The following is a 60,948-nucleotide window of genomic DNA, read 5'->3' as shown; positions in this document are numbered from 1 at the left end:
ATTTGAGGACTTAAACTAAGAAAGCTTGTTTTTCCAGTTTACCTTTTTTATAAGAACTTCTTAATATTTTCAAGCCTAGAGCCTAGTCGAACTGAGATGGAATGTTCCTTTTTATTGGAGCCTTAAACGTTTTTTAACGTGTTTTTCCCAGAGGTTTTCAGTTCTACAATTCAGTTAAAAGTTTTTTTAATACAGTCATGTTTGCCTATTCTTAAAAAAAGAAATGTATTTAATCTGATAGTAGTTGATATTGTGGCTATGATAAATGTACATTCAAGCAGTTTGGGCTCGGCTGGGCACGGTTGTTAAAAGGGTTGATAACCCTACCCCCGGCCCCGGATAAATCACTTTCCAGTGGATAAGTGTTGTCCAAACAACATACGCCATCCACTGGATAGTGATTATCCCGGCGGTGGATAGTGTTGTCCATCCTTGGAACATTGGAACAACCGAGGCCTGATATATTGAGAATGTTACGTTTTTTTATTTTTTTTTTTTCATAAATTTTCTAGAGCTCAATGCCAACTCGAATGGAAAAATAAAACAAAGCAGAAATGCTCTTAGGTGCTACCTAAGAATTTTTTTGTGCTCAACTTAAATATCAGTCCACAGCATGTCAATATCAGCCTCAACGTTTTTATAAAAAAAAAAAAGGTTCTTGTACATAAAAAAGTGTGTTCTGAGTTATTGTTTTATAGTTGTCGTTTACAGTCCTGTTATGTTCCTTTTCTTGTTTCATCTTGCACGTTTTTTCTTTCTATTCTTAATGTAATGTAATGCAATTGTTTTTTTTGGAAGCTGCTATCTCGATGTTATCCATCCATGTATATGATCTCGTCCCACCTCCCAACCCGTTGATACATGTGAATAAGACAGACAACAACACCGGGAACTTTGTGCCCTACTTTTAACGATGAGTGTGTGGCTTCTCTAACTTCCGCTGCTGACCATAACACTGAAGACTGATGCAGGAGGCCTCGTCCTTATCCGAGAAGACTAGAACATCTAACCATTTGATACTAACGGTTAATTTAAAAAGGTAAAGTCTAAGTCCGATAGCTTTTCAGTTGCCTGTCGTAGAAAAGCCTATTTTTTTCAAGATCGTTTGAAATAATAATAAAAAAAAATCAAGGGATAAAATGGATACCTTGATATCTTTCACGATCTGTAATCATATCCATTTCCCATCCTCCCAGATTTTTCGTGTGTCGGAAGTTCAGTGTTTTCGAATTTCGTTCAAAATATGTCTATTTATACATTTTAATAGGATTACTCTTTCCAATTCGCTTGATAACGTACTTGTATCCATACATTAAACTTCCTGCGCCAGCTCAGGAAATAACTAACGTTGCTCCGGTTGTTTGCATCCGCTTGATAAATTGATTAACATGTCTTTGTGATACTGTTTCTTTGCTGATCGCTCAAAAGCTAATCAAACTTTAAAAATGCTTGTATACAATGGTTATGACAGGACCGTAACTAGGATTTTTTGTCTGTGGGGGCAAGTTTTCCTGGCAGGGGCAACTTTTTTTTTTTAGTTTTCTCAGTTTTTTAGTTTTCCTGGCTGGGGCAGCTCCCCGCCCCCCCCCCCCCCCCCCCTCACCTTCCCGGCTAGGTACGGCCCTGTATGATGCATCAAGGCTATTAACTGATGAGTTGAAACAGGGGTAGTGTTTAGCAAGTCGGAACTGAACTTTGAACTTTAAAAACGCTCACTATTTCAAAAAGTCAACAATAAACTAAGCTTGCACTGAGATAGAGCGACAATAATAACAGTTCAACGGAAGTAAACTTATTTGCAAAAATTTATTCAAATTAAGAAATTGTTTTTACTTTATATCAGGTGGACAAACAAGTCGTTTAACACTAAACTTAACATTACACTGAAACAAACTCGAACATAGTAAAACCGAAGCTCGAATTGTTATCCTTTGACTTAAAACATAACATTTAATTTATCCAAATTCACGCTTAAACTTTTGTAATACATATGATTTCGCCCATGTTTTTCGTGACTTATACATAAACAAACTGCTTAGTTTTCCTATAACCGCTGAACGCAGTTTACAGAAAATAACTGACCTAGCAACTCTTATTGTATTGTCCAGTTATTCCCGCTCTCAGCTGTGGGGTCACGTGGGTCCACCTCCAGCGCAAATCACAGAAGAACGATCCCAGCTTATTTTTGTGGATGAAAGCCGACAGAAGATACTCCTTGCCTTTTTGGAGCCAGAAACTGCAGGAATCAGTTTTGGACGGCGTGTGAAGGTCAACCAGGAGAACCGAGTTGCGAACACCGACAGACAAGACTCCTGGAAGCTGGTTCACCTTTTCTTTGCCCTTGAATATTTCGACGATCTTCAAACTGTAAATTTGATCAGGATCGATGAAAAGTGAGCTCGTTTTGTTGCCTTTTATAGGGACCGCGTCTCTTGGTTCCGACCAAACTCTGGCACGCAGTACTGTTGAAAAAAAGACACCATTAGTTTTCATTGACCTCCTATAAACAACATAAGTCAAGAATAATGTTTTGAGGTAAATTTTATTCTATCATGACTGATATGGAGGTCAAAACAAAATGTAATGGTGTCGATGGTAATTTCACTTACACGATTAACAGGCAAGTAACAGGCAAGAACTCAAGAGCACGTTATAAAGCGTACGGCAAAAAGATCGAATTTGAAGTGCTGGCTTTTGGGAGAGAGGAAATACCCTTAGGAGGAAAAGCCCTTAGGAGAAAAAAACCCTTAGGAGGAAAAACAACGAGGAAAAAACCCTTTGGAGAAATGATGAGAACCAACAAGAGATGCTTCATCCTCTCTTGCCAACAAAAAAACTCAACCTACATATGACGCCGGTTCCACCAATCGAACCAGGGGCACATTAATACATTAGAGGGTGGTGAACGCTCTTACCACTGCCCTCCTCTAATCGTAATCTCGGCCATTACGAAATGAATATTTCCTCTTTAAATTCAAAACATTTTGTTGCTTTGTAATTCAGAGCGCAGTTTATATCAACTTACCGATCTCTGCATTACAGAAATCGTCTTTAGGGTCAGTCCGCAGGCACAAACAGCCGTGACAGACCGTAACCGCACCGATGCAAAGCAAAACCACAATGGAAAAGACAGGAGACATGTTTCTCGTCCTTCTTCTTGTCTTGTGCTGACTGTTCTGCAATGCGTTTTTTTTTTCGTTTTTGCTGTTCGAGCAATCTTCTTCCTGTCTTGAGTAGACAGCTCTTCGATGAGCTCTTTCTTGTTTGACTCTTTCTGGTTAAAACTCGTCTCTTTTTATTCACATCTGGAGCCAAGCCCGGGAGCCAAGGGCGGATCATCCACCCTTGCTGGAGCGGAAGTACATGTCATTCCATAAATTCCACCAACCAACAAGTGGCATGTCATCACTGGGCACAATATATTTTTTTAAATGTTTACTTTTTATATTTTTTAAGTCTCGTGTTTTTTTAATTTTTGAACTAAGACTAGCGAGCAGCCAAATGGTGAAAATTTTTAGTTGTAAACTTTTCTTCATTTATTTTCGATGCGTTTTGTCTGCAATGAAACTTCTTCATGATCAGCTTTTAAATGTTTGCCATACGATTTGTACTTATCGTATGGCCCAAAACTTATAATAACTGTACAACACGCAAAAACATGTTAAGGCGTTTTTCGTAACGTCCGGTTCCAGCATGTGAAAGTTCTATACCAACTTCCACAAGAAGTTTTAATCACTCCCACAGGAAGTGCAACTTAGCACCTTTTCACTTAGCGTGCAGAGTGCATAAGTTGTTCAATATTCCCAGAAGAAGTCCCATTGGAGATGAAGCGCGTCAGAAATGAACGAAGTAAAGTTTACAACTACGAAGGTTCTCCTTTGTGCTGCTCGCTAGTCTTAGTTAAAAAAATTAAAAATATATCTATAAATTAAAAAATAGAACTTGTTATTTTTAGGGCAAGAACTGGGCATATATCGGAACGTACTTGGCGAAACCTCGCGGTCGGAAGTTTTTCTTTTTCTCTTTTAATTGATAAACGCTTCAGTTTGGAGATGCTATCGATAACTCGCTTTTTTATGAGACAGTTTGTTATAATTACGTGAAGCGTAAAGACTTCTGTCGTATCAGTCCAAGAATTTGCAACCGATTACAGGATGTCATTTTATTCTCACAGCTTATACTGAAAGAAACGTAAAGTTATCAGTAAAGTGAGTTGATAGTTTTCACTGAGCTTGTAAATAAAAGGTTTACAAATGAATGTTAAGATTACGTTTTCTTCACTAGCTCTTCGTAATTGAAAAGTAGTCGCAACTAGTAAAAGTGTTTTCAATGTGATTCATACTTCCTGGCAGAAAATGTAAACTGAAAGCCGTTTTTTCTTTCCTTCCTTTATTTGCACCAGGTTAAAAAGAAAGATGTGCATCAATTATATAGATTTCCGGTCGAATAATACTCAGGTAATATTTCAAGGTTTGTCTGATGTTTACTATTTCACCAAACTTCTTTAATACCAAGCTTCTTTAATAGCTCAGTTGCAATTGCTAGTGATCTTTCCAGGCTCTTGAAATTTGTTAAAAAAAATGAAGATCATAATAATGTGAGGGTCTGAATGGGGTTTAGTTTTTAATGTTATTTGCCCAAAATATTTAGTGTTTGCTGTTAAATTGGCAATTTTTTAATGTTTACTGCTCCGGAGAAAATACTGTTAAGTATTCTGAGGGTTTTTCGTGAAAGGATTTAGCATTGGATATTCTTTTCTCTCTTCAAAAATTGGATAAAGTCACTCACGAACTTAGAGATAATTTTCGGATTTCTCCTCGGAGATATTCGGTAGTCTTCGGAAATCTTCGTAGATTGGAAATCGTCGGAAAATGGCCGAAAACTTGTTCATATACTAAACAAAATAATATCTGGATAAAATTTACTGTTTCAGTGAATTTTTTACTGTAAGTGTTGAATTGCCTAAAATTTAACTGTTTCATGTTACGGACCCAAAAAATTAAGTGTTTAGTGTTATCGAGGTATCCCCATTCAGACCCACATATGTTGATCATATGCTGTTTTTTTTTGTTTACTTTGTACATCGGAGAAATATAGTGACATAGCTTTTTTAAGGGATGTACTAAACCAAAAGAGGCCTTCCTAGATCATGCTCTCAAGAATAAACCCACCAATCAGAGGGAACCCGCGTCAGTCTGAAGATAAAAATAACGAAAGAATCGAAGAGTAAAGTCAAGAATAGAAGAGATTTTCGTTTGATCATCATCATCAGTTCTTAAACGCGCCATGGGACGCATAAGGCCTCCGCAGTCCCTCTTCAGTGCGACCGATCTTGTGCCGCCTTCCGGATCTCATTCCAGGTCAGGTGCATTGATGTCAGTTCTTTCTCCGCAGATCTTCTCCAAGTTGTTCTAGGCCTTCCCCGTTCTCGCTTCTCCTCAGGTGTATAGAACAAAACATCTCTAACCACATCGCCGGAGTCCTTCCTTTAATAAATGCCCAATCTATGTCCATTTCTTTCGGGTTAAGCATTATGTTCATTAAAAAATAAAAAACACACTGTGGTGACAAACATGACAAAACAACGCATGTCGGAAAAACCTTTGATTTTAAGAACTTTTAAGTTCTTAAAATCCTGTGTTCACGAAAGTATTAAACTATCAAACGAATGGCCACACAAAGTATCCAACCTAATGGTTGTGTCCTTAATGATGAAGCATACGAAACGTTTTAACGTTTCGTATGCTTCATCATTAAGGACACAACCATTAGGTTGGATACTTTGTGTGGCCATTCGTTTGATAGTTTAATTGAATTCTATATTAAACACACACTTTTGAGTTTTGAAAGGGAGATGGCCGCAGCGCAGACATTGTTTGCAACTTTCCGTATATCTGTAAAAATTCTCGGATCGAGCTGGAATTCAGAAAGGAAAACTCAGGAAGGAAAACTCAGACTGAACCACAAGTGACCAAAGTCTACTATAAGAGTTTGTATAAAATTGAGCGTACTATGAGCGTTTGTATGGATTTGACAATAAGTTGATAATAATAATAATAATAAAAAATAATAAAATATTTATATAGCGCCAATATCCTAAAAGTTCAAAAGCGCTTTACAGAAGTAACGTTAAAAATATTAAAAACACTATTAATATATCTCCTTATCCCTTTGAAAAGCTGCAATAAAGCTTGAACCCTACATGGTGTCCTCATTACGCGCGATTTTCGTTTCAACGGTTTAGCACACCTCTCTCCTCCGCAGAGGCCTCTTATTTTTTCGTACGGGCAGGGAAATGGGGAGAGGTGAAAAGTAAGCGCGCGGAGCGGCCGGAGCCTGGGGAAATCGAAACGAAATCGCTCGTGGGACACTGCCCATTCGGCTTTCCCGTCGTCCCCTGCACTCCCCCTATTTTTCCATTTTTCGTGTTTTTCACTTTCCCCCACTGAAGGAGCCTTCGCGGAGGAGAGAGCTATCACACATTAAAAGATAGATCGACTAAGACTGAGCCCGAAGAAAAATCTTTGGAGCATAGATTATGCCATCCCTCATTGGTTCAAAAGCGTTCCATGTGTGAAATCGTTGTTGGTGACTAATGAAAATTCGTCTTGGCCTGAGAAATTAATGTGCACAATACCTTTTTACCAATAGCAAAAGTACAGAATGAGTTGTTGTTAGAAAATAAAACTATAATTTCAAAAGGCGTACATATCCAAAATTGGCATTTTATTAATTTGTTTTTTCATAGCTGATGATTATTTTTATTCTCGTTACTTGTCTGATTGCTATTGTATTGAAATTGTTGGGAGAAACATAATGCTGATCAGCCTTGGGTTTAATAGGCTCTAATATACGTGTAAAGCTATTGCACAGCGCCTGTTTTATTGTGGTATTAACGAGAATATAAGTCTATCAACAATTAACATATTTACACTTTTTCGCACACGTTTACACACGTTTTCGCTCGAGCATAAGAACGATCGTGAGCTTACGCTCCGCCGAACTAGTAAGTTACGTTATTTATACACTTAACTTAAAAATTATCTTTCCCTTTTTTATAAACAATTATTTTCTTAAGATAATAATGTTAGTCGCTCCTTGGTTTTCTTTTCATGTTTATTTATGCAACACACCTTTTAGTATTTGCTAGTTCAGTGGAGATTACAGTAGAACCCCTATTAAGCGGCCACACTCGGGGAAATGGCAACTGGCCGCTTAATAGAGGTTGGCCGCTTAAGTGAGCGTCCGTGTAAGAACCGACCACTCGATTTTCGGCCCAGAACAGAATTCCTTCAGATTTTCTGTGCAAGACAATTGATCCATATGATAAACAAAAATAGCAATATTTTGGCTTGTAGTGTTATTTGTCAATATTTTTGGCGATGATTGCTGAGAACGGTCAAAAACCGAAAAAATCATCCTGTTTCGAGTCAAATTTAGGCGTCGCGCTCAACGCGCTGAAAAGTTACTCTTTAACTCAAATAAAATGAAACTTGTATATCATTTTATTTTATGTCTTGTCTATTAGTTCATGTTAAAATATTTGAAATTGGACTTAACAAAAATTAATTATGATTTTTTTTAAACACCCCATAAAGAGCCATCGCAAAAATCACGCAAACATACTGTTGGTTAGAGAGGTTTTTCTCAAAAGTTTAACGCGATATAGAGCCCTGGACACTATCCACGATTAGTACTAGGGTTGGTGTATTAGAAACAAGAAAAAAAGTTTTGGGCACTAAGCTTTTTGAATTTTAGGAGTTTTATCAACAAGGCCTATTTTTAACGGTCGTAACGCGCGTCACGCAATTTCTTACTATTGTGTTTCCTATCTTTCCCACATAAAACAGTTGTCTGAGGGAGCAAATATTTTTGAAACTAGCTTTCTGCTCGGAAAAAGGCATGGACAATCCTAAATTTATCAAATATCGCCCCAAAAATAAGAATTAAGAAGGTTAAATCATGAGCGGCTCCGGTATGAGTTGTCTTTAGTTCCGTCTTTATCTGTGCAAAAAGCTTCGAAAAGCGGTTTCCGTGATTCGGTAATCATAAATAGGGAAAGAACTACGAAAGAAACCCTTAATAATTTAACATATTAAACACATTTAACAGCTAGAAATTATTATCATTGTATTATTAAAGTGTACGCCCAGAGAAAATGCAACACAAATGAAAATAGGCCAAAGCGAATTTCTCAGAAAATGTCTGTTTCAGTCGGCTTTGATGCACGCGGGAATGTCAATGAAAGTTATTTTTAGTAGGTTAATTTCAACCCGTGTGACAAATGCTTGCTGCTAAAACTATTTCTTGTTTTACTTTATATCATTTGTTTTTCAATTTTGTGAATAGGCTACAAACTTTTCCTTTAATATTTATTTTTTTCACATTTTTTTTGCACTGCCCTTGTGCTAAATTTAACTTATGCAAATTTGTGACAATTGATGTCGTGCGTGCTTACATTACGGCAGGAATAGTTTTGCTCTTTGCGTTTCGTGTTGTTTCGTTCTGTGAAATGGCAGGATTTTGTTCCTTCTCGGCAATTTTAGGTGGTAAGTGCGAAAGTAGTCGTGGACATACAGATTGTATAGCCCTAAATGATTGTGACGGCGATAACAGTTTGCATCTAGCAAATCACCACCTGTCAAGAGAAAATTCATCTGAAAGGGATCTAATGCTGGCAAGAGCAGGTCTTTTAGAACTCACTGAAGAACAGATTAAGAATATGATGGTTTGTCCAGCCCATCGTTTTACCTTAGGAAAGTACTGGCAAGCTCCGAAGACCTGCCAGTATCCAAGACATCATAAAAAGAAATCGGCGGTAACAGGAACTCATGTTATAAATTTCAAGCTGGCCAGGGAAATTAAAAACCTCTTTGGAGAAGCTGCACCCGTTGGTTCCCGTACGTTTTATCGTTAAAGATTGTTCTTAATCGCTAAAAATTGTTTACATTGTTAAGCCCTAGGCTGAAACAGATTTCACTTCCGTAAATATGAAATGCTAGGTCATTACTATTGTTGCATGGTGACAACTGTTCTCTGGACGCGTTCTGTTAGCTTACCTGAGACCGGCTCAAACATAGGATAAAATGTTATTATAAAGTAATTTGAACGCGACTTAAATAATTTATTCTTAGTGACATAGCTTGCAACACCTGATGTTTTTAACCGTGACTAAATAAATTACACTTTCAAGTTTGCTGCGAACACAGGGGTCAGGGTTGGTTGAAGGCGATTGTGGGGGAGGGGGGGATTACTATACGTGGAGGTTCTGCCCATTTGTATGGTTTAGGTATATTAATGAGCAGAATTTTGCAAGTTTAAGTATATAAAAAGGTAAAGCATGTATACGAGCCTAGGGGCCCATCACGTTTCCGTAGCATAAAGCGACTAGGAGTATTCCCATCGCAGGGTTACCCCCAGTCTTGCCCAAAGAACACGACATATTGAACCCGGCCAGGACTCGAACCCGACCACTGCAGGAATTTTGCACTTAGTGATCCGGTAGAACCCGAATTTCAAAAGTCCTGTTCACATCAGCACTTATTCACTTGCGATGACTGCCAAGGGCTAAAGAAAGTACTTCAGGAACTACCACTTGAGATCGAAGGTCCATCCTGGACGCCAGTTAATTCAGAACAACGAGAAGATTTACTGTACGACTTTGACCGCGCAAAGTCAGATATCTTTCTATGGAAAGCGCACATTGTCCGCTCAATAAACCAGGAAGAGGCGAAGCAAGATTTACTGAAAACAGCCGACGCGACGTCCGCCATTGTTATAATGGACTGGGCCATGAAATTTCTTCAACTGAAATATCGTGAGAAGCAGTCCGAATGGTTCGGAAAACGAGGGCTCAGCTGGCATATATCCACCGTCATAACCAAGAATGTCAGCACTGGTAATCATATGCTCACATCCTTGATTCCTGCCAGCAGAATTGGTATGCAGTCTGTTCGATCATCGAGAACACACTGGAGGCCTTAAAGAAGGAACATCCTCACATAACTCAGGTGAACTTTAGAAGTGACGAAGCAGGCTGTTACTACAACAACTTTCTCGTGGCGGCCGTAAGAGATGCTGGGAACCGAGTTGGTATCACCGTCACACGGTACGACTTTTACGAGCCACAATACGGGAAAGATGTCTGTGATAGGATCCTTTGCCCGATGAAGTCAGCTATCCGACGCTATTGCAACGAGGGACACGATGTTCTTTCTGCAAAGGACATGCGTACAGCGCTTTCCGAACGTCCTGTCCGAGGCACAACTGCCAGTGTTTGCTCTGTGAATGAGTCTCAAAAGACACTTGAAGTAAAAATGACAGATCATTTCAGCAGGTATCATAACTTTCAATGTGAATCAAATGGCATTAGGATCTGGAGAGCTTATAATGTAAGGCAAGGGAGGCTCATTCCCTACCAAGACATCATCGTCAAGCCTCAGGGTCCTACAGATCTTGTTATAGATGTCGACTTTTTTCCAGTCAAGGAAACACGAATCCATGACGCCACATCAACTGATGGCGAGGAAACCAGCGGTCTTTTCTCTTGCCCTGAGCCTGGGTGTCAAATGGTCTTCAAAAAAGTTAGTGAGCTTGAGAATCATCTTGATGTTGGCGAGCACCGCCAAATGCGCGGAGGGTCCGAAACGGTGTATGACAAACTCAGAAGAGACTGGGCCGAGAAATTCCTTAATGTTGACAACAACGAGGGAAGAAGCAGTGCACCGGTAGCACATTGCGATGAGCGAGGAGACGAATTTGAATATCAAGCTCCTAGTTTTTGCAGTGACTTACAGCTTGGCTGGGCTCTACACAAGGTGCGAAATCAAGGTGTGCGATTTCCTGATGATGTTAAACAATACCTAACGATGTAATTCGACCTTGGAGAGAGAACCGGCAACAAGGCAGATCCCGGAAAAGTGGCTGCAGACATGAGAACAGCAAGAAGACCAAATGGTTTGCGGATATTTGACAGGTAAGACTGGCTCACGAAAAGTCAAGTACAGGGTTTTTTTTTCGAGACTAGCGGCCACCCGAAGAAAGCAGGGGAACCAAGAGTTACAGATGGAGGATGTGTACGCAGAGGAGGAAGGGGAAGAAAGGCGTGAAGTGCTAGAGAGCGTCGCCGCTGAACTCAGTCCCAGGCATCCAATCTGCTATGATTCTTACTGCCTGTGTGACCTGGCACGAGACGAGAGTCTTGACAGTTTCAGTGTAGTTATGCTTAAGGAGATATTAAGATATTTTGAGATTGTCTTTGGTTCACGAGATCGGAAAAAAATCTAGTAGTGAACTTGTTCTCATTTTTTTAAGAATGTGACTGTCGCCAATAGGAAAAAACGTTCAAATGCTATCTATTCAATTCGCGGATGCGTTCGGCTGTTGTTCAAGCGTTTAATAATAGTTTTCTGTGAACCGAGAAAATAAAAATAGTTTAAAGCCCTGTATTACTGTTAATGTAGGAAAGGATTAAAGTCGTTCTTTTTTTGTTGCTGAGTTAAATTAGTCAGTTATACTATCCACTTTAGGGACCGGTCATTATTTATCAGGGGTGGAGGGCCCACGAAATTGTGGAAAAAGTGGGCTAACAAATTATGACCCTCCCCCACACTGGAACCAAAAATTGTGACCCTCCCCAAATTGGAGTCTATTAAGGGTGCCCGCGGGTACCCTTAGCGGAGGTGCTATTTTAAAAATCGAATTTTGGGCATGGAAAGTTAAACCGATTTTTCTTATTTTTCGGTAGTCGTAATGACAAACTAGAACTATAAAATAAACGAAATAAATGAACAGGAAATATCAGCATATTTAAATTACTCTATTTTTATTATTACGGCCACCTTGTTAGAAACCCCGTTTTTACTCCCATACAAACTCTGTATTTTTACATTCTCGTAAGCGGACATTCCCGTAAGCGGCCGCGGACACTTTCCGAGATTACGACTTAGACTTTTTCTTTGTTTTTAAGCTCCCGTAAGCGGACACCGCAAAGAGAATCATATAAAAAAACCTCTGTATCTTGTATTAATCAATCAACTTCACATCGCCGTTCGTCACAATGATTTTACTGTAATTACAGAACCATATTTCAGTGTTTGTTTTGTCGTCATTCACGTCCGGTTACAATTTGAAACACAAGCTCCCGTAAGCAACCATCTATCCCCTTACACCTCTAGTGGCCGCTTACAAGAACCATTCTCGTAAGCGGCCAGCTCCAGTTGCGGACACTTTTTTCGCGTCCCGAGGGTGTCCGCTTATGAGAGCTTCGACTGTAATACTATTTTTCTAAACGCAACGATAGCTTTTTTATTACTGTCAATAAGTCAAAATTATCCAAAAATTCATTTGAGCAAGTTTCAACGAAATCGGCTGGGTAGAAATCGCTGCACAGTTGACTGTTATAGATTTCAGCTTCGCCAGTTGTTACAACAACGCTTGCTTGAGTAATGTTTCGATTGCATTGACAGGTCCCTTACTTCTCTTCTTTTACGATTCGCCATCGATGTAAGCCTTACAGTATCTTTTAATTAAAGTGGAAGCAGAGAGAAAGAAACTAGACATCCAATTCTTTTTTTCTTTTTTGGGGGGTCAATTTTACCAGAATTGAAATCAACTTTGTTTTGATACGCCACGACGTGTAAACCTTCTACAAATTTGCATAAATTGAATTCAGCGAAGACTGAGAATTATTTGATGACGGCATATGGGCTATTTTCAAAAGTCGAAACCAATTATAGAAGTCGTTTTGCTTTGCCAACGTAACAGTTTAAGAAATGAAGTATAAAGGGAGGGCAAAATATTAATGTACGTGACATCCTAAAAATAACATTTACATTCCAGCGTGTTAGCCGATTGAAATCTACATTCCCTGCAGTAGTAAGTCGATGTAAGTCGATTCCCCGTAGTATAAGTCGATGTAAATTCGCCGTACATAATTTTTTAAGGCACTTTATACTATGAATAAAACTTCTCGTTGTTAAAAATCTCGTTGTCAAAATGCGCGAAGGGTTTTTTCATAGTTCATTCCTTATGATATCCAAATCACGGAAACGTCTTTTTCGAAGCTTTCCGGTGAAACTAAAGACTCACACCGGAGCCGCTATGATTTTTAAAACCTTCTTAATTCTTATTTTTGGGGCGATATTTGATAAATGTAGGATTGTCCATGCCTTATTCCGAGCAGAAAGCTAGTTTCGAAAATATTTGCTCCCTCGGACAACTGTTTTATGTGGGAAAGATAGGAAACACAATAGTAAGAAATTGCGTGACGCGCGTTACGACCGTTAAAAATAGGCTTTGTTGATAGAACTCCTAAAATTCGAAAAGCTTAGTGCCCAAAATTTTTTTTTCTTGTTTCTAGTACGCCAACCCTAGTACTAATCGTGGATAGTGTCCAGGGCTCTAGATCGCGTTAAACTTTTGAGAAAAACCTCTCTAACCAACAGTATGTTTGCGTGATTTTTGCGATGGCTCTTTATGGGGTGTTTAAAAAAAATCATAATTAATTTTTGTTAAGTCCGATTTCAAATATTTTAACATGAACTAATAGACAAGATATAAAATAAAATGATATACAAGTTTCATTTTATTTGAGTTAAAGAGTAATTTTTCAGCGCGTTGAGCGCGACGCCTAAATTTGACTCGAAACAGGATGATTTTTTCGGTTTTTGACCGTTCTCAGCAATCATCGCCAAAAATATTGACAAATAACACTACAAGCCAAAATATTGCTATTTTTGTTTATCATATGGATCAATTGTCTTGCACAGAAAATTTGAAGGAATTCTGTTCTGGGCCGAAAATCGAGTGGTCGGTTCTTACACGGACGCCCACTTAATAGGGGTTTGTCAGAAATTAGCATAAGGTCTTTTAAGAAGGTTACATTATTTCAATACAAAATAAGGTGAAAAGGAATAACGAAATCACATGAAGACGACAATAAACCTGTGTTTGAATGATTTTATCGGCCGTCACGATCTGAGCTTGTTGGAAATTTATTTAAATATCGTATATTACATTCTTATTGGCCGCTAAATAGAGGTAAAAACAAAAGAAGAACGCTCATCGGGACGGAAGAAAGGTGGCCGTGGCCGCTTAATAGGGGTGGCCGCTTAAAAGGGGTTTTATTTACAGTATTATACTGACAATATTTTCGGGACTTTAGTAACTGGCCGCTTAATAGGTGGTGGCCGCTTAATGGGTGGCCGCTTAATAGGGGTTCGACTGTATTAATAATAGTGAACCGATGCGAACATGCTTGTCTCATCCGATAGTGAAGCTGTTATGCGAGACCGCGACGATGTTTTGATTTTCTATTATTGCTTTACGAAGCACTGCCATGTCATATCGCACGATTTTACCGTGTTATATCGCACGCTTAGCGTGACATTGAACACACTAACTTAAACAAAAGCTTAGCGTGTTAAAGTCGTGCCAAACAAAAGCTACCGTGACACCCATTGTTTCGCTTATTAAATATGCGCATATCCGTGTCAAATGTCACGATTAGCGTGCCGTGTCATGGCATGCGTGCCCGTGTCATCACCTTTTTACCTGATTTCCCGTGGAGGGTCACATATTTTATCTTGTGTTACATACAGATAGACAAAAAAAACTCGTTGAAACTTGGAAACAAAACTTAAATTTACACTACACAAGTCAAACGCCTATTAATCCACGCCTGAATTATAATTCTCCTTTACTTGACGACGCCCCCCCCCCCACCCCCCACCCCACCCCCCCTTAACACTTCAAGCCCAATATCAACATACAACTTTTCATGACTGATATCTATACATTTTCTTGTAGTATTAGTTGGGAAAACTTGTTAAAAGATTAAAGCAATTTTCCTTTGGTAATCATTCTCAAAACCTTTTCTTTTGTTTAAGTATTGATATACATTGTGACGAAATTATAAAATTTAATTTTATTTACTCTTGATACTTAAAGGGTTAAAACATGTAAAAATGTCACGCTCAAATCGTTAATAATACATTTGATTCTGCGCATGGTTATTCTTGACTAATACACAAAAAAACTGCTTAGTATTCCGAACATGATGTAACTGAACTAGCAACTGTTACTGTACTGTCCATCAAGTCCCGCCCTCAACTGTGGGGTCACGTCTGACCACCTCCAATGCAAATCACAATAAAACGATCGCAAGTTGTTATTGTGGATGTAACCCGACAGAAGATACTCCTTGCCTTTTTGAAGCCAGAAACTGCAGGGATCAAATCTGGTCGGTGTGAAAAGCTCAATCAGGAGACTCGAGTTGCGAACGCCGACAGACAAGACGCCTGGAAGTTGGTTCACCTTTTCTTTTCCCTTGAATATTTCAACGATCTTCAGACTGTAAACTTGATCAGGACTGAACATAAAGCTAAATTCGTCGTACGCGTCTCTTGGTTCCGACAAGACTCTGGCACGCAGTACTGTTGAAAAATAAAACAGTTTCCATTGAACTATGATCTTAAAAACAACAGAAGACAAGGAAGAAGTTTTAATGTACATTACATTCTATCAAGATTGATTTGCATGTAACACGTCAGTAGTCGTGATCAAGAGCTCGTACTAAACGTTCATGGCGATCGAAATTTTGGAGTAATTATCGACCTTCAGATATGACTACGAGTACGAGATCGAGTACGAGTACGACTTTGGAATTTCGACACAATTGTATCACCCAAACTATAACTCTCTCCTGTTGTTAACTAACACATAAATAAACGTTAGGGATACGATTGGTGTGTTAAGTGATTATAAGAGGCACACGAATTTGGTTTGGAAACTCGTACTCGTACTCAATCTCGTATTTGTAGTCCAATCGGAAGGTCGCTAATATGACGCTATGTCCAGGGGCAGGTTGCAGACGTTACATGGAGGCCGGAACATTCTCACTACTGCCACATCCCTCCTCCCCTGCCAGAGTACAGATTAATCATGCGTACAAACACGGTCATCGTTAATACACAAAATAGGTAAAATTCCTTTTGTGTTCGCAGTCTAAAACTATGAATGCAGTTCTGTTCGTGTTGGTACATTTCCGGAGATAAAGGCAAACAAGTACTATATCTGATGACAAACGAATTCTCCGTCAGGAGCTGAATCTCTTGCAAGCCCGAAATATTGAATGACAAGTTAGAGTGCAATTTTATTCACTTACCGATCTCTGCATAACAGAAATCGTCTCGAGGGTTATTCCGTAGGCACGCTAAACAGACGGGACCTGCGTGACAGACCGTTCCCATACCAATGCAAAGTAAAATCACAACGGAGAAGACAGGGGACATGTTAGTTGTCTTTGCTGTTCGAGTTATCTTCTTGTCTTGTGCTGACTGTTCTGCGATGAGTTCTTCCTCGTCCTTGCTGTTTTGAGCAATCTTCTTCTTGTCTTGACCACTTTCTTGTTTGACTCTTTTCAGACGCAACTCGCCTCTTTTTATTCATAACTGGAGGTAAAGATGTTACGCCATGAACTCCACCAATGACGTCACAAGTGACATTTCAAGATAACCTGTTATAACCTCGGCTACCTCGGCACGCACTTGGCGAAATTTACGCCACCGGAAGATTTCTTTCTCTCTTTTAATTGATAAACACTTCAGTTTGGAGATGCTAGCTATCTACGGAACTCGCCTCTTTTTATTTATAACTAGAGGTAATCATCTTATTGTCATAAGCTCCACCAATGACGTCACAAGTGGCATTTTAAGAAAATATTTTATTATATATGGCGAAATTTTCGCGGCAGGAAGTTTTTCTTTCACTCTTTTAATTGATAAACACTTCCGTTAGTAGGATGCTGTTTAGGACTCGCTATTTTAAGAAGTGGGGACGGTTTGTGATTATTACGTGACGCGTAAAGACTTCCTGTCATGTCCTCCCAAAATGCGTGACCAATTTCTAATTTCTCCATACAACACCGGTAATGATGTGCCACTAAATTCTCACAGCCGATATTGAAAGAAACTATGGTAGTCAGTGGAGACAAATTATATTTTGAGCTTGGAATAAAGTCAAGAAGAGAAGAGATGTTCGTTTGATCTTCATCATCAGTCCTTAAGGTGGCTCCATAGGGTTTCTTGACCGCGCGAAGAATGGGTACGAAAGGGCGAGCTTGAAATGCCGGCAAATCAAAACAAACATGGCGGCTTCACGTGAGCGTGAAATTTTCGGCGAGAAAACGCGAGACTTGCTTCCTGCCAATGAAACAATACCCGTGCTTTCCTGTGTTGAGCAGATAAAAGAGTTTACAACACCCTAAAAAGGTGTTTCCAAAGTCCGCGGTGCTTCTGGCCGCTTTTGTAAAGTTCGTACGATCGAAAGCAAAAGAGAAAATAAAGAATAGTCTCCGCGATTGTGAGATACTTCGAGTAGAATTTCAGAGATTCTGCTACATAAAGGATTAAGGTATGTCTCTAACTAACCTTTGGGTTAACAGATATTCGCACAAAAACCGACAAAAACGGGGAACGCTCGTCTTTACACATCAACTCGTATGGTTCGAAAGTTCGCGCATGCTCAAATAGCGATCTTGGACAATTTCTATTCTGATGACGTAATTGTTATTCGGGCGAAAATAGAAAATTTCCCCTGGTATTTACTAGAGTTTCCTTCGGTGAAATTCCTTAAAATTTGGCATAGATGTTATACCTTTTTAACTGCCCTTTTTGCCATTTTTTTAAAAAAATTTGTAAGCCAGTTTTTTTGCTTAGTCAAAAAAAAAAATAACCAAAAACTCAAAAACGACCTGGACAACCCCTCATTTTTTTGTTTTTAAAAGTTACTTCTCATCAGATTCAATCCGTTGGGAGAATTTTAAAAATTTTCACCGAAGAAAATTAAAGAAATTTAAGATCAAAGCCATAAAAACACCAAAAAATAGGACTTTTTGAGTAGATGTAGCTCAAAAACAAAGGCCGTTATTTTAAAAAAGAATAATGCACAACATATTTTAGTCCTTGTTTTTAATATTTCGGCAGCTTTTATGTAACTAGTTTAAAAAATAACGCGAAAATGATCTCTTGATGGGTGCATCACTTGTGCGCGCGCCGTAATATCTCAAAACCCTATGGAGCCACCTTAAACGCGCTATGGGACGCATACGGCCTCCGCAGTCTCTCTCCAGCATGAGCGGTCTTTCGCCGCCTTCCGGATCCAATTCCAGGTCAGGTGCATATGGATGTCAGTTCTTTCTCCGCAGATCTTCTTCAAGTTGTTCTAGGCCTTCCCCGTTTTCGCTTTTCCTCAGGTGTTCAGAACAAACCTTCTTTAACCACATCGCCGGAGTAAATGCCCAATCTATGTCCATTTCCTTCGGGTTAAGCATTATGTTCAATAAAAATAAAAACACACTGCGGTGACAAACATGACAAAACAACGCATGTCGGAAACACCTTTGATTTTAAGAACTTAACGTTTCGTATGCTTCATCATTAAGGACATAACCATTATGTCTTCTTTATTACAAATGATTCGCACTTCCTGGTTGGAACACACACTTTTGAGTTTTGAAAGGAAGATGGCCGCAGCGCAGACATTATTTGCAACTTTCCGTATATCTATAAAAATCCTCAGATCGAACTGGAATTTAGAAAGGAAAACTCAGAAAGGAAAAATTAAGACTGAACCACAAGTGACCAAAGCCTACTATAAAAGATTGTATAAATTTAAAATTGAGCGTACTATCAGCGTTTGTATGGATTTGACAATTAGTTGATAATATCTCCTTTTCCCTTTGAAAAGCTGCAATAAAGCTTGAACCCTACGTGGTGTCCTAATTACGCGCGATTTTCGTTTCAACGGTCTATCACACCTCTCTCCTTCGTACGGCCAGGGAAATCGGGAGAGGTGAAAAGTAAGCGCGCGGAGCCTGAGGGTAATCGAAACGAAAGCGCGCGGGGAACACTGCCGCTTCGCCTTTCCCGTCGTCCCCCGCGCTCCCCCTATTTTACCATTTTTCGTGTTTTTCGCCTTCCTCCGGCTGAAGGAGCCTCTGCGGAGGAGAGAGCTATCACACACTAAAAGATAGACTGACTGGGACTGAGCCCGAAGAAAAATCTTCGGAGCAGGGGAAATCACTGTTGGTGACTAATTAATTCACACGTCACGTCTCGTCTCTTGGCCTGAGAAATTAATGTGCACAATACCTTTTTACTAATAGCAAAAGTACAAAATGAGTTGCTGTTAGAAAATAAAACTATATTATTCAAACGGCGTACATTTCCAAAATTGGCATTTATTATTTTGTTCTTTCCTAGCTGATGATTCTTTTTATTCTCGTTACTTGTCTGATTGCTATTGTATTGAAATTGTTGGGAGAAACATAATGCTGATCAGCCTTGGGGATGGAAAGGGCTTAACCAACGTATAAAGGTATTGCTTTAATAGCGCCACCGTAAGAACATTCCTGCAATGACTTTAAAGTCAACATTGCGCCAAATCTGTCCTGAAATAGGGCGGAAAATGCGTTTTATTGTGGAATTAACAGGAATACAAGTTCAAGAACAAAAAACATATTTACACTTATTTATTCAAGCATATTTTATATTTTACAGACAGACGAAAAACTCGTTGCAACTTGGATACAAAACTTAACTTTACACTACACAAGTACAACGCCAATAAATCCAAACCAGAATTATAATCTTTCACTTTACGCTTTTTAAAAGCCCTAATAAATATTCACATAAAAATTCTCGTGACTGATCTCTCTACATTTTCTTGTAGTATTAGTTGGGAGAACTTGTTTAAATATTAAAGCAATTTGCCTTTAGTGATCATTCTCATAACCTTATCTTAGCTTTTGTTAAAGCGCGTTTACACGACAGAGAAAATTGGGTAAGGACCCGTCAGAAATTCGGTCCGGCCTTACCACTTTTGTAAAGAAACAATCAACTTTACTCGGGGCCATAAGCGCCTATGGCCCCGAGTAAAGTTGATTGTTTCTTTACAAAAGTGGTATGGCCGGACCGAATTTCTGACGGGTCCTTACCCAATTTTCTCTGTCGTGTAAACGCGCCTTTAAGTATTTACAACATTATGACGAAATAATAAAATTTGATTTTGATCACTCTTGATAGTTAAAGTGTTAAAACATGTTAAAATCTCACGCTTGAATTTATATTGTTAATAATACATTTGATTCTTCACACGGTTATTAGCAGCTCTCACTGTACTGTCCATTAAGTACCGCCCTCAGCTGTGTGGGCACGTGTGTCCACCTCCAACGCAAACTACAGAAGGACGATCGCAGCTTGTTGTTGCGGATGTAACCCGACAGAAGATACTCCTTGCCCTTTTGGAGCCGGAAACTGCAGGATATAAATCTGGTCGGCGTGTGAAGGTCAATCAGGAGACCCAAGTTGCGGACACCGACAGACAAGGCCCCTGGAAGTTGGTTCACTTTTTCTTTTCCCTTGAATATTTCAATGATCTTTAGACTGTAAACTTGATCAGGAATAATAAAGCTAAATTCGTCACCTTTGACAGGGTCCGCGTCTCTTGGTTCCGACCAAACTCTGGCACGTAGTACTATTGAAAAAAAGAGAGTTTTTATTGAACTATGATCTTATAAATAACAGACGAGAAGGATGATGTTTTGATGTAAATGTCATTCTATCATGATTAATTTACACACCCCAAAAAAAGTAAAGGTAACATTTGGAGTGTTGGATTTTGTGGATGGGGGAAAACCCTTTACAGCAGTGACGAGAACCGACAACAAACTCAACCAACATTTGACTTCGGGTCCTGTATTCGAACCAGGAACACATTAGACAGAGAGAGCGGGAGGGATGCGAGCGCTCTCACTGATGCCCTATGTTTCCTTACCTACCCACGGCAGAGATTAATCATAAGTAAGTAACTTTATTTTCCATTATATTCATTCTATTTTACAAAAATGTCAAATATATCTGCTACATAAGATAATGTATATAATGGCTGGAGATCTCAGCAAGCTCTAATGAGCTTTTGTAAGAAGATCCCCATACATAAGTATACTAATTACAATTTAGCAGATGGATGTAATTATTAATTGAATATGTTTAAGTGGGATTTGCTAGTTTTTAATAAACTAATTACAATCTAGCTTATATAATTAAAGGAATACATATGATTTTGAATATAGTCTTTAGTTGATTTTTTAAAAAGTCGATATGATTTCTGTGTCTTCAGATCCTTAGGTAAATTGTTCCAAATTTGGGGCCCCCTAAATTTTAATGAAAATTTCCCATAGTTTGTTCTTTTATAATCGATATATATGTTTGAGGATGTTCGTGTATTGTGATTATGGATCTTTTCATTTAATCTATAGTAATTACAAAAATAACTTGGAAGTCTACCATTAAAGTAGGAATACATAAAAAGTGATATTTGGCTTATATTTAACTCGTATATATTAAGAATATTTAATGCTACAAATAGTGGCCTAGATTTTTCTCTGTAATTTTTAAAAGTCATAATTCTAACTATCTTTTTTTGTATCATAAATAGTGAGTTAAGTCTTGTTGGATAAGTACTTGTCCAAACAATATTACAATATGTCAAGTAAGGTTGTACCATAGTGTCATAAATTGTCTGTAAAGTTTTGAGAGATAAGTAGTGTCTTGCCTTTGCCAGTATACCTGTCATTTTTGATATTTTAGATGCCACTTGGTCAATGTGATATTTCCAGGATAGCTCATTATCTATGTTTAAACCCAGGAATTTTGTGTGCTTTACTTGTTCAATTTCTTGGTTATCTATTTTAATTGAGACATTTTGATTTATTTTCTTCCCTCTGGATTTAAAAATTATGAATTGTGTTTTTTTAATATTTAATGAAAGTTTATTTGCGGAAAGCCAAGATGCTATGTTACTTAGCTCATTGTTCATGGTCTTTTGTAACGTTTCTAGATTTTTATGATTGAAAAATAAATTTGTGTCATCTGCAAATAAAATAATAGATAATATCTCTGAACACCTAGAGATATCATTCATGTAGATAAGAAAAAGAAGAGGTCCCAATATGGACCCTTGAGGCACTCCACACTTGACTGTTAAGCTTACTGATTTTTCTAACTTATATTTAACTATCTGTTTCCTATTTGTTAAGTAATTTTCAAACCACTTAAGGGCAATTCCCCTTATACCATAATGTTCAAGCTTTTTAAGTAATATTTCATGGTTCACAGTATCAAATGCCTTTGCAAGATCTAAAAATACTCCTATTGTGTATTCATTGTTATCAATTGCTTGTAGTAACTTAGTCGTAAGCTCTATAGTCGCTAAGTTTGTTGAATGGTTTTTACGAAAACCATATTGACCTTGAAACAACATGTTATGTTTATCCAAATATTTAAGTACTCTTTTGTATATAATTTTTTCTAGTATTTTACTGAGACATGGAAGGACAGATATTGGTCTATAGTTTGAAAATTCCTCCTTACTATTTGCCTTATAAATTGGAGTTACTAGTGCTATTTTTTTTTTTTTTTTATCATACAATGTCTGTTGCTACGAAATTGATATTTTCTCTATTAATAATACACAATATTTTATTGCTTTAAAGTTGTCGAACCTGGCTCATGAAAGCACTACTATGAATGCAGCTCTGTTGGTAAATTTCTGGTGATGAAAGGCAAACAAGTACTCTATCTGATAGCTAACGAATCCTCCGCCAGGAGTTGAACGCCATGGAAGCCCAATACGGAGTGACAAGTCACAACAACGATCAAATTAGAGTGCAATTTATATTTACTTACCGATCTCTGCATTACAGAATTCATCTCGAGGGTCAGTTCGTCGGCACCGCATACAGGCGTGACAGACCATAACAGTACCAATGCAAAGTAAAATCACAACCGAGAAGACAGAAGACATGTTAGTTGTCTTTGCTGTTCGAGTTATCTTCTTGTCTTGTGCTGACTGTTCTGCGATGAGTTCTTCCTCGCTTTTGCTGTTCGAGCAATCTTCGTCTTGACTTGAGTTGACTGTTCTTCGATAACCTCTTTCTTGTTTGACTCTTTTTGGACGCAACTCAGTCTCCTGTTTTTATTTATAACTGGAGGTAATCATCTTATGCCATGAACTCCACCAATGACGTCACAATTTACGCGACCGGACGATTTCCTTTCTCTCTTTTAATTGATAAACACTTCAGTTTGGAGATGCTAGCTATCTACGGAACTCGCCTCTTTTTATTTATAACTGGAGGTTATCATCTTATGCCATGAACTCCACCAATGACGTCACAAGTGGCATTTCAAGAAAATTTGTTATTACCTCGGCACGTACTTGTCGAAATTTTCGTGGCCGGAAGTTTTTCTTTCTTTCTTTTAATTGATAAACACTTCAGTTAAGAGTTGCTCTCTGGGACTCGCTAATTTTAGAAGTGGGGGCGGTTTGTGATTATTACGTGACGCGTAAAGACTTCCTGTCATGTCCTCCCAAAATGCGTGACCAACTTCTAATTTCTCCATACAACACCGGTAATGATGTGCCACTAAATTCTCACAGCCGATATTGAAAGAAATGTATGGTAGGCAGTGGAGACAAATTATATTTTAAGCTTGGAAATAAAAGGTGTACAAATGAATGTTAAAATTCTATTTTTCACACTAGAAAAAAGTACGATATTTTTAGCATTTTTGTACAAAAATAACTATTTTAGGAACTTACTGACAGGAATTGTAGAAGCAGTGCTTTCTTGTGTTATTCTACCCTAGAAAAAAGCCGATATTTTTAGCATTTTTAGTATGGCAAAAATAACTTTTTTTAGGAACTCGCTGCCAGAAAATATAGAAGCAATGCTTTCTTGTCTTATTTAGACTAATTTGGTTAAGAGAAAGTACCTCACTTGAGCTTGATTTCTGGCCAAAAAAGATTTGTCTGTTATATACTGGGATCTATACTGTTTCACCAAGCGCAGAAGTTTCACAAACGAGTTTTCCGTTGTTGCCCGTGACCTGCGAGTCTTATAATTAGCCGGGTCGTATCTTCCAAGAGAGTGACAAAAAGTGTATACTTTTACAGCTCCAACCCAAATTGCTTACTGATCCTTACAAGTTATAATTAATTATACGTTTTTGGTAGGATGCAATACCCGCATTTTTAAGGTGGTATAATACAATATTGAGAGGGCAAATCAGTCCAACCTTTCACTCTCTTGTACAATCTTCAGAAAAGTTTTGTCTTTTTCTTATCACTTATTGTTACATCCTAAAACCATCTAATGCGATATTTGGAAAATAAAAATGCTAATAAACAGAATGAACGGCCGAGTGCTTATGAGGGGACTGCCACTAGTATTTTATACGGCGTTTTTCTCAAAATCTGCCGTACGACCCTACCTCAAAATTTCACAAATAAGAAATTGGCTTTGATTTATCATTCATGCAAAATAATATAAAAATCTGTAAGACAGATTTTTCGCAAAGTAGGAAAATGTGATATTTTGCCCATTTTTAAAATAGCTTAAAATCTGTCTAAGATTTTTTCAAAATTTTGGCCGTGGACGTGGTTTACACCTTAAATTTAATTATGAGAGTTTCATAATAGGTTGTACGGTACGTTTTCGAGAAAATCTGGATCAAAATCTGGGTTTTTCGACCTCCGAAGCGAATCAAATTGCGCGTGCGAGCGCGCGCTAATATGACGCCATGCGTCGCGAGCGATAATGAAAGACAGAATTAGAACTTCTCTGTCGGCTGTTTATCCATACTTTTTGTCGTATTGCTTACCGTCCCAGGTTTTGAGACCTATCTGAAAGTATTTTGAAGTTTTCATTTGTATACAAAGTTGGTAATGCGCGGTAAAACAGATGGAATTCTTTTTCGTTTCTGTTTAGAGTGAGAGTTGCTAGCGCCATTTTAGGCCGCGCGAGCAATAATGACGTCAAGCAGAAAATCGTAGCGCGCGCCTTTGAGGCACGTAAAAACTGTATTTTTTGCTGAGTCTCCGATGATCGTCCGGGCTCGCGAACGTATCAAGGAAATAGTTCCAGGAATAGCATTTGAGCGATAAGCACTCATTAATAGTTCCTGTCCGGTGTTGCGAAACAAATGGCAACTATTAAAAGCAAACTCACTTTATAGCGTCGTGACATCAAGATCGACGCAACTCAGTGATGACGTCAGCATGTCTCGTTTTCTTTGTTTACAAAGGCGAATGTTAACTGTTATGAACGGCGCATGTTGGAACTTGGCCAATTTTCTTTACCGTGCTCATATTGTAAATATACCTATTCTTCTTTATTTTAGGTTTATTAAGGATTTTACTTCAAAATGAAAGTATTTTGTACAGTAGAAAAATGGTTAAAAAAGTAGTGACATGATTCCTTTTAAAAGTTGAGAATAAAATGAATCAAGGTTAACCCACTAATAAGAATATAAAACGCGTCAATCACTCTGAAAATGAAAATATGAGAAGAGCCGAAAATGAAGTCAAGAAGTAAAGAAATGCTTGTTTTGTCCAGCCTAATTTTTATTGCAGTTTCGTATCCTTCTAATGACAGAAGGTTTCGGGAAAAAAAAAAGAATTAAAATTAGCGATACGGAATGACGTCTCGATGACTGCATGTCATCATTTTCAAGTTCGATGTCCTCCTCTGTCATACAACTTAATTATGTTTTTCTATGTAACGCTAGTTCCTCTAATGTCTCCTAGTAGTATAACAAACATATACAAACTAAACTGGATTTTTTAAGTCGCCAGTGCAACGTACCCTTTTAATGAAATAGCGGCTCACTTCTATCTAAACTTGTCTTCAGGAACTTTTCCGGTAATTTCATCGCGTTTTCTTGCGATGTTTAATTCATTACAGTAAATTACGCGCTGAAACACACTTCGGATATCTCCGGGGTGGGTGTGAAAATCTACACCTCCCAAAAATGTGTAGGCGAGGTAAATTTCTGCTGCTCTCAGTAACGTTAAATTTTCCCCGCCGGATAAAGACTTGAATCTTTAACCTGGGACTTACCTTAACTTGCCTTAAATGGACTTGGACAGGATAATGGAATAATTCCAGTATTTGACCTAAACGTTAAACTTAAGGACGGATGGGTAAAAAGACTTGGGAGAAAGAAGGCGTCAACAAAGATACTGTAATGACTCCTGACTTGGCAACTCAAGCTAACTCACGATTTTAATATTTTAAAGTTTATTTGTACATTACCGATGTCAAATCAAATCACTGCGGTTATGAAACTGAGCAGTCGTCATAGAAATACACAACTATCCTAGATGCGATAAAAGCTACCGTTACATTCCAAGCATACGCCCATATTTGACCTGACCGACAGTCCAGTTCCAACCGCAGACAGTTTTTAATACTTTCTAAGTTTCCGCAAATAACTAAATCCACCTAATCATCTTTTAAATGAAATGTGGCACGTTCGATAAAAGGACACTTCAGCAGCACATACTAGTGATAATAAGTGTTAATATGAGTTTCCATAGCACTGCTTTCGTTTAGATATTATATTACAAGATACTTGTACCAGACAAAAATTCCCTGTTTCCACAAATTAGACTTTTATACCATGCAAACCTCTATCTTCACTCTGTTAGGACACGTCTGTCACAGGCGTCAAAATTCACCCAAATTTCAGGCCAATAAACTTTCTTAATTTCTAGGGGTGGAACCTCTGAAAAAATACTCGTCTCCTTAGTACAGTTGTAATGCCGAAGTCTTCCGTTTTTAGATCGGATTCTGATGAATCAGACAGATTGGGGGGGGGGGGGTGATGCGTATTGCTCCATATGCCTTTTTGTCCGTCTGCTAACAATATTGTGATAAGCGTTGCAGTTTGTAGGTTTGTTTCACATATCAGACCGGCGTAACTTTACTTCTCCTTTGAAATTTCTTTTGCAAATCTACCTGGCAACGAGACACGTACTATATTTTTTTAATAGTGGCTCCACCTCATAACCAGTTAAATTTATGAACCACGTGCACGATGCAGTGCATGTTTCAGTAAATCAATCTTCTCCAGGCCTTATCCTTGTTCTGAATGTGAATTTTTTTCTCATTGCCATGTTTTTTTTAAATGTCACTCTAAATATCTAATATATACGGAAACGCTGGGAACGAGGTTGTATATACGGTACATCGAGGATATCCTCTATTTGAGTGTTATCTTTGTTATTTTTTTTTTTCATTTTCCCATGGATTAAAATAGATTTCAGTGACAGAAAAAACAAAAACATGTGTCAAAAATAACTTCTAGATCTTCCTCTTTCATTTACGTTTCACCACTCTCTAAAGGAATTTAAAAAAAAAATGCATATTTTTTTTATTTCCAGAAAGATTGCTTGTAAGAGATTTTCGTGACAATTCATCTGTTGTTGACTGTAACCCTCGGTGTACGTATTTCCATAATCCTTTGCCAAGGCAGGCCCCTCCCTGTGGAATGAGCTTCCTGTTGACATTCGCAAAGCGTCATCAGTGGAGACTTTTAAAAGTCAATTGAAGACTTTCCTTTTTAAGAAAGCATTTCGCGTTTAAGCGTTTTAACTTTTCAATCACACTGTTTCTAGTTTGATTTGTATGTAGGTTCATTCTAATTTTTATATTTTTATATTATTTTTACACAGTAGTAAACAGCGCTTTAGAATATTTATAGTTTTAGCGCTATATAAATGTATAAATTAATCCTCTATTTATGTGTTGTATTTTCCTCTATTTCAACCAAGTTCAAATCAGGACTGTGGTGGAAATATCTACTCAATAGCTTTCTTTCTTCTCACCATGCACATGTCTGATTGGCAGTGTATTATATTATTAATCTCTTATTTTATAAACGTGCTTACTCGAGTTGGGGAACGCGAGGCGTGTGTTTGTCTCCTTCGCCACGTTGCGTAAAAACGAGGAACTTGATCGAATGAGACGGGACTTTACGCGCAACGGTCACGTTATGCACGTACTTTCTTGGCTCTAGTTCTCGAGTGTAGAGGCTGGGCACGTATATACCGCTTCCCTTTCTTCATTCATTTCCCATTGGCCTAAAGAAAACTTTAGGACAGTAGCAGCAAACTTTCTCAAATTGTCTAGAATAAAGCTCAATAACCATTTTCGACTTGGGATTCGTTGGGATGTTTTTTGGACACGAGCTGAGGAAAAACCGATTCATTTCACCGAAGCCGGGGATGGTGCGGTGACGGAGAATGTTTGCAAAATTCTTGGTGCATGGAGTTGAAAATATTTAAGTTATTTCTTTTGTTGAAATGAGCCATTCTCTAAAGTAAACCTACAGTAGTTTTCTGTTCAATCGTGCCTCCTCAAATCTCGAGCTCTTGGGTGTTTTTTTGCGGTCGGTGCAGTTACGCAAAGCAATGGCGGGAAAACTTAAAGAGTAAACAGATCACAGTTAATCCGATCGTGACCAAATCTGAGTTAATCGACGTGACACTCCACAAGAAACAATTAATTAAAGCACGTTAGACGGTGCCAAACAAACGAATGATAAACTTCCTGTTTATCTAAGACTTCAGTTCTCTTTTTCACTTAAACGCAAAAGAAGGCTAAAGGCTGAAGGTGTGGTAAGGGCTACATCCGACAGAGCTAGCTAGAAAGCGCGCGCCTTTTGTTTAACTCGATTTAACATGTTCGCCGTCGCAAATGAAAAAAAAAAACATATAATATCTGTTGCGAGGTTTCTTGTCTGAAAAACACTGTAAATTAATCAATGTTGTTTTTATAGAAAAGTCAATATTTATGGGATAATTTGAAATAAACGCGAGAGTAAAGATTGACCTATGTTTAGTCAGGTTGTTTGCAATAATTAAGCCAGAACATGCGAAAAGAGCCATAAAAAACCACAAAAATACATGCAATCCGAAGGGAAATAGTCCAGAGCTTATTGGAAAACGTGCTAGCTTTCCTGTTTTAGAACGAAGTCTTGACCCTTCTTCGTGACTTTTTTATCTTTTGTAAATGTGTGCGTAATTAATCTTGTTTACATTGCAATTATCCATTAGCTGAGATGAGTGTAGACAGATAACAGTTTTTCTCACACAAGGTGAAAACGGGCCGTGTCAGGAGTCTATTCACCCATGACTATTCTTTCCCGTGATTACTATTTGCCTAATCCGTAAAGAAACGCTAGAAACGATAAATATGTCTGGACGAGCAGAAAACTACAATTATCTTCTGTCTCGTTGGGGTTAAGGAGTTGCAGGGCTGGAAAATTCGGCGGAAAAGACACAACTCAACACTTGAAAATCAGAAATTCGAGTTATGAAGATAATGTTTCGAATTCCTTTCGGATACGCCTACACTAACTCTCCCGTGCCCACGGCCACATGTAGGGTATAAATATGGATAGACAAAACCACGCTCCAGGCAGAAGAACTTCAAGAGAGCAAGAAAGTACTTCAACAAAAGACTAAAGTACAAGTCGTATGCCATGGCAACCCACTTTTATCTAGTGGCGATCTTATGTGTCCTATCTTCGTCTTATGCTATCGTTTACGCAGGAGTTATACAGTTGGAACACCCACAGCAAGCTTTTTGTGAAGCAGACTTCGGTAAGTTTACAAATTCACGATAAAGGAAATTTTGTCATTTTTGTGCCGAGAGAAGAGCGAAATTTTGAACGGCAAATTGCATAGCCACCGTATTGAAAAAACGCGAGACGGTCAGCTTCTTTATTAAAAAAAAAGGCCTAATTTTTCTTCTGTACTTTGAAAAACTCTTCCGAGTTAGGTACGTATCAAGAGGATTACGGTTTTTGTATTCAAGGTTTGATGGATTTGTATGCGTTTCAGCCAAGCGTTACAGCGCTTTTTTGCTCTATTTTGGGCCATTCACGTTGTCAAAATGAATATCAAACTATAACAAAACTCATTTGAGTTAGGTATAAAGAACATTTCGGGATTTTGTACTCAACTTTCGATTGATTTTTACACGTTTCTGCCAAGCATTACAGCGCTTTTTCTTTGCTCTAAATGATTCGTGTTCGTTAACATTCACGCTGTCAAAACTGGGCGGTTAAAAGAAACAAAGTTCTATTTCTCAAGTAACGTTATTAAATCTGGGGGGGGGGGCGGTTTTTTGACTGATACCTTAAATCTGCGGTTTTCCTGAAGATCAGTCACTTAAATTTCTCAGGATTTATACTTTAAGTTCTACAAATATCATTTTTATGGCAGGATTTACTTCATTAACAACAGTAAATATCTTTTCAAGAATTGGTCTGGGCCGCAAAAACAGTATCGTAACTGAAAGAAGTGAGCCGTTGTCTGTTTCCGGAGTTACGAGTTGCGAAATATGTCTTAAATTAATATCTTCCGGTATTTAAGACTTTTTGTTAAACTGCGAAATCATAGCTTGGATTACCTGCGCGTAACCCCTTTTTCGCGCTGGCTTCGCGCGCGCTCTAGCCTCTAGCCACGCGAGATCCCGCGAAAAAAACTAAGTTGCGAGAAAATCAAACCAGCAAACACGATTGCAAAGTATCATGCTTCGAGTTGTTGCCTAAAATTTTGCTTTCACTTGTTGAACCCATTCTCTCTTTTCTATTTAGCGTTTCTTGTCAATACTTTAAAAATATTTTCAATAGTATTTTTCGAAAACGTGGCCTGGAGGGCACTGTAACAAGCTTATCAAGCCTTTTTGGGTTTATCATTTCAGTTTTCATATTTTGTATTAGGTCCTGAAAGGGGGGGGGGGCATGAATCCCATTTCCAGCGCATTTTTTGCCCTGATCCAGTAAATCCCAGTACCAGTCCCATTTTTTGTTTGTGATTCCTACTCCCAGTGTCTCAAATCTCATTTTCCAGTGGAATATTGAGGATGAAAAAATAGGCAAATCCCAGTTCCCATTTTACCCCTTCAGGTCCCTCATATTAGGGTGCTCTTTTGGCCTTTGGGAAAACAAATTATAATAACACTTGTTTTTTATTCTAGTTATACGAGCCGTTGTTGTATCAGGGCCTAAAAAAGTGGGCCATCATGACGTGTTCGTCATCACCGTAAAAGAAGTGTTCAAAGGAATCTCACGCGGCCAACAAGAACGAGCTTTTGGCGTGCTGGACACAGAACTTACGACGAAACTCTATACACCCTACAGTTACATTGATAACACAGTTTCAGGAACATTCGGGATCAAAATGGGGACAGAGTACTTCATATACGGCGATATTATCGCAGGTGGAAAGCTGTTCACGAAATTCTCTGACCTGCGGGAGCCCTGGGACAAAGTGACCTCCCGTCAAAAAGCAAACCTTCGGGGGTACTATGAGGCGGGGTGTCGACAATGCCGCTTCAAGCCTCACAAGTGTTCTGGATCAGACTCTGAATGCCATCAGAGGTTACCCGGATGTGAACAGAAGGCACGTGAGCTGTCTCGCACGTGGAAATCGATTCAGTGCTGGAGGCGGTTCGAACACTGCGAGGTTGACGAAAGTGGTCAGCGGTGTCATTGGAAAGAGACAAGTGAATCGAAAGAATGCAAAAACAGCGACTCGCCTTCAAAATGGTTTGTTTATTGAAAGTGGCTTTAAACAGCTTACAGGCAGACTAACTATTGTTTCGAAATGAAACTGTGTAAATTTAAATACATGACAGCAGTTTTCGTGATCAAGCATATTCTTGCGTTGCGTCAGCATTTACATTTAACCTGAATTGATAGGTTGTATGAGTTTTGCAAAGCCATTCATAATTATTATATGTAAAATTTAATAATAAGAAAGTTGACGAAAGGAAACTAGTTACACTTCCTTAATTATCATCGTGTAAGAGATAAAAGTATCGTTTGTCGTTTAGATTTGTGTGGTTGTAACTATTTGATAACTAATAGACTAACTAATATGAAACTGTGTAAATACTTGACAGCAGTTTTCGTGATCAAGCATATTCTTGCGTTGCTTCAGCAAATACATTTAACCTGGATTGATAGATTGTATTAGGTTTGCATAGCCATTCATTATTATGTGAAATTTAATAATTATAAAATAGTTAGAGATACAAATGTCGTTTGTCGTTTAGATTTGTGCGGTTCTTACTATTTGATATGGATCAATTTAACTGTCTTTTTCGCAGGAAAACGTTAACAAAGCGTAACATCTTAAATTTCCCACATTTGTTATCAGAACATTACAGCACATTGTATAGATCACTAGCACCAGGCTTGTTTTTATAAGTGCAACCATTGCGTGGTATCCAGCATTTCTGGTTCTTAATAAAAAGAAACATCATTATGTTTTCTGGCGTACGGTAGTTTATATAGTAAGTTTCCAGAATGGAAATTTAAGGAAAGGACTACTCTGGGTAAAACTGCGCCACTCCAACCTTGGGAAAATCAAACTTGCTCACAGCATTCTAGGTACACCATCCCTTCCCCCCACCCTCCCCACCCTCCTCCGAGCACTCGTCTCTCTCCCCCACCCTGTCATTTAAATCAACCAAGGGTCTACACAATAGGGGGATGCCACCGATACGTACAAAAGGAAGACGTTTACGTCTTCCATTGTCACAACATGTTCGATATATATATATATGCCATGAACTCCACCAATGACGTCACAATTTACGCGACCGGACGATTTCCTTTCTCTCTTTTAATTGATAAACTATCATCTTATGCCATGAACTCCACCAATGACGTCACAAGTGGCATTTCAAGAAAATTTGTTATTACCTCGGCACGTACTTGTCGAAATTTTCGTGGCCGGAAGTTTTTCTTTCTTTCTTTTTATTGAGAAACACTTCAGTTAAGAGTTGCTCTCTAGGACACGTAAAGACTTCCTGTCCCAAGAATGCATGACCAATTTCTAATTTCTCCATACAACATCGGTAATGATGTGCCACTAAATTCTCACAGCCGATATTGAAAGAAACTATGGTAGTCAGTGAGAAAAAGTTATATTTTGAGTTATATTTTGAGCTAAGCTTGTAGATAAATGGTTTACAAATGACGGTTAAAATCTCATTTTCTACACTAGAAAAAAGTACGATATTTGTTAGCATTTTTGTACACAAAGAACTTTTTTAGGGACTAACTGGCAGAAAATATAGAAGCAAAGCTTTCTTGTCTTATTCTACCCTTAACAAAAGTGCGATATTTTTAGCATTTTTTGTACAAAAATAACTTTTTAGAAAATAACTGTCAGAAAATATAGAAGCAATGTTTTCTTGTCTTATTTAGACTAATTTGGTTAAGAGAAAGTACCTTACTTGAGCTTGATTTCTGGCCAAAAAAAATTTGTCTGTTATATACTGGGATTTATACTGTTTCGCAGAAGCGCAGAAGTTTCACAAACGAGTTTTCCGTTGTGACAAAAAGCGCATAATTTTACAGCTCAAACCCAAATTTCTTACTGATCCTTACAAATTCTACTTTAGTATTTGGTAGGATGCAATACCCGCTTTTTTAGTACAGCTTTGCTGAGTATCCGATGATCGTCCGGGCTCGCGAACGCGTCAAGGAAATAGTTCCAGGAACAGCATTTGAGCGATAAGCTCTCAAAATATTTTTCCTGGAGTCACGTAATCAATAGTTCATGTCCGGTGTTGCGAAACAAATGGCAACTATAATCAAAGTCTCTTCGAGATATCGACGTTTTTGCATGAAGTACGAGTCGAAGGTTTATCCTGTGCATTGTTCTTCGAACTTATCATTACAGTTTCTTTGTAGTTTAGTTTAACAATTTCCTATCTTCGCGGAGGAAATGCAGCCATATAATTTTGTCAAAAATGGCTCGTCCGCGCCGGGTATTTATACACATATTCCTTAACATTACACAAATAAACAGTGCAAATTTCACCAAGATCTGACATTTCTATACTTTAAAATTGCAAGGACCTTTCGAGGCAGTCGATTACGGCAGCGAAATTAGCAAATGAAACAGCAAAATATAATTGCAGCGTAAACAAATCGTTACACTCGAGCTGCGTTTTGTCTAGGCTCTGCGAGGGTCGGATATCAAGACCCAGGATTAAACAAAAGCCATATATACAGTGAATGCTTTCGAATTATATTTGAAGATGAAATAAGAAAAAATTTTGCTGTCTTTGACTGAAATTCCACTCGAACTGCGTAGATACGATCGCATGTTGTAAAGCCGATTCATGCAACATTGCTGTCATTCCCTGTCAACGCGAGGTCACGTCCCTAACGACCTAGGCTGATGACGAAATAGAGTTGCGCTTGCATGTAGCGACCAAATTTGGCCTAATTTTTAACCGCTCCTAAGCTAAAAGAAGCCCCCATCTCGCATTTGTTTTAACTTCAATAATATCTTTGAAAAGAGCGAGTTTTTTGGTATGGTTTATATTTGACGTTTGTAATTTTTAAACGATGTAAGTGCTAGTGATTATTTATTCGTGTTTTAGTTACGCAATCCATTGTTTGTGCGACGCTTTTTATAGATCGCCTTTCAGACACACGTGCGTTGAGATAAGAAAGCTGACATGTCACTTTTAAAATTGTTATATAACGTTTGTAAATGTGACAAGTCACGTTTTTTTCACGAGATCGCAAGTGATCACCCACAGCGGAAAGTAATCCCTTGAGAAATTAAAACAGTCCCTTGAGAAATTAAAAAAAGTCCCTTGAGAGTTTACAAATATGTGGTTCCAAATTTTGTCCACTAATCCCTATTCTACGTTTTTAGCTTGTAAACAAGCAAAACCGTCGAAAAAAGCAAACTCACTTTAGAGGGTCGTGACATCAGGATCGACGCAACTCAGTGATGACGTCAGCATATCTTGTTTTCTTTGTTTACAAAGGCGAATGTTAACTGAACGGCGCATGTTGGAACTTGGCCAATTTTCTTTACCGTTCTCATATTGTAAATATACCTATTCTTCTTTATTTTAGGTTTATGAAGGATTTTACTTCAAAATAAATGTATTTTGTACAGCAGAAAAATGGTTAAAAAAGTAGTGACATGATTCCTATTAAAAGTTGAGAATAAAATGAATCAAGGTTAAGCCACTAATATGAATATAAAACGCGTCAATCACTCTAAAAATGAAAATATGAGAAGAGCCGAAAATGAAGTCAAGAAGTAAAGAAATGCTTGTTTTGTTCAGCTTAATTTTTATTGCAATTTCGTATCCTTCTAAAGGCATAAGGTGTCGGAAAAAATGGAATAAAAATTGACGATACGAATGACGTCTCGATGACTGCATGCATCATTTTCAAGTTCGGTGTGCAAGATGAATTTTTTTTCTTCCTCTTTCATTCAACTTAGTTATGTTTTTAATATGTAATGCTTAGCGTTAGCCCCTCTGATGTTCCCTAATAGTACAAACATATACAAACTGAACATATACAAGCTGAACCTGATTTTTAAAGCCGTCAGTGCAACGTAGGAAAAAAGAATAATTAGTGCCTTTTTCGACAGTCGGTTGCTCATAGCACAAGTACCTAATGAAAAAGCGGCTCACGTCTATCTTAACTTGTCTACAGAAACGTTTCCGGTAATTTTATCGCGTTTCTTAATTTATTACAGTAAATTGCGCGCTGAAACACGCTTAGGATATCTCCGGGGTGGGTGTTAAAATCTGCTACCCCAAAAAATGTGTAGGCGAGGTAAATTTCTGCTGCTCTCAGTAACGTTAACAAAACTGACTTACCGCCACCGGATAAAGCCTTAAATCTTAAACCTGAAACTTAACTTGCCTTAAATGGACTTGGACAGGACAACAGAAATATTCCAATAATATATTTTACATTAAACTTAAGGGCAGCTGGGTAAAAATACGAAATATGTTTGTCATAGGGCCTGGAAAAGGGCTTGGGAGAAAGAAGGCGACAAAAAAGATACTGTCGAAAAATGTCTGGGGTTTTTTCCCGACTCTGACTTGGCAACTCAAGCTAACTCACGATTTTAATATTTTAAAGCTAATTTGTTCATTACCGATATATTGATGTCAAATCAAGTATACACTGCGGTTATGAAACTGAGCAGTCGTTTTAGAAATATACAATTATCACAGATATCACAGTTGCGATATACGTTACCGTTACATTTTCAAACATTCGTATTTGCGAAATAACACCCTGAAACTGAATAACACCCCATATTTGACCTGACCGACAGTCCAGCTCCAACCGCAGGCAGTTTATACTTTTAAAGTTTCCGCAAAAAAAACTAAATCCACTTAATTACCATTTAATGAAATGTGGCACTATGGATAAAAGGATACCTCAGCATCTCAAAGAGATAATGCGTGGTAATGTGAGTTTCTAGAGCATTGGTTTCGTTTAGAGATTATTACAAGACTTGTACCATTATACGAAAATTCTCTGTTCCCACGAACGGGACTTAACCATACAAACATCTACCTACACTCTGTTAGGACACCTCTGTCACAGGCCTCAAAGTTCACCCAAATTTCAGGCCAATAAAGTTTATTTTCTAGGGGTGGTACCTCAGAAAAAAATAATCCTCTGCCTTTGTACAGTTGTGATGCCAAACCTCTTGCGTTTTTTCGACTTTTTTTGCTTGTTTACAAGTAAAAAAGTAGGAGAATAGCGTGATCATGACTAATACACCACACGAGTACTACGAGTAACATACGGGTAACATACGAGTAACACACGGAACATACGGGTACATACGGGTACATACAGATAACATACGAGTAACATACGGATACATACGAGTAACATACGGATACATACGGGTGCATACCAGTTCCTATTTCATTTAACGTTATTTTATCTTATTTTTCATTTTTATTTTATGCTCACCCACCTCCCTTCCGCTTAAACAAGGACACTGCCTATAAAAGGGATAGCTCCTCCCCCTCTTTGTCACGAAATCCTTGTTTCAACGGCATAATCAAATATGGCGGACTATGCGAGCAAGAAGGGGAAAATTCCTTGACCGAAAATAAAGTCAAATCCTACCTTCTGATCTTTAATTTTACTTTAAAATACTCACTTTCATAAAATGAAACCAAAAAACACCAGTAATACCTCTTTTGTAGCTAAAATCTAAAATTTTGCCTTACAAAATTTGAATTTCGCGCCCGTAACGGTTCCCCCAATGGCAAGATGCTCAAAATGGCACACAGACTCCTCTCAGCTGAGATGGGCCTTTTTGAGCCCTCAAAATGAATGGCTTGTGGTCTTTCTTATTAAAGCATGCTCAAGTCGTGGTTTAATGGTTAACAAACAAATAAAATCCTTTGAGAAGATGACTGTTTGCTTCATGGCGGGCGTTGCGCCATTTTAGAAAAGCAACTTCTGTCTTGGATCGAACCACCCTGCCTTCTTCGCTAATTCGTTGATTTTAATATTTAAGTTTATTGTCAATTCGGCTTTACTTCTTGATATTTTTTTGGCCGATTCATCAGAGAAAAAGCCAAAAGATGCCTTCTTCTGAAAGCACTCGGATCGATACTTGAACGCCATGCGAAGCTTATGTAGGATATCATTTGACTTTGGACCGGTTGCGTTTTGGCCGATGGAGAGATTCACCGTAATATTGGTCTCAGGTCTTTAAGGAAAACCTTTCGTGCATTATTTGTTTGGTCTAAGGACGCTGTACGCTGTACAGCACCTAATAAAAGCAATGAATGCATTTGTAGTGGAACGTTTATGCGTTGAATGTGCGCTCTGCGACTGACGTTTGCTGTATCGACCCAAGCTGTATCGGCGGATATGCTGTATCGACCCAGGGGGAAAATCTTTGTATCGACTGCCTATAGCCTGAATTACACCAGGGTGTTTCACTGAGGTGGATTTTTAGATACATGATCGAGGTACAGTAATACAAACCATTTCGATTTCATACTGAAAGTGTTCAATGAAATTATCTGCATTGTGTCTGGTGAAGATTTTTGTCGCATATCGCATCACAGTTTACAACTAAGGTCTTTCTAAATATTATTGATTTATCCCAGTATAGTTTTGCTTGCTCCTGAGTATATATAGGAGTATTATATAGTAAAAAGATTCGCTACAACTTTGAAGTTCGGATTTATTTGCTACCTCAAAATATTTGAGGTTCAAAGGTGTTTATAGATTCCTGCAGAAACAGAATGAATCAAGGGGAATCAAATTGCTTTCTTGACCTTTCTGGGTTCTGGGCTTACTTCGTGCCGTTTATTTGAATTCAAACGATTATAGACCTCAAACGAGTGTTGGAATTTTCAAAGGGAAATGAGTTTGTTTTCGCTTACTCAATCGACAAGGGAAAAGCAGCCCACATATACAATTATATTGAAGCAACCGTTTCTAATTTTCAAAGCGCCCAGACATAATTTCACGTTGTTGTGCCGCGCAAACCGAGGTGAACATTTGAACTGAGAACTAAAAGGATAGAACTAAGTATATAAAAAAAAAATTGAAAGAAATATATATCTCTCCCAAGATTCAGGCGTTCTACGCTCGGTAACTTGCGACACTACCACCTAAAACAGCACATTGCTTTTGGGTTGATGTTGACGGGTCGGTGTCTAGAGTGAAATGACTGACGGCTCGCCCAGTCCAAGGTTCCTTATATAGGCAGTGTCCGTGTCCAAAGGACAAAACGTGTTGCTGGATTTCACTGTCACGCAACGAAAAATTATGACACATACTAGTAAAAAAGTCAAGAATTTGAAATGTTATAAGATCAATAGTTCATCTTGTTTGAATTCACTTACATACGAGTGCCAGACGTCAAAGCAATACGTATCTACCAGCCAAGCCGACTTAAGTGAAAATATAAAAAGTGACAGGCCAAACACGGCTCCCTGAAATATTGATCTTTTTTACTTTATCATGGCGTGACAGTGAAAACCAGCAATGCTCTTTGTCCTTTGGGCTCGTCACGCAATCTTTTTTTTGGAGGGGAGAGCGATGGAGAAACGGGTAACATCATGACCAATATTTGATTTTTCGATTATTGTTTTTTCACTTGTATGCTACCTGTATGTAACCGTAAGTAACCGTATGTTTTGTTTGGTTTACTTGTGTTGCATAAAATAAAATTAAAAAATAAAATAAAATAAAATAAAGTGAAATGAAGTAGGAACTGGTATGCACCCGTTTGTGTCCTTATGTTACTGGTATGTTACGGGTAAGATCGTATGTAAGTGAATTTAAGAAGACGAGCTATTGATCTTATAACATTTCAAATTCTTGACTTTTTTACTAGTATGTGTCACACTTTTTCGTTGCGTGACAGTGAAATCCAGCAACACGTTTTGTCCTTTGGGCTCGTCGCGCAACCTTGTTAAGCGGAAGGGGGGTGGGGGAGCATAAAATAAAAATGAAAAATAAGATAAAATAACGTTAAATGAAATAGGAACTGGTATGCACCCGTATTTATCCGTATGTTACTCGTATGTATCCGTATGTTACTCGTATGTATCCGTATGTTACTCGTATGTTACCTGTATGTACCCGTATGTTCCGTGTGTTACTCGTATGTTACCCGTATGTTACTCGTAGTACTCGTGTGGTGTATTAGTCATGATCGAATAGCGTTTAGTGGACTCAAATCTGAACCGGAAGGGATCGCATTCTTGTTAACTCTCGAGGGAATACTTTCCGCTGTGGGTGATCAAAGCGCGTGACTTGTAAGTGTCACTCTATAGTTGTGCTTCAGCACTTCCGTTCTTGTAGAAAAAAACGTGACTTGTCAAATTTACAAACATTATATAAGAATCAAAAACGTGAGTAGCCCAAATCTTAGGTCACATAACCAATTAAGAATGTAAGCGGTTCAGCGCTCGAAGGCAGTGAAGTTTAAAACGATTAAGAACGCAATTTTTACTAGTACAAGTCTTTAGGCGCTAATAGGCAGTTTAAGATACGCTACGGCGAGGTGCTACTACGGCTACCGTAACCGAAAAGGTCTGGGGAGAGTACGTCTCGGCAGTCCGCCAAATTTAGTGTAAAAGCAAGGCGAAATACAAAGAAACATAGGCAAAGGAGTTGAAAATCTCTTTTATTTAGTTTTCCACAGCCGAATGGCTTCGCTCAAAAAATATATAGTTGTTGTTTGCTTTGCTAGGACTAACAGAATTGTTCTGAGCGAGAGATTCTTTCTACAGCAGCAATACACAACAACACAACAACAATTAAAATCGATGAAATGTAAAATTTTAAAAATACGAATATCGCAAAGAACACCGAGTTATGAACTGAAATATACCAGTACTCACCGAAGCAAAATGGTAGCGGATACTTATACAGCTATAGTACATCTCCACTAAACTGTGAAGGCAAAAAAATCGCACGCTCAACACGAGTACTTTTCTTGTCCATACCGACACTTGCACCGAACGAATTCGTCAAATTCAAAATAAGACATTTTAAGCTTATGAGCGACAAACGCGACAATTGTTCGACTACAATTAAATTCAAAGGATACAGTATTCGTTGGAACTCTTAAAATGCTGAGAAACTCGTCGAAAAAGGACAGAGAAGCGAATAAAATCCGACGTACTACCACTACGGCAAAACCTCCCGACTCGCGTAGTCAGATTTCACTCTACGGCTGGACGTGACTGACTGACATGCGCAGTATCTTATATTTGGAGAAAATTACTTCCGGCAGCCGTAGTAGCGCCTCGCCGTAGCGTATCTTAAACTGCCTAATATTAGTTTTAAAACCTAAAACGATTAACAACGCAAATTTGTACTCGTACAAGTCTTTCACGCACTAAAACGTTGCTAATAGTTAACCAAAGGGAACTCATTTCGTGACAATTGATTATTTCTGCTGAGTTGCACAATTTAGAATTGCAACATCATCTAGCGAAGCGCACTATTACTAAAAATAGATTTCGCCACATGATACCCCCCCCCCCCCCCCCCGCGTGAGTCGGACAACAATTTTAGTTTGGGCAAAGGCTTTGTATGGAGGGGACGCATTCTTGACAAGAAAAAAGGGGCGAGAAAGGCACAATGTGACGCCGAGATTCTCGAAAGGCTCGAAAAATGATAGATTCCAAACATTTTTGCTTTAGTAAGTGAAAACAGATTGAAGGTATCCAAAAAATGGCCCAAAATTGAATTTATTAGTCGAAGATCCGGCAATAACACCTTGATTCCCACTGCAAAATTATTCAGGCTGCCGAGAAATTTAAGCGGCGGATAGCGAATTACTATCGAATTATATAATTGCGAAGGATTGCTTCATTTAGGCACCGGAAAGATCGTCGGTTGCAAGAAATTCAGAATTCTTCCCGAATTTGACGGCACTGATCGCCGGTCATCCGATCTGTTTCGACACATGATAGATAGAGGGCGAAAATATTATGCTATTCAAACGCCTTTTTAATGGAATTGACGGCGGGTTTGATTTTAATAAAGCTGTTATTTATCCCCATTACTATTACAGACTGCAGCTACAGCTGCCGAGCTCGATCAGTGTATATTAAATAGTATTTGCCGCGACAATTGTGTAACGAAATTGACCTCTTAAAATATTCGGGTCAGGCAAGGGGACCGATCGGACGAGCGTTTCTTTGTGTAATTTTGTGGTGGCATAAATCTGAGGTTAGCTCTGTTGTGTTGGAAAATGTGCCACTAAGAACAGTGTAAACGTTTTGCATTTCTCATAAAAATAAATGTTTTCCTTCAGCAAATCCCGGCAGCAAATCGGGCCTTTATAATCCATTCAATAACTGAGAGTAAAACATTTTACACATTTATTGAATAATCGCTCTGTTTGACAAACCTTTTGTTTCAAACCACGGTTTGAGCTTTCTACGTTGCACAGGTAAGGCTTTCTCTCGAAATCCGAGCCAATCTGGCCATGGTTTTGTGAAACAATCGCTAAATATGCCTCCAAAGTGCCCGCCAACCATACATTGCTCTTACAGAGAGCGGTTTGTTTGTTTGAATTTTGACTCACACCGGGGGTCAAATTCTGTAACGTCATTAGTGCGCTTCGCTAATTGCAACATCATTAAATGTGTTAAGTGATATTTATAAGTGTTTTTGTAGCCTGTTGTGAAATTACTTCCGGTGGAAGCAGTAAACGTTAAAAGATCGCCATTAGAAAAATAACAGCAACTGTTTTGCTGGAAATGTAGTCGTTAGAAATGGCATGTGTAGCTGTAAGGTAAAGAATAACGCGAGGAGAAGAGGCTTTTGGTAATACAGTCGAAGCTCTCGTAAGCGGACACCCTCGGGACGCGAAAAACGTGTCCGCAACTGGAGCTGGCCGCTTACGAGAATGGTTCTTGTAAGCGGCCACTAGAGGTGTAGGGGATAGATGGCCGCTTACGGGAGCTTGCCCAGCTAACATAATGGTAATATGCATGTTAGTGGTGTTTCGAAATGTAACCGGACATGGATGACGACAAAACAAACACTAAAATATGGTACTGTAATTACAGTAAAATCATTGTGACGAACGGCGATGTGAAGTTGATTGATTAATACAAGATACAGAGGTTTTTTATATGATTTTCTTTGCGGTGTCCGCTTACGGGAGCTTAAAAACAAAGAAAAAGTCTAAGTCGTAATCTCGGAGAATGTAAAGATACAGAGTTTGTATGGGAGTAAAAAGGGGTTTCAAACAAGGCGGCCGTAAGTAGAGCTGTCCGCTTACGAGAGTGTCCGTTAAGAGAGCTTCGACTGTATCCAAACGAAAATTTACTTCTCAATGTGGGGTTAAGATTGCGTGACGAGACAAAAGGTAACTCTGTCGTGCGTAACCTAAACTGCGATCAGGCGTTATTTTTCTGCATTAGGCCGAGTAGAAATCTTTCTAACTCGAAAGGAAACAACTATTTCGATTAAACATGTTAAAGGCAAACGTCAAAGTTTACCTTTTTTAACCAAGCCAAAGTATATGAGTCGCAAAGCACCCAGTCGTCGCGACTTACAAATACAGCATTTACTCCGCGAAAATAAAAAATGCTTGAACTGAAAGACGTTTGAATTCTTCCATGATATGTTCGAACAACAATGCCCAGGATAAACCTTCTACTCATACTAACCTCATGCAAAAAAAGTCGATATCTCGAAGAGATCTTTGATTAGATCGGATTCTGATGAATCAGACGGTTTACCTAGTTGTCTGTAATATAAAAACAGTTCCTTCTTTGTTTTACCGTCCAAATTCTAGACTATCATAACAGTTGGTTTTTGACAGAAACATTTGGCGTGATCGGCTGATGAAATTGAAACCTCATCACGCCTGCTAAGCCGGCTATTAAAATTCGAAAAGAAAATAAAATAATAACTATTCAAAATCTTATATTAGATCGATTCTTTGCTTAAGCTGATTTCGTCGTCTGATTATGTGTATTGCTCCATATGACTTTCTGTCCGCCTAGCGCCTTCTAACAATATTCTGACATGCGTAGTCAGTTTGTTAGTTTGTTTCGCATACAAGACGTCTGGCGTAACTTTACCACTCAGCCACGTGACCAGTTAAATTTAAGAACCACGACGCAGTGCATGTTTCAACCTCGTCCCCAGGGCCTTCTCGGTGACACGTCACCGAGAAGGCCCTGGGGACGAGGTTGTGCATGTTTCAGTAAATCAGTCTATTCCAGGCCTTAACTCGTTTTGCATGTGAATTTCTTTTCCTCATTGCCATGGTTTTTTTTAATGTCGCTTCTGAGGATTTGATATATAGTACATCGAGATTATATATAATTATCCTCTACTTGATTATTTTCTTTATTAATTTCTTTTTTTATTTTAATACCCACTTGATGAAAACAGATTTCAGTGACAGTAAAAAAAGCACGTGTCAAAAATAACTTCTAGATCTTCCTCTTTCATTTACGTTTCACCACTCAGGAATTTTTAAAAAAAATTGCATATTTTTTTTTATTTCCAGAAAGATTGCTTGTAAGAGGTTTTCGTGACAATTCATCTGTTGTTGACTGTAACCCTCGGTGCACGTATTTCCAGAATCCTCTATTTATGTGTTGTATTTTCCTCTATTTCAGCCAAGTTCAAATCTAGAGTGTGGTGGTAATATCTACTCAATAGTTTTCTTTCTTCTCACCATGCACATGTATTATTGGCAGTGTATTATATTATAAATCTCTTATTTTAAAAACGTGCTTGCTCGAGTTGGGGAACGAGAGGCGTGTGTTTGTCTCCTTCGCCACGTTGCGTAAAAACGAGGAACTTGATCGAGTGAGGGACTTCACGCGCAACGGTCACGTTATACACGTACTTTCTTGGCTCTAGTTCTCGAGTGTAGAAGCTGGGCACGTATATACCGCTTCCCATTCTTCATTCATTTTCCATTGGCCTAAAGAAAACTTTAGGTCAGTAGCAGCAAACTTTCTCAAATTGTTTAGAATAAAGCTTAATAACCCTTTTCGACTTGGGATTCGTTGGGATGTTTTTTGGACACGAGCTGAGGAAAAACCGATTCATTTCACCGCAGCCGGTCATGGTGCGGTGACGGAGAATGTTTGCAAAATTCTTGGTGCATGGAGTTGAAAATATTTAAGTTATTTCTTTTGTTGAAATGAGCCATTCTCTAAAGTAAACCTACAGTAGCTATGTATGATTATATAACACAAGGTGCTATGATTCGATCTCGCGCTAGATGGTATGAAAAAGGGGAGAAAAGTAACAGCTATTTTCTGCGACTTGAAAACTTTAATCATAACAAATCCTGCATAAGGAAAATAAAACAAGACGACGGGAATGTCATTACGGAACCTGCTGTTATTTTAAACCAGCTAAAGTCCTTCTATTCCACCTTATACCAAAACAACGGGGCGGATATTGATCAGGGCTGTGCTAAAATCTTCTTAGGAAACCCTGACATACCAAAACTAGACAAGGAAATGCAGATGAAGTGTGAGGGGAAATTAACTTTCAATGAATGTTATCGTTCGCTACTGAGTTTTCAAAATGGTAAAGCACCCGGAAACGATGGCTTGACAGTCGAATTCTACAAAGCTTTTTGGCCAGTTATAGGGAATCTGGTAGTGGGCTGCTTGAATGCAGCGCATGAGCATGGAGAATTATCAACGTCACAAAAAATGGCTATTATTAAATTAATTGAAAAGAAAGATAAGGACAAGATGTATATAGCAAATTGGAGGCCTATCTCCTTAATAAATGTCGATGTCAAGATTGCGTCTAAGGCTTTAGCGAAGAGATTGGAATGCATTTTGCCTTTCATAATACACAGGAATCAAAATGCCTATGTCAAGGGCCGACTGATCTCCGATAGCACGAGAATTATTGATGACATCATGTCTTATACCAAAGTTAATGACTTAGGTGGACTGCTTGTCGCGATCGATTTCGAGAAGGCGTTTGACTCTCTTGACTGGGCTTTTTTAAATAAGGCCCTACTGGCTTTCAATTTCGGTGAATCTTTTATCAAGTGGGTAAGCACATTTTATTGTAACATTAAAAGCTGTGTTACAAACAACGGCTTCTCCTCCGTTCATTTTGACGTCAAGCGAGGAGTTAGGCAAGGTGACCCTTTGTCTCCGTACCTCTTCATTATTGCTCTCGAGATACTTGCTATAAATATTAGAAGCAGTAAAAATATTAAAGGCTTTAAACTTTCAGATAACGAAGAAATTAAGTTAACCATTTTCGCTGATGATCTGACGACTTTCTTGAAAGATAAACAATCTTTCGAAAATCTTTTAAAAATGTTGCGAGATTTTGGATGCTGCTCAGGCCTTAAAGTAAATAACGGTAAATTAGAGGCTCTCCATCTTGGCGACTCGTCCATAAAGCTTGATATCGGTATTAAAAATATGGATAAACCTTTAAAGATACTTGGCATCTTTTTCTCATATGATAAGAAGCAAGCCGTTAAATTAAATTTTGATTCAATCCTGGATTCGCTGAAAAAGACTCTTAATCTGTGGAAGTGGAGACATTTAACCATTCTTGGAAGAATTCAAATTATAAAATCGTTTGCTATCCCTAAATTCCTGTATAGAGCGTCGCAGTTACCTTTTCCAGATGACGTTATCAAGAGAGCGAATACGATCATCTACGAATTTATTTGGAAGGGTAAAGACAAAGTGAAAAGACGTGCTTTGATTAATAATATTGAGAACGGTGGATTAAGAATGATACATTTAGAATCCCTTATTCAAGCACAGAAGATATCCTTTTTGAAACGGTACTCTGATCCGGAAGATGGTGCCGAATGGAAACATGTTCTCAACTTTTTTCTACAGCCTGTGGGAGGCCCATACCTCTTAACATGCAATTTTGATCCAAGTTCTTTGAAAATTGCTATCCCCCCATTTTATAACGAATGTTTGACCTTATGGTCAAAATTAAATGGTTCAATGCCTGAAACAAGTGATGAAATTTTAAACGAAATAATTTGGAATAATAAACACATCTGTATAAATAATAAATCATGTTTTATTAGCGAACTGATGGATATAGGTATAAACAAAATTGGTGACATGATTAAACTGGATGGGACATGTAAATTTTTGACATGGAATGATTTGCATAACAAAGGTCTTAAAATGAAAAACTTTCTTTCGTGGCAAGGTCTAATCGATGCAATACCAGTTAAATGGAAACAAGCTATTAAGTCCATGACAGGTCCTTATATCTTGAACTCGGATTCAAATGAATCCACTTTAACTATTAATTCAGTTAAAGTACCCACATCAAAAGTAAATTCCAAAAAACTGTATGGGAGTCTGGTCTCAAGGGTTTGTGAAAAACCAACAGCACAAAGGAAATTCGATGAAATGTTCCCTGACCCTAAGCGTGATTGGAGTAAAATATACAGCTTGCCTTTCCAGGTTGCGTTAGATGCGCACACAAGAGAATTTCAATACAAAGTGGTTAATAGAATCTTATTTACAAATTCTAAATTGTGTAAGTTTGGCTTGGTGGAGTCGCCTTTGTGCACCTTTTGTGGAGAGGAGGAAGAAACCCCTGAACATTTTTTTGCATTATGTTCTTATTCTAGTGCCTTTTGGAATGAAATTTTCAACTGGCTGCAACAGTGTGTCACTGGAATTAGTGTTGATTTGTCAGAAGTAGTCAATGTTATACTTGGTTTGCCTGATCTCGAGGAACATTTTATGGCTGTAAACCACATAGTTCTTGTGGCAAAACAAACAATTGTACTTTGTAGGAAGAGATCTACTAATCCCAGTTTGAATGTCTTCCATGCTCTACTAAGGAAAACTATTAAAATAGAAGAATTTATTGCTAAGCAGAAAAATAAATTGCACCTCCATTTAGTTAAATGGGAAAATTTTTTAGATAAACTTATTTAAAGTAAATGTATGCAACGTCTGCCATTTTTCGTTCTTTTTTTGAATTTATTTTTTTTTTTTTGTTTGTTTTGTTTGTTTTGTTATTGTTATTTTTGTTATTTTTTGTTATTTATTTATTTATTTATTTATTTTTTTTTTTTTTTTTTAGCATAACTGTTTCCAGAGTAATTGTAATAGTATTTCAAAATTAAAAATTGTAACTGTAGTGCACCCGTAACTATGTATTTTTTCAAAGTGTAATTGTACTTCAAACTTCTGTATCTGTATCTATATCTGTGCTTGTAACTGTATATTTAATTTAATAAAGTATTAAATTAAAAAAAAAATACAGTAGTTTTCTGTTCAATCGTGCCTCCTCAAATCTCGAGCTCTTGGGTGTTTTTTTGCGGTCGGTGCAGTTACGCAAAGCAATTAATCCGATCGTGACCAAATCTGAGTTAATCGACGTGACACTCCACAAGAAACAATTAATTAAAGCACGTTAGACGGTGCCAAACAAACGAATGATAAACTTCCTGTTTATCTAAGACTTCAGTTCTCTTTTTCACTTAAACGCAAAAGAAGGCTAAAGGCTGAAGGTGTGGTAAGGGCTACATCCGACAGAGCTAGCTAGAAAGCGCGCGCCTTTTGTTTAACTCGATTTAACATGTTCGCCGTCGCAAATGAAAAAAAAAACATATGATATCTGTTGCGAGGTTTCTTGTCTGAAAAACACTGTAAATTAATCAATGTTGTTTTTATAGAAAAGTCATTATTTATGGGATATTTTGAAATAAACGCAAGAGTAAAGATTGACCTATGTTGATTAGTCAGGTTGTTTGCAATAATTTAGCAAGGACAGGCGAAAATGAAGGGCCACAAAAACACATATAATCCGAAGAGAAATAGTCCAGAGCTTATTGGAAAACGTGCTAGCTTTCCTGTTTTAGAACGAAGTCTTGACCCTTCTTCGTGACTTTTTTATCTTTTGTAAATGTGTGCGTAATTAATCTCGTTTACATTGCAATTATCCATTAGCTGAGATGAGTGTAGACAGATAACAGTTTTTCTCACACAAGGTGAAAATGGGCCGTGTCAGGAGTCTATTCACCCATGACTATTCTTTCCCGTGATTACTATTTGCCTAATCCGTAAAGAAACGCTAGAAACGATAAATATGTCTGGACGAGCAGAAAACTACAATTATCTTCTGTCTCGTCGGGTTAAGGAGTTGCAGGGCTGGAAAATTCGGCGGAAAAGACACAACTCAACACTCGAAAATCAGAAATTCGAGTTATGAAGATAATGTTTCGAATTCCTTTCGGATACGCCTACACTAACTCTCCCGTGCCCACATGTAGGGTCTGTAGGGTATAAATATGGATAGACAAAACCACGCTCCAGGCAGAAGAAATTCAAGAGAGCGAGAAAGTACTTCAACAAAAGACTAAAGTACAAGTCGTATGCCATGGCAGCCCACTTTTATCTAGTGGTGATCTTATGTGTCCTATCGTCTTATGCTATCGTTAACGCAGGAGTTTTTCAGTTGGAACACCCACACTGAAGCTTTTTGTGAAGCAGACTTCGGTAAGTTTACAAATTCACGATAAAGGAAATTTTGTCATTTTTGTGCCGAGAGAAGAGCGAAATTTTGAACGGCAAATTGCATAGCCACCGTATTGAAAAAACGCGAGACGGCCAGCTTCTTTATAAAAAAGGCCTAATTTTCCTTCTGTACTTTGAAAAACTCTTCCGAGTTAGGTACGCATCAAGAGGATTACGGTTTTTGTATTCAAGGTTTGATGGATTTGTACGCGTTTCAGCCAAGCGTTACAGCGCTTTTTTGCTCTATTTTGGGCCGTGTTCTTGGACATTCACGTTGTCAAAATGAATATCAAACTATAACAAACCTCATTTGAGTTAGGTATAAAGAACATATCGGGATTTTGTACTCAACTTTCGATTGATTTTTACACGTTTCAGCCAAGCATTACAGCGCTTTTTTCTTTGCTCTAAATGAGTCGTGTTCGTTAACATTCACGCTGTCAAAACTGAGCGGTTAAAAGAAACAAAAAAATATTGAGGATCCGATACCAGAATTCATTGTAAGAAGATAAAAAAGCGTTCTCTGGTAAAATATTTTAAAAAAATTATGAGCTTTCGACAGCCAGACTGCTGTCTTCGACGGATAAAAATGAAGAGCGAAATTTTGAACGGCAAATTGCATAGCCACCGTATTCATTTTTATCCGTCGAAGACAGCAGTCTGGCTGTCGAAAGCTCATAATTTTTTTAAAATATTTTACCAGAGAACGCTTTTTTATCTTCTTAAAAGAAACAAAGTTCTATTTCTCAAGTATCCACTAACATTATTAAATCTGCGGTTTTCCTGAAGATCAGTCACTTAAATTTCTCAGGATTTATACTTTAAGTTCTACAAATATCATTTTTATGGCAGAATTTACTTCATTTACAACAGTAAATATCTTTTAAAGAATTGGTCTGGGCCGCAAAAACAGTATCGTAACTGAAAGAAGTGAGCCGTTGTCTGTTTCCGGAGTTACGAGTTGGGAAATATGTCTTAAATTAATATCTTCCGGTATTTAAGTCTTTTTGTAAAACTGCGAAATCATAGCTTGGATTACTTTAGTCATTACCTGCGCGTAACCCCTTTTTCACGCCGGCTTCGCGCTCTAGTCACGCGAGATCCCGCGAAAAAACTAAGTTGCGAGAAAACCAAACCAGCAAACACGATTGCAAAGTATCATGCTTCGAGTTGTTGCCTAAAATTTTGCTTTCACTTTTTGCACCCATTCTCTCTTTTCTATTTAGCGTTTCTTGTCAATACCTTAAAAATATTTTCAATAGTATTTTTCGAAAAGGTGGCCTGGAGGGCACTGTAACAAGCTTATCAAGCCTTTTTGGGTTTATCATTTCAGTTTTCATATTTTGTATTAGGCCCTGAAAGGGGGGAGGGGGGCATGAATCCCATTTCCAGCGCATTTTTTGCCCTGATCCAGTAAATCCCAGTACCAGTCCCATTTTTTGTTTGTGATTCCTACTCTCAGTGTCTCAAATCTCATTTTCCAGTGGAATATTGAGGATGAAAAAATAGGCAAATCCCAGTTCCCATTTTACCCCTTCAGGTCCCTCATCTTAGGGTGCTCTTTTGGCCTTTGGGAAAACAAATTATAATAACACTTGTTTTTTTATTCTAGTTATACGAGCCGTTGTTGTATCAGGGCCTAAAAAAGTGGGCCATTATGACGTTTTCGTCATCACCGTAAAAGAAGTGTTCAAAGGAATCTCACGCGGCCAACAAAACCGAGCTTTTGGCGTGCTGGACACAGAACTTACGACGAAACTCTATACACCCTACAGTTACATTGATAACACAGTTTCAGGAACATTCGGGATCAAAATGGGGACAGAGTACTTCATATACGGCGATATTATCGCAGGTGGAAAGCTGTTCACGAAATTCTCTGACCTGCGGGAGCCCTGGGACAAAGTGACCTCCCGTCAAAAAGCAAACCTTCGGGGGTACTATGAGGCGGGGTGTCGACAATGCCGCTTCAAGCCTCACAAGTGTTCTGGATCAGACTCTGAATGCCATCAGAGGTTACCCGGATGTGAACAGAAGGCACGTGAGCTGTCTCGCACGTGGAAATCGATTCAGTGCTGGAGGCGGTTCGAACACTGCGAGGTTGACGAAAGTGGTCAGCGGTGTCATTGGAAAGAGACAAGTGAATCGAAAGAATGCAAAAACAGCGACTCGCCGTCAAAATGGTTTGTTTATTGAAAGTGGCTTTAAACAGCTTACAGGCAGACTAACTATTGTTTCGAAATGAAACTGTGTAAATTTAAATACATGACAGCAGTTTTCGTGATCAAGCATATTCTTGCGTTGCGTCAGCATTTACATTTAACCTGAATTGATAGATTGTATGAGTTTTGCAAAGCCATTCATAATTATTATATGTAAAATTTAATAATAAGAAAGTTGACGAAAGGAAACTAGTTACACTTCCTTAATTATCATCGTGTAAGAGATAAAAGTATCGTTTGTCGTTTAGATTTGTGTGGTTGTAACTATTTGATAACTAATAGACTAACTAATATGAAACTGTGTAAATACGTGACAGCAGTTTTCGTGATCAAGCATATTCTCGCGTTGCTTCAGCAAATACATTTAACCTGGATTGATAGATTGTATTAGGTTTGCATAGCCATTCATTATTATGTGAAATTTAATAATTATAAAATAGTTAGAGATACAAATGTCGTTTGTCGCTTAGATTTGTGCGGTTCTAACTATTTGATATGGATCAATTTAACTGTCTTTTTCGCAGGAAAACGTTAACAAAGCGTCACATCTTAAATTTCCCACATTTGTTATCAGAACATTACAGCACATTGTATAGATCACTAGCACCAGGCGTGTTTTTATAAGTGCAACCATTGCGTGGTATCCAGCATTTCTGGTTCTTAATAAAAAGAAACATCATTATGTTTTCTGGCGTACGGTAGTTTATATAGTAAGTTTCCAGAATGGAAATTTAAGGAAAGGACTACTCTGGGTAAAACTGCCCCACTCCAGCCTTGGTAAAATCAAACTTGCTCACAGCATTCTAGGTACACCATCCCTTCCCCCCACCCTCCCCACCCTCCTCCGAGCAGTCTCTCTCCCCCACCCTGTCATTTAAATCAACCAAGGGTCTACACAACAGGGGGATGCCACCGATACGTATATAAGGAAGACGTTTACGTCTTCCATTGTCGGCTCGTTTTGCCAGTCAATTCATCTTTCGAACTCGGAGACTCTTCAAACATGCAAGGCTGTCAATACTAGTACCTATGCAAATGTTTGTGTCAACTCGAGCAAAGGGCAAGAAGTTAGGGAGGGAGGGTGGTCATGGCACTAGCCCTCAAACCTTTGTAATCAGACCACAGCACAAAATCGAAGCAAGGGGAGTAAATAATTTGAAATTGTAGCTTGACCACAAACTTTAGTTAGGCCCAATACAGTCACAAGGCTACACTTACTTCAACTAAGGTGATTCAGTGTGGTAGGAGTGCCTGTCACGTGACTAGCCCAGGCCCAAAATGCAACCCTAAGCCTAAATCTAACCCTAACCCCAACAACTCAACCCTAACCCTAAACCATAAACCCCAAACCTGCAACCCAAATCCAGGCACTATTATGGGTTAAGCATAACCCTAGCTCTCACTCCGTAGTGTGGTAAGTCTTGGTCACGTGACCCCTATTGTTCTCTTTAAGACAAATTTTAGCTGAATTATTGAACCAAAGTCGTGTTTTCACTCTCGTTTACCCATTCCTTGTCAAATAAGAGGGCAGACTCGATTACTGTTAGGTTTACAGGTCTTTAAAAGGTCATACTACGTGTGTGTGTGTTACTGCTTGGTGACATCTAATAGTGCGGTACGGTATGTAATCCCGTGGGATTTTCGTGCCGAAATTGATTTTTTCGCTGTTTTGCACTAATTTTGGGCCGAATAATAAGAATCCGATGGGGTTCAAATTTTTCGACCGCGTCTTCCCATGTTTCTGGCTACTTAAGGATTTAATTTATGCTAATTAGATGCTAATTATATGCAGGAATAAGTTTTGCGAATATCTTTGCTCTGATTTAAGATTAACGTACCAAACGTTATAAGAAGCTTGCTTTTGACTATTTAAGTCATTTGACTTAAATTTGTTACCACGGCAACCGGCGATGACGTCAGGATTAACTACCTGCTATTTTGGCGGCGGCCATCTTGGATCCGCCATCTTGGATTTTCGAACTCTCATTTTCAAAAGCAAAACATAGCCTCTTTTGATTAACTTTAACTAACGAATGATTTCCATTACGAGTGATGTCCAAATAAGGGCAGAACTTTCTTTATTTTTCTTTCTTTTGTTGAGCACATGTACTTTTTTAGTTAAGCGCATGTACTTTGTTAGTACCATAGTATTCTACTCGTCTTTCTCCTGTTATGTCTAATACTAATGTAGCGTAGCTAGAGTCCCGTTAAGTTGACTTAAGTTTATGCACTAAGAGCAGCATCATCCTCTTCCTTATCATCAACCTGCGTGTCACCTTTGAATGGATTTGAATCGTTTTTTTTTTTCAAAACATTAACAAAGAGGAGTGCGTGGAAGCCTGTTCTTGGAACAACCACAGCGTCCCTTGCAGTCCGAATTGCAGCTGCATTTATTAAGCTTCACAACAGCTTAGAGTGCAGGGAGAGACAGGCACATAACAGGAACGTATGCTCCTTGGTGTTTGCTTAAGCAATTCTCTTTGAGGGATGGAAGATCCGGGCAGCTGGTGGTAAAGGAGATGTCGCGCATGGCCTTGAAGTTTGCGCGGATGATGAAGGGGAGTAAAAAAGCAGGCATTGGAGGCAGCATCTCAGCTTCCAAGTTCCTGGATCGAAAGAGTTCCCATCGAAGTTCAGCAAGGGTGGTAGGTCCCGCTTTGCAGTACACTTGGCAGACAATTTCCTCTAGGTCTTTAACTTGAGTAGGCAGTTCTCCGTTGGCTAACTGGTTGAATAGCGAGGGGCAGACTGACTGAGAGAGGTGTTTGCATGGTGTGTTTCAATCCCTTGTTTGCCTTAGGTTGATCCTTGACTTGACTTCTTGTGTTTTGGACATCGAACTGACCTGCTAAGTTAACAATTTTGTTGACTTCTTTATCACGCATTCCCGAAACATCGAGTGCGTGCGAGCCAAACGGCAAATGTATGAGAAAAAACTGGAGTAAGGACGGATTCGGAAAATCTTCAAAGCTTCCAGTGAATGAACAATTCCGGTGCTACATGATTTCTCGCCGCAACACCAATGTCATAGTTTCTAAACCCTCAATGGTATCCCTACTTGCTATCCATTTGAGCTGACAGAACATCAATAGCCTTGCTGACAGCTGCTAACTAAACAACTTTGTTAGGCTCATTTTTACGCAGCGACTTACAAACTGAAGATTTGGAAGCTGCTCACTTAAAAGTTGTTTTAATCACTTTTAGTAATTTCCTGTTTCGCTTATTTCCATCGAATATCTTTTTAATATCGCCACGTATATGTCATTTACTTCAGCCATATTCAAGCTGGCGCTATCGTCCGCTAGCGTGTTTTGAACTGCCAGAACTAATTCTACATCGCACGCCGAACGAACAACTTATTTTACAGAACCACATTCACAATCAGCGCCGAAGGTGCGCTGAGCGTAACGCTAACAGCTCCTGTGGTTATCGATTAAGTGCTGAGGCGTTTTCTGCATATTCCCTGCGTATTTTTCCTCATTTCTAATAGCGTTGTTCCCACTTGATCTGAAAAAAAAACGCGGTAAATCTTTTACAGTTTCACCGGGCTGCGACTTAGGGAGTGTTCTTGCCCTTTAAGGCCGCGAAGAGGTTGATGACTTAGAAGGACGACCAGGGCCTCGCCGAATAGAGGATGAGGAGTTGTCTGTCTAGGCCCGCTTTGCAACTCTTAGTCGCTCAATCATACCCTTGTTATCGACCGGTTTGCGGCACTCACCGGTCTGTAAGTGACTTGATGTCAGTCTGTCCCAAGGTACTTGTACAGATGCTCAATCATTAAAGGGTTGCTTGTTAGAGTCTTATTCAATGCAAAACCCTCGTTGTAGATAATACACACCAAATGAGACATGACTTCATCGCTACTACTTGACTCTTATTTAACAAAACAACAACGACAAATTGAAATAAATAATTTGTGTTTTGTGTCTATTCGCTTAAATGTGCAGCTCGAGCTGACGAGTTTCATTTAAGGACTCGAAATTGCGAAAATACGCCTAAAGTTTTGATTTTTACAGCTTTGTTTTTTGGGTTTGAAAGTGTGCTAATAAATGGCAGATTTTTGATCTCCAAAGAATACCCCTAAATGTTTCCTGATTGGCGTACAATAACGCTTCTCAAATTATTCTTACTTTAATGTTAAAGCTTTACTTACAGCTTTCCCTTCTGATAAAACTTAAAATACGCTTACCTTGATCGGTTACTCTCCTTCTTTTATGTAAGAAAAGAGAAACCCAGGACAGAACGAATAGGAACAAACATCATTGTGCTTTTCTACCTGACGAACCGAACTTTAATTGACTTAAATAGGTTTTCTACCCACAAGAAAGAACAACTTTAGTCATACGACGCACGTCAAAAGGTCAAACTACGTTGTAAGTTTTTTCGGTGTAAAATGGAGTCAGAGCAAAGATATTACCACAAAACCGTTTAAATACACGAACACTTTAAAAGGAACTCTTCAATAGTATAAAACATCAGTAACAGAAAGAAGACAAATAGCGTTTGCGTTGTTACTATGGGACTAACAAAAGTCAATGATACTTTTGAATATCATATTTTTGAATAAAGAACGTTTTGCACTCAACTGGACATTGTTCGTACTGGAAATCATTCGTTAGTTGAAGTTTATTTAAAATGCTTTGTTTTGCTACAGAAAAGTGAGAGTTCAAAAATCCAAGATGGCGGATCCAAGATGGCCGCCGCCAAAATAGCAGGTAGTTAATTCTGACGTCATCACCGGTTGCCATGGAAACCAATTTAAGTAAAATGACTTAACTAATCAAAAGCAAGCTTCGTATAACATTTGGTACGTTAGTCTTAAATCAGAGCAAAGATATTCGCAAAACTTATTCCTGCATATAATTAGCATCTCATTAGCATAAATTAAATCCTCAAGTAGCCAGAAACACGGGAAGATGCGGTCGAAAAATTTGAACCCCATCGGATTCTTATTATTCGGCCCAAAATTAGTGCAAAACAGCGAAAAAATCAATTTCGGCACGAAAATCCCACGGGAGCGATTTTTCGAACATACCGGACCGCACTATAAGATTAAAGCTTTGATTTACTGAAACTCCAACTCAGCTAATTCATTACTCCTCAAATTTGGCTCATTAAATCGGTTCTTGTTTCAATTTGATGGATTTTACATTCACTTTGTGGTCTATTATCGCTTGAAATGAGCTACAGAGCTGCGTTAGGACAGAAATAACTTATTCTTGTGCACAAATTTGTTCAATGGATTGTCGAGTTAAGACAAATTTTAGCTGAATTATTGAACCAAAGTCGTGTTTTCACTCTCGTTTACCCATTCCTTGTCAAATAAGAGGGCAGACTCGATTACTGTTAGGTTTAATGGTCTTTAAAAGGTCATACTACGTGTGTGTGTGTTACTGCTTGGTGACATCTAAGATTTAAGCTTTGATTTACTGAAACTCCAACTCAGCTAATTCATTACTCCTCAAATTTGGCTCATTAAATCGGTTCTTGTTTCAATTTGATGGATTTTACATTCACTTTGTGGACTATTATCGCTTGAAATGAGCTACAGAGCTACGTTAGGACAGAAATAACTTATTCTTGTGCACAATCTAACTTGATTTGATAAAAGGTGGCTATCGGGCTGTTAAGAAATGTATGGGGTTTCATTTTTTTTTTTTTTTTTTTTTTTTGAGGATACGGAGAATTGTTCGGCTTTCTTCCAACGAAGTGTGTGTGTGTTACTGCTTGGTGACATCTAAGATTAAAGCTTTGATTTACTGAAACTCAAACTCAGCTAATTCATTACTCCTCAAATTTGGCTCATTAAATCGGTTCTTGTTTCAATTTGATGGATTTTACATTCACAGAGCTGCGTTAGGACAGAAATAACTTATTCTTGTGCACAAATTTGTTCAATGGATTGTCGATTGTTAATTGATTTGATAAAAGGTGGCTATCGGGTTGTTAAGAAATGTATGGGGTTTCATTTTTTTTTTTTTTTTTTTTTTTTTGAGGATACGGAGAATTGTTCGGCTTTCTTCCAACGAAATGTCGCCCTGTCTAATGTAGTGAATTCAATCTTACTTTTTTTTTCTTCCTTCCTGTCTCTCCCCCCCCCCCGTCTCCCTCCCTCTAGATTTACTTGTGGTTAGTCTAGCCCAGTCTCTAACTCCAACCCCTCTCTATCATTTGAATGTTAGTTGCGTGCGCGCGCTAGCTAGTAGAACAGTTTTGATCTATAGCTTTCCATTCTGCTGTCTAAAGGAAGTTTGCCGGAGGAAGGTGAAAGTCTTACGATTTGCAAGTTGTGCGTCGCTTGTTATCGTACCTCAAACCGAGCTTTAGGCGGTTAAACACAGATAACCGGTCGGCTCGTTTTGCCAGGTACAGATAATGTTGAGCTTGCTTTAGACAGCAAAGGTCTTTAGCCACATCAATTAGGACTCGGAACTAGACTATACGGGCTGATTTGAAGGCGCCGGCGGTCATAACGATATTTGGCTTGAACTTTACCGTGGCTAAAGCCAAGGAATCGCTTCAAGCGCTGATGTGAGTACATAGTTTTCTTTTTCCCTCAATTTTAGGCGTTCTCCGCCTAGCTAACACTCATAGTTCATAGTTCTCTGTGATTCGCTAGTGGAAGGCGATGCGATCGTGTGCATTTCCGGCCGCGACAATGAAGTTGACAATTGAGATAACACATTACACTGTTAAACTTTTATTGTTATTTTTGTTCATTTAGTTGTTTCTGTGTGTTAGACAGCAATTATGATAATATCCAATCTTGTTGGGCCTACTATCACGGTATTACAGTAATGGGTTTGTACACACAGTTTTTTTTTTTCTACATTGCTGTGATATGACTGAGTTTACAATATGCTCACTGAATGTAAGAGGCTTAGTAGACGACACTAAACGTCGTGAAACCTTTAGATGGCTACGTAACAAAAAATACTCTGTTTATTTCCTTCAAGAAGTGCACTCAACTGAACAAACCTCGAAACTATGGGCAAATGAATGGGGCTATAACGCAATATTTAGCAACTGCACCAGCTCCAAAGCAGGAGTCTGCATTCTATTTAACAATAACTTTTCTTTTCAAATTCTCAAACAACGCTCCGATCCAGATGGAAGATTCGCCATAGTTGACATAAAAACAAACGAAAAAATCTTAACGCTGATTAACATTTATGCTCCGAACAAGGATGATCCTGATTTTATACAAAAAGTTATCGATCTCTTATTAGATTTTACTTGCGATGACATTATTTTTGGCGGAGACTTCAATTTGGTTCAGGATTTAAAAAAGGATAAGAAAGGGGGCAATCCCAAAACCCATAGAAAAGCCGCACAAAGATTAAGCGAAGCCGCACTTAACCTAGACTTGACCGATATATGGAGAGATATGCATCCTGACGATAACAGATTTACATGGAGACAAAAAAATCCCGAAATACATTGCAGATTGGATTATTTTTTGATTAACCAAGGATTTGCATACATGATATTTGATTAACCAAGGATTTGCATACATGTCAATCCAAGGGGACCAGGTTACTGGAAACTTAACACGTCTTTGTTAAGCGGAATTGAATACATTGAATGGATAAAATCAACCATCGCAGCGGTACAAATAAAAAGAATACGAGAATGATAACAATGTTGATGACTCGCTGCTTTGGGAAATGATCAAGCTGAAAGTGCGAGAAAGCTCCATAAGATATGCCAAGAAAAAGAAAACACTTTTGAAGAACCAGGAAGCCCAACTAGAAAATGAGATTACTCAATTAACGAAAGTTTTGGAAAGCGAAAACACCTCGTCGCACGAAAAAAGCAAAGCAAGTGAAAAGGAATTTTAGTAGAAGATACAGAGGTGAAAATAAGTCAATACGCAGATGACACAACTCTGATACTAAACGGTACCAAAAAATCCTTAGAGGCTTCGTTGTTCATGCTGGACGCTTTCTATAATATCTCTGGTTTAAAGATGAATAGCGAAAAAACTGAAGCTCTCTGGATCGGAGCGTTAAGCAACAACGAACAAGTTTTGTTTCCTGAAAGAAATCTAAAATGGGCCAAAGATTCAGTTAAAGCTTTGGGTGTGTGGTTCTCTATAAACAGTACAAAATCCTTAGCGTTAAACTATAAAGAAAAAACGGAGAAAATAAGGAACATTACTGAAAACTGGGCAGCACGGCGCCTAACTATATATATGTTCGGAAGAATAACAATCATCAAAACGTTCTTAGTATCTCAACTTGTTTATATTTTGACGCCTCTTCCAACACACCATAGTGCTTTGAAAGATATTAACACTTTGTTCTATAAATTTCTATGGGACGGTAAAGGCGACAAGATTAAACGCTCAATAATGATAAATGACTACAAAGAAGGAGGTGCCAGAATGATAGACATTGTGACCTTTAACCAATCATTAAAGGTAACGTGGATAAAGAAATATCTAGACTTGAGTAACAATGGTAAATGGAAAAAACTTTTCTGTTATACACAATGCCTTTAAATGTAATCTAGATAAAAAGGATATACAAAAAATGAATATACAAGATATGTTTTTAAGAGAACTTCTTGAAATTTGGTCAGATATCAGTTTTAAGAACAGTCCTTCGTCGTTTAATGACTTCCTCAACATGCATTTGTGGAACAATTTTTTGATACGAGTAGGAAACAAACCTGTTAATTACAAATCCTGGATTCATAAAGGTATTAACAAAGTAAAGCAGATCACAGAAAACAACCTGTTTTTAGGATACACAGACTTTCTAGCACTATACAATATTAAAACATCCTTTATTGAGTACTATGGTATAACAACAGCATTGAGTAAAATTCGAAAAGGTATTAATCAGCAACAGCCTATTGATGACCAGGACATAGAAAGCGAATGGTATGAAAAAATTTCAACTTGTAATAAAGTTAGTAGAACAATTTACAAAACCTTGGTGGCTACAGTACAAACTAAACCAGATAAAAGTCAAGCCAAGTGGACTACAGACTGTAGTTTAAGAGAACTGATAGACTTCTGTACTTGGCAAAAGATTTATATCAAGCCTTTCTCTTGTACCAAAAGCTCAAAACTTAGAAACTTCCAATTTAAATTCAATCACCGAAGAATAGCAACAAACGCTTTCTTAAAACAGATTAGGATAACGGAGGATGACCTCTGCAGCTTTTGCAAGTCAGATAAAGAAATGCTTTACCATCTTTTTTGGAGCTGCCCTATATCACAGAATATCTGGCGAGCTTTGAATGCCTGGTTTATTTCTCGCGGATTACTAAACAGAAATGAAGAGATCAATCAACTTCTTGCACTAGGATTTAACACAGAATCCTGCTCCATTTTGCTTGACTTACGTTCCTTAATTGCACGATATTATTTATACACTTGTAAATTGCAGCAGACGTTGCCACAGCTTTCAGCCGTTATTAAGATTATATACCACCATGCACGTTAGGAGAAACAAACACTTTCCAATAAGGATTTTATAAATAAATGGAAACCTTTGATTGCTTTGACAGCTGCTTAACGCAAGCTTACATATCAGCGAATTGATCTGAACTCATAACTTTCAATATTGTAAACCCATAATAAGGAACTCGATATTAGACCCATCTTTTTCAAAGCTGTGGTTACTCTGTGTATAGCTGTCTCTGAATTTTGTACATTTATGTATGTCAGTAGCTTATTTTTTTCTTTATTAATCAATAATATTTATTAACAATTAATGTAACTATGTAATTAAAATCAAACTGTTGTAAGTAAGTAGTTAATGTGAGTATTGTAGATGTTTGTTTTGTTTCAATAAAAAAAAATAAAATAAAATAAAATGTCGGAAAAAATGGAATAAAACTTGACGATACGAATGACGTTTCGATGACTGCATGCATCATTTTCAAGTTCGGTGTGCAAGATGAATTTTTTTTCTTCCTCTGTCATTCAACTTAGTTATTTTTTTTAATATGTAATGCTTAGCGTTAGCCCCTCTGATGTACAAACATATA

General features: G+C 38.2%; 4 protein-coding genes, 1 long non-coding RNA gene and 1 pseudogene across 6 annotated transcripts in view; 3 read left to right on the top strand and 3 right to left on the bottom strand.

Moving 5' to 3' along the window:
- Positions 1–1,787: 1,787 nt before the first annotated feature.
- On the bottom strand, positions 1,788–3,310 carry LOC144654946 (metalloproteinase inhibitor 3-like). The gene is made up of 2 exons (XM_078515178.1): positions 3,026–3,310; positions 1,788–2,462 (listed from the first exon to the last, which is right to left on the bottom strand). Exons 1-2 carry the CDS (start codon positions 3,138–3,140, stop codon positions 2,083–2,085), a joined length of 495 nt encoding a protein of 164 aa, XP_078371304.1. The 5' UTR covers positions 3,141–3,310; the 3' UTR covers positions 1,788–2,082.
- An 11,631-nt stretch (positions 3,311–14,941) lies between these two features.
- LOC144652973 (metalloproteinase inhibitor 3-like) lies at positions 14,942–16,428 on the bottom strand. Its single transcript, XM_078512869.1, has 2 exons — positions 16,166–16,428; positions 14,942–15,434 (listed from the first exon to the last, which is right to left on the bottom strand). The coding sequence occupies exons 1-2, from the start codon at positions 16,290–16,292 to the stop codon at positions 15,070–15,072; spliced, it is 492 nt and encodes a 163-aa protein (XP_078368995.1). The 5' UTR covers positions 16,293–16,428; the 3' UTR covers positions 14,942–15,069.
- A 2,828-nt stretch (positions 16,429–19,256) lies between these two features.
- LOC144653343 (metalloproteinase inhibitor 3-like) lies at positions 19,257–23,127 on the bottom strand. Its single transcript, XM_078513316.1, has 2 exons — positions 22,749–23,127; positions 19,257–20,535 (listed from the first exon to the last, which is right to left on the bottom strand). Exons 1-2 carry the CDS (start codon positions 22,864–22,866, stop codon positions 20,162–20,164), a joined length of 492 nt encoding a protein of 163 aa, XP_078369442.1. The 5' UTR covers positions 22,867–23,127; the 3' UTR covers positions 19,257–20,161.
- Positions 23,128–29,281: 6,154 nt separating this feature from the next.
- Positions 29,282–32,189, top strand: LOC144653342 (metalloproteinase inhibitor 2-like). Its single transcript, XM_078513315.1, has 2 exons — positions 29,282–29,511; positions 30,893–32,189. The coding sequence occupies exons 1-2, from the start codon at positions 29,391–29,393 to the stop codon at positions 31,474–31,476; spliced, it is 705 nt and encodes a 234-aa protein (XP_078369441.1). The 5' UTR covers positions 29,282–29,390; the 3' UTR covers positions 31,477–32,189.
- Positions 32,190–40,531: 8,342 nt separating this feature from the next.
- Positions 40,532–60,948, top strand: part of LOC144653367 (uncharacterized) — a 64,586-nt gene continuing 44,169 nt past the window's right edge. Inside the window, exon 1 of the long non-coding RNA XR_013570729.1 lies at positions 40,532–42,123. This is a non-coding gene — a long non-coding RNA (uncharacterized LOC144653367). The remainder of the gene's footprint in view (positions 42,124–60,948) is intronic.
- On the top strand, positions 48,509–51,633 carry LOC144653341 (metalloproteinase inhibitor 2-like; annotated as a pseudogene). The gene is made up of 2 exons (XR_013570723.1): positions 48,509–48,706; positions 50,337–51,633. The product of XR_013570723.1 is annotated as a metalloproteinase inhibitor 2-like (transcript).

Source organism: Oculina patagonica, chromosome 5 (genome assembly GCF_052425735.1).
Source record: "Oculina patagonica isolate OP01 chromosome 5, crgOcupat, whole genome shotgun sequence".
In the NCBI taxonomy this organism is placed as follows: Eukaryota; Metazoa; Cnidaria; class Anthozoa; order Scleractinia; family Oculinidae; genus Oculina; species Oculina patagonica.
The sequence above is the reverse complement of the archived record's forward strand: the minus strand, read 5'-3'. Positions and strand labels throughout refer to the sequence as shown.

Bases quoted from the DNA above. Each gene is read 5' to 3' on its own strand.
- LOC144654946 (XM_078515178.1), bottom strand. From the start codon at position 3,140: ATGTCTCCTGTCTTTTCCATTGTGGTTTTGCTTTGCATCGGTGCGGTT. The intron at 2,463-3,025 runs GTAAGTTGATAT...TTTTTTCAACAG, and splicing joins TTTCTGTAATGCAGAGATCG to TACTGCGTGCCAGAGTTTGG.
- LOC144652973 (XM_078512869.1), bottom strand. From the start codon at position 16,292: ATGTCCCCTGTCTTCTCCGTTGTGATTTTACTTTGCATTGGTATGGGA. The intron at 15,435-16,165 runs GTAAGTGAATAA...ATTTTTCAACAG, and splicing joins TTTCTGTTATGCAGAGATCG to TACTGCGTGCCAGAGTCTTG.
- LOC144653343 (XM_078513316.1), bottom strand. From the start codon at position 22,866: ATGTCTTCTGTCTTCTCGGTTGTGATTTTACTTTGCATTGGTACTGTT. The intron at 20,536-22,748 runs GTAAGTAAATAT...TTTTTTCAATAG, and splicing joins ATTCTGTAATGCAGAGATCG to TACTACGTGCCAGAGTTTGG.
- LOC144653342 (XM_078513315.1), top strand. From the start codon at position 29,391: ATGGCAACCCACTTTTATCTAGTGGCGATCTTATGTGTCCTATCTTCG. The intron at 29,512-30,892 runs GTAAGTTTACAA...TTTTTATTCTAG, and splicing joins TTTTTGTGAAGCAGACTTCG to TTATACGAGCCGTTGTTGTA.